Source organism: Nicotiana tomentosiformis, chromosome 2 (genome assembly GCF_000390325.3).
Source record: "Nicotiana tomentosiformis chromosome 2, ASM39032v3, whole genome shotgun sequence".
Taxonomy (NCBI): Eukaryota; Viridiplantae; Streptophyta; class Magnoliopsida; order Solanales; family Solanaceae; genus Nicotiana; species Nicotiana tomentosiformis.
Window position 1 is genome coordinate 20,150,010 of NC_090813.1, and position 72,089 is coordinate 20,222,098.

General features: G+C 40.4%; 3 protein-coding genes and 1 long non-coding RNA gene across 4 annotated transcripts in view; 2 read left to right on the top strand and 2 right to left on the bottom strand.

The window, feature by feature from the left end:
• The window catches only part of LOC104099167 (uncharacterized), a 2,326-nt gene extending 673 nt beyond the window's left edge, over positions 1-1,653 (bottom strand). The window contains exons 1-2 of the long non-coding RNA XR_686950.3: positions 543-1,653; positions 165-241 (exon numbers count right to left, since the gene is read on the bottom strand). This is a non-coding gene — a long non-coding RNA (uncharacterized lncRNA). The remainder of the gene's footprint in view (positions 1-164; positions 242-542) is intronic.
• A 19,049-nt stretch (positions 1,654-20,702) lies between these two features.
• On the top strand, positions 20,703-28,447 carry LOC138904444 (uncharacterized). Its single transcript, XM_070192943.1, has 3 exons — positions 20,703-20,792; positions 21,518-21,569; positions 27,921-28,447. The coding sequence occupies exons 1-3, from the start codon at positions 20,703-20,705 to the stop codon at positions 28,445-28,447; spliced, it is 669 nt and encodes a 222-aa protein (XP_070049044.1).
• A 748-nt stretch (positions 28,448-29,195) lies between these two features.
• On the top strand, positions 29,196-31,769 carry LOC138904445 (uncharacterized). Its single transcript, XM_070192945.1, has 4 exons — positions 29,196-29,247; positions 29,329-29,634; positions 29,797-30,188; positions 31,023-31,769. The coding sequence occupies exons 1-4, from the start codon at positions 29,196-29,198 to the stop codon at positions 31,767-31,769; spliced, it is 1,497 nt and encodes a 498-aa protein (XP_070049046.1).
• A 29,157-nt stretch (positions 31,770-60,926) lies between these two features.
• On the bottom strand, positions 60,927-61,454 carry LOC138904446 (uncharacterized). The gene has a single exon (XM_070192946.1). It carries the CDS (start codon positions 61,452-61,454, stop codon positions 60,927-60,929), a length of 528 nt encoding a protein of 175 aa, XP_070049047.1.
• Between the last annotated feature and the right edge of the window lie 10,635 nt (positions 61,455-72,089).

The window sequence follows — 72,089 nt, forward strand, 5'->3', positions numbered from 1 at the left end:
TTTTCCAACAGAATCGTCAAGAATCACATAACATTTTAATGGAAATGTGGCCATAAACATTTCTAGACAAACATATAGTAGTTATTTTAAGCGAATAGTATCAAAAGAATCTCTTATACTCACGTCAAAGCCCAAATAATTGCTAAAACAGAATAACTGCGTACCTTCATGCTTTACATATCTCTCTAATGTTGACTTAAGTCAATTTGATATTCATGATCTTGCTTAAGTACTTGACAACCTGCAACAAAAGGCACAATATCACGAAAGACATGAAACAATGAAAACTAATGCACTTGATCTAAGAAGCCACTCATATAATAAAAGGAGAGTTTTATGCCTGTAAAATGTACTAGTATTTATATAATCAGATCATTTAAAAAGTTATTAAAAGTAAATATGTTTTATAAATATTACTAATTGATAACATGATAAAAATAGTAATTAGCACGTTGTCACATGTTAAATTACAATGATAGCGGAAATAATCTCACTGCCAGTGTATATAATTATCAAATCTTGAAAAAATAAAAAATAATTACCATGATCCGAATTGGAGAAGCAATCTGTAGACGCTTATTCATGAGCGCTAGATTATACTTTTTTTGAGCCGAGAGTCTACCAGAAATAACTTTACGTCTACGTATACACTATCCTTTCCAGATCCCTTGTGGAATTTCACTAGATTTATTGTTGTTGTTGTAATCAGTGGACGCTTAGTCGTTTATTGCTAATGCAGCATCATCAAGATTCACATATGATTTTAATGACAAATATATGTAAATCTTGAAGGTGTTGCATTTGCAAACAACGACTGTGTATATCAGGAGATGAATGAACAAAAGCTCATGATGCCGAGATCGGAATATCATTCTGACCGGAGACCAAAAAATCACGATTTAAATATCGTACTTGTTGTGTACCAAAGATTCCGCCAAGTTTAATTTTTCAACGAAAAGATTTAAGTAAATGAAGATTCGCAGGAAAAACTAGGAAACCCTAAAAATGAATTGGTAAAAAGAACAATCAAGTAAAGAAAGCAAAAAAGAAGGCAGATCTTGAGGAGGAGCTATATATGAAGATAGGTTAAGGGCTATATATCTTTGTACTGTTCTTCACAGTTATATGCTAAGATTGCAGATTAATAAAAGGGTATTTGACACAATTAACAAGATCACGAAAGTTAAAGCATTGACATGGACATATCTACCATATACGTTAGAGGCTTGGAAGAACTTAGTAATTTTGGCTCAAACTCTATATTTGTGTTAAGAAATTTACTTAAATAATCTATTCCTAACCCAATAATCGTAAAAAGTTATGAGTTTAAAGACTATAAACTTGAAATTCTGGATCCACGTATGTGTATAGATCAAATGAAAGGCACTGCACACTGTTGGACTCGTGAAATGAAGGAAAATATCCGTACAAATTAAGAAATGATAATTGAAAGGTATCAAAAAATAAAAAAGGAAAGAAAAAGAAAAGATACTCCTAATAATTAATAGAGCCATGGCTGATGAATAGAGGAAGAACTTTGGACTGGCATGGGATACTGTTAGAGATCTAACTTTCCTCATTACTGAGATTGCTGTATGCTTCTACGAGAGAGAGAGAGAGAGAATTTGACTGTGCTATGGATGTAGGGTTTGGGGTTGGGGTTTCATCCAATTAATTATTAGGATGCTGTAGATTTGTGCTTTTAATTTGTGATCTATGTTATATGATAACATAAAAATTATTATTCTACTCGGTCCACATTAATTAATTTTTTTATAACATAAATCACAAATTTGTTGTACACATTTATTAAATGTATCTTTTATGTTACCAAATCAAATTTGGTGTATACATTTAGTTATAAGTTAATTTGATCCGATAATATAAAAAAGCTATACGCTATCAAAAATTCAGAAGTCACACTCAACTAATAAATAATTAGATTAAGGTTAATAATTTTACTATAAACTATATAGTGATTGAAGAAAAAGAAACATTATTACAAGTCAAGTCGTATCCGCGTATGGTGGTACCGACTTTGTACCATTTTGCTAAGATTCTTTGCTAGTTGCTACGCACAAAATACAAATGTAAGTGGAAACTAATTTTCTTTTTTTAAATATTGGAGTAGTATATGCTTTCAATCTTCATATTCAAAATTTAACTCTTGTACGTACAGAGAATGAAAGCTTCTTCTTAATATCAATATTTTGATCGTAAGAAGGAAATGTGCCAAAAAGACTTGATGCACTGTTATTTACCATTGAGAATGAAAAAGGAAAAAAAGAAAATCTCTTACAAGTTACAACCGAAAAGGAAAAAATTTGAAGGACATTTGGTAGTATTTTTTGAGAAATTAGCAATGATGTATATAATTCCTTATCGTACGTTCCCAAAAATAGAATATAAATAATTTAACAAACCATTTGTCCTTCGCCTTTTCAGATGTCTTAACATGATCAAACCTCCAAGCACATGGTTCCTCGTACTACTACTTCTGTGGTATCATAACTTAGATTCCCTTTTCCTGCTTTCTGAATTAAAAATTGAAGACAATTACTAAACACGATATATAAATACTGGTAGTACTGATTTCACGTTCTGAACCTGCATATAATGAAGGGATACCAGAAAATTTTAAATATTAAATATCTTGATGTTAAAAAAATAAGGGACTAACAACCAGGTTGGTGGAATCGTACACGTAATTTACTGGTAGAATTCGTGGTACATATTGACATAAGAAATACCACATTAGCACCACTACGAGGTAGATTGATCAATATACATTGTTTAGCTTATCAAGAAATCTATATCTATATACGTCACCATCCGAAATTTCTCAATGACGGAACCGTGATGGCGCCTAACATTTTATTTGTTAGGCAAGCCAACGTTAGAAAATCATTAAATCAATTCCTTATTCCCATTCAATAATTAACAATAATTAGCTAAGATGAAATATAATAAGTGCAGAATATCATAAAACTGTATTAATTACTACCACCCGAATCTGAAGTCACAATTCAAGAGCATTCTAGAATTACTACAAGTAATAGTCTAAAAGAAATACAACTGTCTGAATGAAAGAAACAGTAGAACAAAAAAGATAGACGGGGACTTCAAGGTCTGTGAACGCCGACAGATCTACCTTGAGTCTCCGGACAACGGACAAATAGCAAAATCTCGACCAACCCGAGCCGGTATCAAAATCTGCATAGAAAGTGCATAGTGCAGTATCAATACAACCGACCCCATGTACTGGTAAGTGTCGAGCCTAACCTCGACGAAGTAGTGACGAGGCTAAGGTAAGGCACCTACAAATCAACCTGCATAATTTAACAGTGTATATACAAATAACATAAATGAAGAACTAAACAGGAAATGTCGAGAGGGAAACATACTGAGGGGAATACAAGATAAAGAACTACAACAGAATGATCACTGGAGCAGTCAATATAACATGAATCAACAGGAATAGTGAATACAGTAAAGAAAAAATGCACGGCATCACCCTTCTTGCTTTTACTCTCAATCTCACCATAAAATTAATAGAAGCGGCACGGCATCACCCATCGTGCATTAACTCTCATATCATGGTACGGCCTCACCCTTCGTGCTTTTACACTCACAATATGACACGACATCACCCTTCGTGCAATAACACTCACAATATGGCACGACATCACCCTTAGTGCATTAACACTCACAATATGGCACGACATCACCCTTCGTGCATTAACACTCACAATATGGCACGACATCACCCTTCGTGCATTAACACTCTCCCTTACCATAATGCAATGCATAAATAACAACAGGGAGATAGAATAACAAGTACAACCCTTACTTCAACATTTGGTTCCACAATATAAATCTCAACTTTTAAATGATTACTCTATTACCAACAGAAAATCCGTAACCATGATAATGACGATCGATTTAACAATACTAGTATAAACATGTAGTAATTAGGCATAGAAAAGAGACAATATAAGAAAACAGAAGAAACATGGAATACAGTTAAATTGGCGGCGCATAAGTACTCGTCATCTCACATATACGTCGCTCACATGAATTTCACTTAGCAAAAAATCTAAGGTTCCTAATTCCCTCAAGTCAGGGTTAGACACAACACTTACCTCGCTCCGAAGGCCACTTAATTCTCAATCACAGCTTTTTCTTTGGAATTCACCTCCAAATCACTCGTATCTATTCAAAAATGACTCAATAATATTAAATATTGCTAAAGAAATCAATTATATTGCATAAATTAAATTTTTCAAATTTTCCTCCAAAAGTCAAAAAATCGACCCCGGGCCCGTTTGGTCAAAATCCGAGGTTCGGACCAAAATCCATTTACCCATTCACCCCCGAGCCCGAATATGTAATTAGGTTTGGAATCCGACCTAAAATTGAGGTCTAAATTCCTAAATTTTCGAAATCCCTAGTTTTTTACTCTAACCGCTAATTCTACCATGAAAACTCTAGATTTTAGGTTGATAATTCAAGAAATGTAATGGGTAATTGAAAGAAAATGGTTTAGAATCACTTACCAACACTTTGGGGAAGAAATGGCTCTTGAAAAATTGCCTCACACCGTTTGATTTTTTGAGAAAAATAAATTTTTGGCTAAATCCCGTGTTTGGATTCTGGTAAGTGATGGGCGATAGTGTTCATCGCGTTCGCGAGAGCACTGTCGCGTTCGTGAAGAGTATAGACTGCCAAGCCTTCGCATTCGCAAGACCATGTTCGCGTTCGCGTAGGCTACCCCCTGGCCTTCGCATTCGCGAGACATTGCTCGCGTTCGCGATAAAGGAACGATCAGCTGCCCAGTTTACTCTTCGCGTTCGCGAAAGTACATCCGCGAACGCGAAGAAGGACCTGCCAGAACACCTGCTGCAGCAAAATACTAGATTTTTAAAGTTCAAAACATCTTGTGGCCTACCCGAAACTCACCCGAGCCCTCGGGGCTCCAAACCAAACATGCACACAAGTCTAAAAACATTATACGAACTTGTTCGCGCGATCAAATCGCCAAAATAACACCTAGAACTACGAATTTAGCACTAAATTAAATGAAATTTTCAAGAACACTTTAAAATTCCTATCTTCTCAACTGGACGCCCGAATCACATCACATCAACTCCATTTCTCACCAAATTTCACAAACAAGTCTTAAATATCATAATGAACTTGTACCGGGCTCCGGAACCAAAATACGGACTCGGTACTAACAATGCCAAACACCAATCAATTCTTTAAAATAAATAATTTCGAAACTTTTAATTTTTATCAAAAATTCATAACTCAAGCTAGGGACTTTCGAATTCGATTCCGGACATACGCCCAGGTCCCATAATTCGATACGGACCCACCGGGACTGTCAAAATACGGATCCGAGCCCGTTTACCAAAAATATTGACTGAAGTCAAATAAAATCAACGTTTTAAGGCATAAATTCTTATTTTCATCAATTTTCAACATAAAAGCTTTCCGGAAACCTGCCTGGACTGTGCACGTAAATCGAGGAGGGTAAAATGAGATTTTAAAGGCATAAGAGCGCAGATTCGAGTTCTAAAACATAAGATGACCTTTTGGGTCATCACAATATATATATTAAAGGAATAATATTATCGTATATAATTGATATTATGGCTAAGCCAAGTGGCAAGCTAATAAATGTCAATAGTATATGGTAATTTTATTCTATATTTGACTATGTTAGTCAAATACAAATATTATGTATGTATGTATGTATGTATGTATGTGTGTGTGTATATATATATATATATATATAAAATATAAACTGAATTTGAATTAAAAGATATTTTTGAATTTATAGATATAGTTTTAAAATTCGAATATATATATATATATATATATATATATATATATATATATATATATATATATATATATATATATATATATATATTAAAGAAATAAAGTTACCATATATAATTGGCATTATGGTTAAGCCAAGTGGCAAGCTCATAAATGTCAATAGTTGTCACGACCCGGAATCCCCACCATCGGGACCGTGATGGCGCCTAACATTACACTTGCTAGGCAAGCCAACGTTAGAGATTTATTAGCCAATTCTTTTACATTTCAGTGATTAACAATAAGCAAGCTATAACAAGTCGAAATGAACGCGGAAATATATATAATAGCTTCAAATATATGCCACTACTACCCAGAATCCGGAGTCACAATTCACTAACATTCTAAGATTTTACTACAAGTATTTCTCCGAAAGAAATGCAACTGTTTGCGAAAATAAGGAAACAATGAAGTATGATGTATAGAAGGGGACGCCAGGGCCTCCGGACGCCAATAGGTCTACCTTGGGTCTCCTAGCAAGTGAAATCCTACAGCCAACCTCTCGATCAGCTCGGACCAGCTCCAAAATCTGCACAAAAAGTGCAGAGTGCAGTATCAGTACAACCGATGCCACGTACTGGTAAGTGCCGAGCCTAACCTCGACGAAGGAGTGACGAGGCTACGGCGGGGCACTCAAAATATAGCATGCGTACAGTATAAACAATAAAAACAGAAAGAGGAAGATAGGATAGAGTAAAGCACTAACTATAAGAAATAACTACAATTCTCGAAGTAATTCAACAGCGCTCAGATACTACCAATCCTTAAGTGTAAACAAGAATACCGTACAACTAACACAGTGGGGAAAAAAACATAAACACATAAGTTGTTTCTACGCCCAACACGATCCCACCGTACATATCACATTCCTCCCTTGTTTCCTCATAATAGCATAAACAGCATAATATAAATAAAAGTGTTGCAGCGTGCAACCCGATCTCACCATATCATAATAATCACAATCACAGTTCACCCTTATTTTACCAAACATTCCACCCTTATTACACCTGTTGCAGCGTGCAACCTGATCCCATCGTACAATATCAATTCACCCTTATTCCTCCTCAATATATCACCCTTATTCTAGCTGTTACGGCGCGCAACCCGATCCCACCATATCAATATCAATTACTCAGTAAGTACAAAAATTTCACAATTCAAATCACATAACCCTTCACAAAGCTTAACTTCAAACCGAAACAATTAGGAAGCTTGTACACTACGAAAATTCACACAAGTAATATTACTCAGTGAGACCAAATCCAGAATATACCATAAAAGTACCGATAAACCAGCTTAAGCAAATAATAGGAGATAACAAATCTATGGAACAACTACGACTATTAACAGAGGGAAACGATGTCTAACAAGTAGCAATTAGGCATGAAAATACAAGTAAAGCATGTAACCGTTATGCTTGTAATGAGACCATATGAGAGGAACGGGAAAGAAACAGGCAAAACAGATAAATTGGCGGCGCATAAGTACTCGTCACCTCATATATACGCCTCTCACATGAATTTCATATATCAAATAAGTCAAGGGTTCCTAATCCCTCAAGTCAAGGTTAGACACAACACTTACCTCGCTCCACAGGCTACTCAATGCTCAATTACAACTTTTTCTCTAGAATCCACCTTCAAACCACTCGTATCTAGCCATAATTAACTCAATAACATCAAATATTGCTAAAGGAATCAATTACAATACATAAATTTTGATTTTCCAAACTTTCCCCCAAAAAGTCAAAAAATCGACCCCGGGCCTGCTTGGTCAAAACTCGAGGTTCGGACCAAAACTCATTCACCCAATCACCCCTGATCCCCATTATGAAATTAGTTTTGAAATTCGACCTCAATTTGAGGTCTAAATCCCAATTTTCCAAAAATACTTAATTCTACCCAAACCCTCAATTTCCACCATGAAAATCCTAGATTATAGGTTGAAAATTTATGAAATGTGATGGGTAATTGAAAGAAAGTGGGTTAGGATCACTTATCAATGTTTTGGGGAAGAAATGGTCTTGGAAAAATCGCCTCTAAGGTTTTAGGTTTTAAAATTTTAGAAAATGAACCAAAATCCCGTCCAAAAATCATTTTGATCAGTTGCACGTGTCACATTTGCGACCTGGGGTTCGCAAATGCGAGCCCCACAAATGCGAGCCCCGCAAATGCAAAAAACATATTGCAAATGCGAAGGTCTCCCTATTCCTGCTATCTTCGCAAATGCGAAGAAAACCTCACAAATGCGAGCCTCACCCATTCGCAAATGCGACCAGGTGATCGCAAATGCGACCAGGTGATCGCAAATGTGATCATTGCCTCCCTCCTTCCCAGTTCGCAAATGCGAAAAATATAAGGCCAGCTATTCTTCGCAAATGCGAGAAGTAGCTCGCAAATGCGGAACCTGTAGGGGTCGCAATTGCGATGCCTGATCTCGCAAATGCGAGATTAGAGGCCTGCACCAGATATTGCAACACCAGCTATATTCTAAGTCCAATTTTCACTTCGTACCCTATCTGAAACTCACCCGAGCCCTCGGGGCTCCAAACCAAATACACACACAAGTCTAAAAATATCATATGAACTTGCTCGCATGATCAAATCGCCAAAATAACACCTAGAACTACGAATTGAACACCCAATCGAATGAAATTTTCAAGAAAATTTTGAAATTCTTATTTTCACAATCGGACGTCCGAATCACGTCAAATCAACTCCGTTTTCATCAAATTTCACAGACAAGTCATAAATGGTATTGGACCTATACCGGGTTTCGGAACCAAAATATGAACCTGTTATCCAAATAGTCAAACTTTGGTCAAACACTTCAATTTCATTAAGTTTTCAACTTTCAAATTTTGACATAGTCCGATATCTCGGGCAAGGGACTTCCGAGTTTGATTCCGGGCATACGCCCAAGTCCTAAATCACGATAGGGATCTACCGAGACTGTCAGAGTACGAATCCGGGTACGTTTACTAAAAATGTTGACCGAAGTCAACTCAAATGAGGTTTTTAGGCAAACTTTCTTATTTTTATTAGTTTTTAGCATAAAAGTTTTTTGGAAAAACGCCCGGACTGCGCACGCAAATTGAGGAAGGTTAAAATATAAATTTTAAAGTTTTCGAATCACCAAATTAGGTTTAAATCATAAGATGACCTATCAGGTCATCACATTTTCCACCTCTTAAACAATCGTTCGTCCTCGAACGGACATAGAAAGTACCTGGACTGGTGAATAGGGGGTATATCTACTCCGCATGTCCGACTCGGACTCCCAAGTAGCTGCCTCAACGGGCTGACCTCTCCGCTACACTCGAACTGAAGGATAACTCTTGAATCTCATCTGGCGAACTTGCCTGGCTAAAATAGCCACCGGCTCCTCCTCGTAAGTCAAATCCTTGTCCAACTGGAGAGAGCTGAAGTCTAACACATGGGACGGATCACCGTGATACTTCCAGAGCATGGACACATGGAACACTGGATGATTTGGTGATAACCCTGGTGGCAATGCAAACCTGTAAGCCACATCTCCCTCTCTCTCTAGAATCTCAAAGGGTCTGATATACCTAGGGCTCAACTTGCCCTTCTTTTCGAACCTCATTACACCCTTCATGGGTGATACCCGAAGCAACACTCTCTCCCCGACATGAATGCAACATCACGAACTCTGCGGTCGGCATAACTCTTCTGCCTGGACTGGGCTATGTGAAGTCGATCCTGAATAATCTTGACCTTATCCAAGACATCCTATACTAGATCTGTACCCAACAACCGAGCCTCCCCCGGCTTAAACCACCCAACTGGCGACTGGCACCGCCTACCGTATAATGCCTCATGTGGGGCTATCTGAATGCTCGACTGGTAGCTGTTGTTGTAGGCGAACTCTGCAAGGGGCAAGAACTAATCCCACGATCCTCCGAAGTCTATGACACATGCGCGGAGCATATCCTTCAATATTTGGATAGTGCGCTCGGACTATCCGTCCGTCTGGGGATAAAACGATGTGCTCAACTCAACTCACGTGCCTAATTCACATTGTACTACCCTCCAAAAGTGTGAGGTAAACTGCGTACCTCGATCATAAATGATAGATACGGGCATACCGTGAAGACGAACGATCTCACGGATATAAATCGTTGCCATCCGCTCCGTAGAATAGGTAACTGCCACAAGAATGAAATACGCTAACTTAGTCACCCTGTCCACAATGACCCAAACAGAATCGAACTTCCTCTGAGTCCTTGGGAGTCCAACAATGAAATCCATAGTGATACGCTCCCACTTCCACTCGGGAATCTCTATCTTCTGAAGCAAACCACCAGGTCTCTGATGCTCGTACTTTACTTGCTGACAATTTAGACACCGAGCTACATATGCAACTATATCCTTCTTTATCCTACTCCACCAATAATGCTGTCGCAAGTCCTGATACATCTTGGCGGCGCCCGGATGAATAAAATACCGAAAACTGTGGGCCTCCTATAGAATCAACTCACGAAGTCCATCCACATTAGGTATACAAACACGACCTTGCATCCTCAAAACTCCATCATCTCCAACCGTAACCTGCTTGGCATCACCATGTCGCACCGTGTCCCTAAGGACAAGCAAATGAGGGTCATCACACTGCCGCTCCCTGATGCATTCAAACAACGAAGACCAAGCGACTGTACAAGCTAGAACACGGTTGAGCTCTGAAATATTCAACCTCACAAACTGGTTGGCCAAAGCCTAAACATCTAATGCAAGTGGTCTCTCACTGACTGGAATATAAGCAAGGCTTCCCATACTCACTGACTTCCTACTTAAGGCATCGGCCACCACGCTGGCCTTCCCGGGATGATACAAGATGGTGATATCATAATCTTTCAATAGTTCTAACCACCTTCTCTGCCTCAAATTGAGCTCCTTATGTTTGAACAAGTACTGCAATCTCCGATGATCCGTGAAAACCTCACACGACACGCCGTAAAGATAGTGCCTCCAAATCTTCAGCGCATGAACAATGGCTGCCAACTCTAAGTCATGGACAGGATAATTCTTCTCGTGAACCTTCAACTGCCATGACGCATATGCAATCACCCTACCCCCTGCATCAATACTGCACCGAGCTCAACACGGGATCCATCGTAATATACCGTATAAGCTCCTGAACCCATGGGCAACACCAACACCGACGTTGTAGTCAAATCAGTCTTTAGCTTCTGAAAGCTCGCCTCATACTCGTCTGACCATATGAACGGGACACCCTTCTAGGTCAACATGGACAACGGGGCTGCTATAGATGAAAATCCCTCCACAAATCGATGGTAATGGCCCGCCAAACCCAAGAAACTCCTGATCTTCGTAGTTGAAGTGTGTCTAAGCTAGTTCTGAACTACCTCTATCTTCTTAGGATCCACCTGAATGCCTTTTGTCGATACAACGTGCCCCAAAAAAGCGACTGAGCTCAACCAAAACTCGCATTTCGAAAACTTAGCATATAACCGGCTGTCTCTCAGAGTCTGAAGTATAATCCTGAGATGCTGCTCATGCTCCTATCGACTACGGGAGTAGATCAAGATATCATCAATAAACATAATCATAAAAGAGTCCAAATAAGGCTTGAACACTCGGTTCATCAAATCCATGAATGTTGTTAGGGAATTTATCAACCCAAAGGACATCACTAGAAACTCATAATGCCCGTACTGAGTCCGAAAAGTTGTCTTAGGGACATCAGATGCCCTAATCCTCAACTAATGGTAGCCAGATATCAAATCAATCTTCGAAAATACCTTGGCACCCTGAAGTTGATCAAATAAGTCATCAATCCCCGGCAATGGATACTTGTTCTTGATGGTGACTTTGTTCAACTGTCGGTAATGTATACACATCCTCATCGACCCATCATTCTTCTTCACAATCAACACAGGTGTACCCAGGGTGAGACACTAGGTCTAATGAAGCCCTTATCATGCAAATCCTGCAACTGTTCCTTCAATTATTTCAACTCTGGCGGGGCCATGCGGTATGGCCGAATAGAAATGGGTTGAGTGCCCGGAGCCCAATCAAGGCAGAAGTCAATATCCCTGTCGGGTGGCATCCCCGGAAGGTCTGCATGAAACACCTCTGGAAACTCACGAACAACTGGCATTGAATCCATGGAAGGAACCTCCGCACTAGAATCGCGGACACAAGCCAAATAAGCTGACACCCCTTCTCGACCATATGCCGAGCCTCCACATAAGAGATAACCCTGCTAGAAGAATAGTTAGAAGTCTCTCTCCACTCTAATCGAGGCAACCCCGAAAAGGCTAAGGTCACCGTCTTGGCGTGACAATATAATATAGCATGATAAGGTGACAACCAATCCATACCCAAAATAACATCAAAATCGACCATATCGAGAAGTAGAAGATCTACACGAGTCTCAAGACTCCCAATAGTGACCACACACGAATGATAAATACGATCTACAATAATAGCATCTCCCATAGGTGTGGAAACATAAACAGGAGGACTCAAAGAATCACGAGGCACAACCAAATTTGAAGCAAAATAGGATGACACATAAGAGTAAGTAGTTCCCGGATCAAATAGAACTGAAGCATCTCTACTGCAAACTAAAACAGTACCTGTAATAACAGCATCAGATGACTCAGCCTCAGGCATGGCTGGAAAAGCATAACACTGGGTCGGGCCCCACCACCCTGAACTACGTCCCTGGGACGACCTCTAGCTGGCTGGCCTCCACCTCTAATGGCCTGACCTCCACCTCTAACAGTTTGACCCCTGCCTCTGGCTGGCTGAGCAGGTGGTGCAGCAACTGGTGCCGGAACCATGGCACGAGAACCCTGATGCTGTGGCGGGACGCCCAATAATCTCAGACAGGTCCTCCTGATATGCCCATAACCACCACACTCTAAACACCCATCCTGATACTGTGGTGGTGGAAACTGAGACTGACCCGGATGGGCCAGATGACCACGGTAGTAACTCTAAATAGGAGGTGTACTGATAGGAGCTGAGGGTGCACTATGGGCTAGCTGTCCATAATAAGGCACATAAGGACCACGACTCCCTGAAGCATTGTGGGATGCCTAAAGCACTGAATGAAACGGCTTCGGAGAATGACCCCTACCAAAAGTACCCCTGTCTCTATATGAGGCACCGCTAAACTCACCAGAATTACGAGGCCTCTTGTCGAACCCCTGACCTCCTTATGCAAGAACCATCTCGACTTGCCTGGCGACATTGGCAGCCGCTTGAAAAGAAATCTGACTCCCAGTCTCCTTAGCCATCTGCAATCTGATAGGCTGAGCAAGTCCGTCAATAAACCACTTCAGCCTCTCTCTCTCTCTCGGTGGGAAGCAGTAGAAGAGCATGACGGGCAAAATCCACAAAACGGGTCTCATACTGAGTAACAATCATACTGCCCTGCTGGAGACGCTCAAACTGACGGCGATGCTCCTCTCTCATTGTGATATGTAGAAACTTCTCTAGAAAGAGCTGAGAGAACAGGTCCCAAGTAAGAGCAGGCGACCCAGCTGGTCGGGTCAACAAATAATCTCTCCACCATTTCTTGGCGGAACCAGTCATCTGAAATGCAGCAAAGTCGACCCCATTGGTATCCAATATAGCCATGTTCCGTAGTACCTCATGACAGCTGTCGAGATACTCCTGGGGATCCTCTGAAGTAGCACCACTAAAGTGAACTAGGAAGAGCTTGGTAAACCTATCCAATCTCCACAAAGCCTCGACAGACATAGCTGACCCATCACCGATCTGTACCGCAACAATCGGCTAAACTACTCCGACTGGATGAGCTGCTGGAGTCTGGTACTGGGGAGCCATCTGCTCCGGAGTGTGAGTAGCAGGAGTCTGGGATACTCATCCAGCTTGAGAGATGGCTGGTTCCATGGGGAATGCCCCAGTCTGGGCCACTCTCCAAAAGGCCCACTAAACGGACCAAAGCATCCTGAAGTATTGGGGTGGCAATGAACCCCTCCGGAACCTGAGCTGGATGATAAGTAGGGATTTTGACATATTATTTGCTCTCTTTTACTTGTGTTTAGGGCCAAAAATACGTGAAGGTATTCCTGGAAACTAATGTAATATGCTTGCTTGCAGGGATTGTTCAAAATGAGCCAAAGGAGTCATAATCAACTCATAAAGGACTCAAAACTTGAACAAAAACCAAGACTGGGCCAAAAGATGTGAAATGCGGACCGCACAAATATTGTGCGGTCGCGAGCACTATTTTGAGGTCCGCGAAAGGAAGATTCAGAGAGATGGATTTTTGGGCTAAAACATGAACGTGGACCGCGTCAGAAAGATGCGGCCGCGAAAGTACCTGCGCGGCCGCGATTGGAATTACACGGACCGCGGTTGCTGAGGTTCAGAGAGCTTACATTTTAAGCAAAAACAAGAAGTGCGGTCCCCGACAAGATTATGCGGCCGCGATGGAAATTATGCGGTCCGCGAAACCATGCTCAACCCAGATCCAGAAGTCAAGAAAGTGGACCGCGATCAGAATTACGTGGCCGCTAAAGAAAGAGTGCGGCCGAGGTCAGAATTATGTGGCCGCGTAACCTCCGTAAGGGTATTTTTGTTCAGAAATTTCAGCTTAGTATAAATAGAACTTTTTGTAATTTTTAGAGGAGTTGTGTATTTGCTGAGCACGTGAGACTGCTGAAACTTCCCTTTTGGGGAATTTTGTATTTGATTCACCTTATAACAATTGATTTTCATCTTTTAATCTAGTATTATGAATTTTATCTTCTTTTCATCTTTGATTTCTGCTATTTCTATGAGTAGCTTGACCCATAGCTAGGGTTGTGACCCAACCCTAGTGTGGGTATTTAATGGGTACTGAATTTTAGAGCTTGAATGTTTATGGGTTAGTGATATTTAGCATAGTTCTTGCTAGAATTGTAGAATTAGTAGTTACAAACACTGATACATGCCTTTATGACTTAGTCTCTTTTTGAGAAAGAGGGACTAAGTCTAGAAAAACTAGGCTAACAAGGAATTGTGGTGAACTCAAGAAATTGATAGCCCCAATTAAAGGGTTAAACCTAGAGATAGTAATATTTCACTTGAGCTAATATCACGTGACTTGCATGAATACCCATTTGGACTTGAGAAAGCCAAATTGGGTAAAATCACTCAAACTATCGAGATATATAGAGTGAGTACTTGGGTGTGATAGCTATGTTACGATCCCAAATTAATCAAGCTTGCCCTAGATTCTTTCTACCCGTTAGATATTGAACTCAAGAAATTGAATACCCATTTGGACTTGAGAAAGCCAAATTGGGCAAAATCGCTCTAACTATCGAGAGGTATAGAGTGAGTACTTGGGTGTGATAACTATATTACGATCCCAAATTAATCAAGCTTGCCCTAGATTCTTGCTACCCGTTATATATCCACCAAATACATTAACTCCCGACCTTGTTGGGTAAAACTGCATCGACCATCCTCGCTACTCAATAGTAGTGCAGGCTTGGACCCAATCAATTTTTGGCGTCGTCGCTACGGAGTTAGACGGTCTTAGCAATATATCTAACTATTTGTGTATTTTGTTCTTCTTTCCTTCTGTTTTTCTAATTTTTGTGTGTCAGTTGCTTTTAGGTACCAAATGGCTCTTAACGAGGCCCTCGAACATATTCCTCAGGGGGAGGAGGTAGATGAAAATGAAGTGGATGAGGTTCATCTTGAACCTCAACTACAAAGAAGAGGCCGCCCTCCTCATGACAATGTTCCAAACCCTCCCCCACCTCCTCCAAGGGCAGCACACCGGGTGTTGCCCAATGAAGTGTGAGCACCTAATTTTTTACCATGCTTGATTTTTTTCCAACTCCCTCACGTCACTTAACACACACCTTACCACCAACACAATTATTCCCTCACAACTCACACTCCCACTCTTCCTCTTTAACAACTCACACTCCATTCTTCCTCTTTAACAATTCACACAAGCACTTCCCCCACATGATCCCTCCACAAACACACATGGCACTCACAAAAGAAATGAGTTTCATCTCCAACCTAAAGACCAACAAAACCCTCTATATAATTGCTGCAAAAATCAGCAATGAAGGGAGGAGAAATCAGCAAAAAAACGAGCTGCAAATCCAGCCCCAAAACTCCCTCAAAACAGCTCAAAAATGAGCTAAAAACAACCCAAAAACGAGCTGAAAACCAGTCCACCCACAGCTGCCGATAACACCCCAAAATAGTCACTTTTCTCCAGTTCAACACCCCCAAAAACGAGCTGGAAATCCACCCCCAAACCCACATGAAAACAGCCTTGAAACAGTCATGAAAATCAACTGAAACTTCACTCGAACCCATACTTGAAACCAACAGAAAATCACCTCAAAACAGCCTCCAAACTCCACCATAAAACAGCCCATTTTGACATCCAAAACCGTCGTCCAAGCTCAGTCGAGTTGAATCCGTTCGAGGTCAGTGTCGAGGCTCTCTGGTTGGTGTGTCATGGTCATTCCAATTGCCAAATCAAAAGCTCAGATTCATGTAAAGGTTCATTTTTTGCCTCACCTTTGATTAATATAATAACTTTTTAAGTTTTATAATGCATGTTTGAACGAAATAGTGCTGTTAATGAGCATCTGTATATATATGTGTGACAAACTTGAGTTAATCTGATTTCTCGCGTTAGTACTTCTTATATGGAGGAGTACCTACAGAAGATCCATTCTTTTCCTCTTTACAAAGTTAGTTGTGCAATTTGAAATGAGTTTCCTGATTGGTTCTTATTTGACATGCTTTATTTATTGATTGTATTTGTATGCCTTGAGATGATTTGTCACTTCACTTCTAGTTGATGTGGGTCTTTATTCCACTATTCTCATGAATGTGGAGTTACTGTTTAATGCTAAAAGTATGGGGTCATATGAATTTTTCCAATGAATTAGTGGCGTTGGGATTTAATAATCGAATTAGGATGTTTTGGTTTAGGAATGGGAAGAAAAGAAGCCATCAGTTGGGTCTGAATTTTAAAGTTTAGTTCTTTCACATACCTAGAGCTTAGCGTGGTCTTAGCATAATTTTGGCACGGCAAAAAAAAAACGAAATACAAAGGTGGCTTACTTTAGTTGTTAAATAATTGCCAATCATCTCCATTTCTTGGCTGATTAGCTCAATGATTAAGTTAGATCATTTCTTCGCAATAAATTCATAATTCACGACCTTACAATAATCTCAAAATTTCAAGAAGAATAATGAACACCGTTAGAGTATTTTAGGCGCGCTTTTAATTAGTTTATCGTGATTATGTATACGTTCGCATGGAATAATTATGATTTCCAAAATTAAAACCGAAGTATGTGTTCGCGCAACTTTGGCCAAAATAATCTTAATATAATAAAATGCTATTAATTGTGTACACGTATGCATGACATGATTTCGACACAATAAACAAAACGGATTCACACGTGATTCGTTTCAAATATAATTTCATATTTTAATAATTAAAAGAGAATAGATAAAACATGGTAACCAATAAATCACAGTTTATCCAAAATTTATTCAAGCCAAATTCTAGTCAATAAAGCGACCGTGCTAGAACCACGGGACTCGGGGAATGCCTTACAACTTCTCCTCGGTCAACAGAATTCCTTACCCGGACTTTGTTTTCGCAGACCAATAATAAAAGAGTCAAACCTTCCTTTGACTAGGGATTCAAATAAAAGGTGACTTGGAACACCGACAAAAAATCAATTCCAAGTGGCGACTCTGTAAATAAAATAATCCCTACTCAATTTTGTCACTTCAAATGGAAAAACTCTTTTAACCTACAACAATCGAACACCCATATCTTTTTGGGGGTTAGAAAAGGGGTGTGACAGTTCTGGCGACTCTACTGGGGAACTTCAAAAATTCGAGTTTGTACATTGATTTTATTTGGATTTATTAATTTTTGTATATATTGTGATTTATTTGGGCATAATGTGTTACTTTTCCAGTTTTTACCGTTTTGATATTGTTAAGCTGTACATATAAATTGTATCCTCTCTCGCATCCCTCTGAGTCTTCTGATAATTAGTTATATTGTGTTTGCATACCAACATCACAAAATTTCTGTCTTGAGATAAAGCCAGTTAGCCTATCAGCTTCTGGTGAAGGATATAGTCACACATGTTTAGGCGGGAGAGCCGTTAGCTAGCCAGTGCTGTTATACTACTGGTGACGCTTGACACTCCTCGGTTCGGGTTGTCCGCCCGGGTAAGCCAAGTCTAGATACCATCTCCTTTAGGATTTACAAACTTAGAAGAACAAGCCACAAGCAATGAATATCCCTTGTAGGCTACGCTTTATTTGCATAATGTGTATTTGACTTAGCAACGCTCGACACAGGGGCCGAGTTCTATTTTAGGACAGGCCTTGTTGAGACCATTAAGTCATGTTATGTGCTACTTGTTGCATTATTTGGGAGGCTTGCATTTCGACCGACTTTAGCATAAATCAGTTGAACGAAGAGAGAAAAAAATGATGTGGTCTAGTGCATATGGTTTTTAAAGATTAATTTTCATAAAAAAGAAGAAGAACATAGTCGATTTTGACCGAACTACGCAGGTCTGATTCTCACCGGATGTGAGATACGTAGGCAAACCTCATCGGTTCCGGCCCCCAATTTTCAAAAAATCCAAAAAAAAAAAATTATTTAATTCCTTCTTTAGAAGTCTTTCTTTGAGACGTCAAATCCAAAATTCCAAAAATATTTTTTCCTTTTTTTTTTTTTAAAAAAAGGTCTTTCTCCCAAAATTCAAAAAAAAAAAATCAAAATCCAAAAAAAAAATTTCTGTCTTTTTAAATTTACAAAAAAAAAAAATCAAAATATTTTCTTTCTTTTTTTAAAAAGTATTTCTTTCGAAGATTCCAAAAAAAAAAGCAAAATAAAAAAAATCTGTGATTATTTATATATGAGTAAAAAAAAGAGTTAGTTTATTTTACTTTATTCCTGATTTTTTCTGAACTACGTAATGATCTGATTCATGCGGTGTCATGATACGTAAATTGAGTGAAAAAATAAATCGAAAAAAAAGAACAAAAAAAAATGAGTGAAAAAGAAAAGGGTGACAAAAAATAATAGAAAAAAACAAAGAGCGAAAAACAACAAAAAGAGAAAGAAAAAAAATCAAAAAACAAATTCAAAAAAAAAAGAAAAGAAAAAAGAAAAGAAAAAAAGAGAGCCCCCCGAGATAGAATCAGTTCTCCCCTGTTGGTGAATCATACTCAAGCTTGTTCTAAAGCTAGTCAGGCTAGGTCTACTGCAGCCAATAGCCCTGAACCGGCCAAACTCTGAGTCCCCCTCGCACCGGCTAATGCTAGATGTGAATATCACTCTCGAGTAGTGGGACATGATACGAAAGACTGTTGGACTCTTAAGAGAGCAGTGGAAGACCTCATCGAGGTCAAGGCAATAATGCTTAGGGATGAAGAAACCCCTAATATGATGAACAATCCTCTGCCTACTCACACCAATGGACCAGTAGTCGGAATGATTTGTGAAGATGATGAATTTGATCCGACACTGAAGGCCATTGCAACCATTGCCGAGATAGAAGAAAAGCCAAAAAAACGATCGCCAAGCCTGAAAGTCCCCCATCAGATGGGAGTCTAGGTAACCAGTCTTGCTATCCTTTCTGTGTTCGGATTTATCTCAGGGTGTGATCCAGATATTTTACTTTATTGTCTTACTTTCTGATGTAAACTCTTCTATCTTTAATTTTTTTTTTATAAAAAAAATCAAATCAAATGAAATTAATATTTCGTTGAATGTTTCTTTTCTTAATCTTGTCACCTTTCTTATTCTCTTTTCAGTTCTGTCAATGCAGATTTTAATGGCATGACATGCTTGCAGACTTCATGCTTAGATCCTAAAATGCTGTCGGACCTCGAAATAATGAATCAAGAAGCAGAATGTGTTGAACATAAGGCTTGTGAGAAAATAAACAAAGAATTTGAATAGTAGGCCTAGGCCAAGTCCGAATAAAATCAGAATAAGTTGAAATTCCCTCTCTTCGGATCATTGTTGAAGCCGAGATTGAGGATAAAGATTGGGTCAAGAATCGATTGGAATAATTGACACTGATTGATGAAAAGCGATTGGCCGCAGTTTGTCATGGGCAGTTGTACCAACAAAGAATGGCTAGTGCCTACAACAAGAAAATGCAGCCCAGGAAATTTGAAGTGCGGCAACTCGTTCTGAGATGTATCCTCCCGCATCATGAAGAAGCTAAAGGAAATTGATGCAGTCAAAAAGGTACTATGTTTGACCCTTCACGCACCTTTAATGCTCTTTGATTGGGATGACGAATGCTTTCATTCTCGCTACCCAAACACCATTAACCCTTTTTGCCAACCCATTGAGCCGGTTACCTTTCTTTGATTACCCTCTTTGGAACCTGAAGGAGTTATTGAAAAGAAAAAAAAATAGTTCATGTTACCTTGAACTACATTCGACTTGATTTCGAAAGGATACGTAGGCAGCCTCTCTCTAGTGTTCAGTCACACCAAAATACAAATCCACATTCCTCAAAAGAAAAAAAGAAAAAAAAAAGGAAAAAATTGAAAATGGGGCAGATGTTACAATGGTTTAGCAGTGGTTTCGCCTGAAAGGTTCCAAAGTTGTAATTCAATCCAAATCCTTTTTACCCAAATCCTTTTCAAGTCCTTTCGATCAATCAATGAGAATGTTAAAGAATTGGAGAATACAGTCATTTGGATCTGATGCAACCAAAATGAGAGAAATAAAATAAGAGTCTTATTGGTGAAAACTCTCACGGGCACCATAGGGTGATGACGAGCAGAGAAAATGAAAATGAGAGTCTTGTAGTGAAAACTCGCAAAGTGCACTACAAGGCGATGCTGAGAAGTGAAATGAGAGAGGTGAGCTGGTGAAAACCCACAAAGGGCACTACTAATCGAAAAGAGGATCCTCCCAGTCACTAGCATCGACACAATCCCAAAGAAGGTTTCTCGGTTTTGAAGCAAAAGTTGTGATGAATATTTAAGGGTCAGACGGTTTACAAGGATCAAGCGTCCAGTCCAAGGCATGTCATGTTCATTGAAGTCTGCATGTACTCCAGATAAGTCCTTATTTCCTTTCCCCGAGAGGGATACCTCTTGTCTAAATTCATTGTCCATTCCATTGTTTGTTATTCTTTGAATCCCTTTCGGTCTAACTTTGTTCCAAAAACTAAGGCAAATAAGGGATGGCAAGACTGATTTACAAGGCTCCCGTTTGATACAAGCTAATATGCAAAAAAGACACCCAGCCTCGGCAGGGGTATCAAGTCGACCTAGACTGGCCAAGGCGGCCAATGCTTCAAAATCAAAAACTCTTGTAAGGAGGAAATCAAATTAAAAGTGCCTATAAGGCCAAAATGAAGTTGAAAAGGTTAAGTCTCAAGTGGCTAACCGTTTTGACAAAGATTGAAAAGCCAAACACTCTCCATAGCCAGAAATGCAAGTGGTATTCAAGAAACATCTAGTGGCAGGTTGAAATCATCATCAAAAGAAGATGGGCACAAAGCCAAGCTGCCAAAGACATCAAGGCCGCACACAGACCACCATTGTTTTTTTAAAAACTCACAATTTTTCTTTGTTTGCAGCAGGAACAAAGCAGTGCAGAATGGTTATTTATAAAGGACGATGTCACCAAAGGTGAGTTTCCTTAAAATCTCCAATTTTCCTTTATTTTTAGCATGCATCACTACTGTTCATACCTCTCATATTTAGTAGCTTAACCCAGGTAGAACCTTTTTGCCAGGGGGATCTAGCTCACAGTTCTGGGTAGAAGTACTCTTCGCCCAGGTTATTTTTCGTAGCTTAACCCAAGTAGAACTTTTTCGCCTAGGGGGATCCAACTCATAGTTCCGGGTAGAGGTACTCTTCACCCAGGCTTGTTTTTCGTATCTTAACCCAGGTAGAACCTTTTCGCCTAGGGGGATCCAGCTCATAGTTCCGGGTAGAAGTACTCTTCACCCAGGCTTGTTTTTCGTAGCTTAACCCAGGTAGAACCTTTTCGCCTAGGGGGATCCAGCTCATAGTTCCGGGTAGAAGTACTCTTTGCCCAGGATTGTTTTTCATAGCTTAACCCAGGTAGAACCTTTTTCGCCTAGGGGGATCCAGCTCATAGTTCCGGGTAGAAGTACTCTTCGCTCAGGATGTTTTACGTAGCTTAACCCAGGTAGAACCTTTTCTCCTAGGTGGATCTAGCTCATAGTTCCGGGTAGAAGTACTCTTCGCCCAGGTTGTTTTTCGTAGCTTAACCCAGGTAGAACCTTTTCGCCTAGGGGGATCCAGCTCATAGTTCTGGGTAGAAGTACTCTTCGCTCACGATGTTTTACGTAGCTTAACCTAGGTAGAACATTTTCACCTAGGGGGATCCAACTCATATTTCCGGGTAGAAGTACTCTTCGCCCAAGTTTGCTTTTTGTAGCTTAATCCGGGTAGAAGTACTTTTTGTCCAGGTTTGCCTTTCTTAGTTTGACTCAGGTAGAACCTTTTCGCCTAGGGGGATCCAGCTCACAGTTCCGGGTAGAAGTACTCTTTGCTCAGGATATTTTTCGTAGCTTAACCCAGGTAGAACCTTTTCGCCTAGGGAGATCTAGCTCATAGTTCCGGGTAGAAGTACTCTTCGCCCAAGTTGTTTTTCGTAGCTTAACTCAGGTAAAACCTTTTCGCCTAGGGGGATCTAGCTCATAGTTTTTGGGTAGAAGTACTCTTCGCTCAGGATGTTTTACGTAGCTTAACCCAGGTATAACCTTTTCTCCTAGGGGGATTCAGTTCATAGTTCCGGCTAGAAGTACTTTTCGCCCAGATTGTTTTACGTAACTTAACCCAGGTAGAACCTTTTCGCCTAGGGGGATCCAGCTCATAGTTCCGAGTAGAAGTACTCTTCACTCAGGATGTTTTACGTAGCTTAACCCAGGTAGAACCTTTTCGCCTAGGGGGATCCAGCTCATAGTTCCGGGTGGATGTACTCTTCGCCTAGGCTATTTTTCGTAGCCTAACCCAGGTAGAACCTTTTTGCCTAGGGGGATCCAGCTCATAGTTCCGAGTAGAAGTACTCTTCGCTCAGGTTGTTTTATGTATCTTAACCCAAGTAGAACCTTTTTCTCCTAGGGAGGTCTTGCTCATATTTTTGGGTAGAAGTACTCTTCACCTAAGCTTTTGTTTTTTCGTAGCTTAACACGGGTAGAACCTTTTCGCCTAGTGGGATCCAACTCATATTTCCGAGTAGAAGTACTCTTCGCCCATGCTTGTTTTTTGTAGCTTAACCCAGGTAGAACCTTTTCGCCTAGGGGGATCCAGCCCATAGTTCCGGGTAGAAGTACTCTTCGCCCAGGCTGTTTTACGTAGTTTAACCCGGGTAGAACCTTTTCGCCTAGGGGGATCCAGCTCATATTTTGAGGTAGAAGTACACCATTCCCTAGTTGATTTGATCTTAAATGTAGGGTACACCACTCTCTGATATCATTGCCAATATAGGGTATACCATTCCATGGCCACATTTTCTCAACATGATCTTTTTGGGGTACACCATTCCCGATATTTTATTGCTTTCAATAAAGAAGTAGTTTAGAATTTTGTTACAATAACTCACGAAATGTTTCTAGTGAAAACTGGGGCAGAAAATTTCGTTCGTTTGTTTGTTTTAGTGTTTGAGCAGGTTTTACCTCAAGGCACCGGGTTCGAGATGACCAAAAGAAGAAGTCTCAATCCAGAATAAAGGAAAAAAAAGAATCAAAAATGAAGAAGTGATAGAAAAGATATGGAATGCTCAAGACATGACTGAAGTCACGAGTATTGCACTTCTCGCTTTGATTGGAAGAAGCCGTAAAAGAATGAACTAGCACCTGCAGCTAAATAGCATCAAGGTTCAGATCAGAGTCTACGTGAAGAACCAGTCAAGACTCAAGATCAAGTGTTAAAGACTTATACATAGAAATCTTGTAACTGATAGTTAATAAGCTTGTTTAGTTTCTTTTGATTTTGATGTAATAACAGGACTACAGACCGGAGCCTCGAAGGAACCTCACTCGACTTTCCAACTCAGCATTCCATCCTTTTCCTTGAACTACACGCGACCTGATTCCCTTATAACTCGGGATATATAGGTTGTCCAAAACCAGGACTCGGTTGTACTCTCTTCTCTTACCTCTTCCCTCATGAATAATGGTATGGCCAAATATTAGTCATATCACTCATCTTTTCTTTGCCTGAAAACTTTTCATGTTTCCAAGCAAAGAGAGGCATGCTGTGAGCACCTAATTTTTTACCATGCTTGAATTTTTCCCAACTCCCTCACGTCACTTAACACACACCTTACCACCAACACAATTATTCCCTCACAACTCACACTCCCACTCTTCCTCTTTAACAACTCACACTCCAATCTTCCTCTTTAACAACTCACACAAGCACTTTCCCCACATGATCCCTCCACAAACACACATGGAACTCACAAAAGAAATGAGCTTTATCTCCACCCTAAAGACCAACAAAACCCTCTATATAATTGCTGCAAAAATCAGCAATGAAGGGAGGAGAAACCAGCAAAAAAATGAGCTGCAAATCCAGCCCCAAAACTCCCTAAAAACAACTCAAAAACGAGCTGAAAACCAGTCCACCCACAGCTGCCGATAACACCCCAAAATAGTCACTTTTCTCCAGTTCAACACCTCCCAAAACGAGCTGGAAATCCACCCCCAAACCCAATAGAAAAACAGCCTTGAAACAGTCATGAAAACTAACTGAAACTTCACTCGAACCCACACTTGAAACCAGCAGAAAATCACCTCAAAACAGCCTCCACACTTGAAACCAGCAGAAAATCACCTCAAAACAGCCTCCAAACTCCACCATAAAATAGCCCATTTTGACATCCAAAACCGTCGTCCAAGCTCAGTCGAGTTGAATCCGTTCGAGGTCAGTGTCGAGGATCTCTGGTTGGTGTGTCATGGTCGTTCCAATTGCCAAATCAAAAGCCCAGATTCATGTAAAGGTTCATTTTTACCTCACCTTTGATTAATATAATAACTTTTGAAGTTTTATAATGCATGTTTGAACGAAATAGTGCTGTTAATGAGCATCTGTATATATGTGTGTGACAAACTTGAGTTGATCTGATTTCTCGCGTTAGTACTTCTTATATGGAGGAGTACCTACAGAAGATCCATTCTTTTCCTCTTTACAAAGTTAGTTGTGCAATTTGAAATGAGTTTCCTGGTTGGTTCTTATTTGACATGCTTTATTTATTGATTGTATTTGTATGCCTTGAGATGATATGCCACTTCACTTCTAGTTGATGTGGGTCTTCATTCCACTATTCTCATGAATGTGGAGTTACTGTTTAATGCTAAAAGTATGGGGTTATATGAATTTTTCCAATGAATTAGTGGCGTTGGGATTTAATAATCGAATTGGGACGTTTTGGTTTAGGAATGTGAAGAAAAGAAGCCACCAGTTGGGTCTGGCGTGGTCTTAGCATAATTTTGGCACGGCAAAAAAAAATAAAATACAAAGTTGGCTTACTTCAGTTGTTAAATAATTTCCAATCATCTCCATTTCTTGGCTGATTAGTTCAATGATTAAGTTAGATCATTTCTTCACAATAAATTCATAATTCACGACTTTACAATAATCTCAAAGTTTCAAGAAGAATAATGAACACCGTTAGAGTGTTTTAGGCGCGCTTTTAATTAGTTTATTGCGATTATGTATACGTTCGCATGTCATAATTATGATTTCCAAAATTAAAACCGAAGTATGTGTTCGCGCAATTTTGGCCAAAATAATCTTAATATAATAAAATATAATTAATTGTGTACACGTATGCATGACATGATTTTGACACAATAAACAAAATGGATTCACACGTGATTTGTTTAAAATATAATTTCATATTTTAATAATTAAAAGAGAATAGATAAAACATGGTAACCAATAAATCACAGTTTATCCAAAATTTATTCAAGCCAAATTCTAGTCAATAAAGCGACCGTGCTAGAACCACGAGATTCGGGGAATGCCTTACACCTTCTCCCCGGTCAATAGAATTCCTTACCCGGACTTTGTTTTCGCAGACCAATAATAAAAGAGTCAAACCTTCCTTTGACTAGGGATTCAAATAAAAGTTGACTTGGAACACCGGCAAAAAATCAATTCCAAGTGGAGACTCTGTAAATAAAATAATCCCTACTCAATTTTGTCACTTCAAATGGAAAAACTCTTTTAACCTACAACAATCCAACACCCATATCTTTTTGGGGGTTAGAAAAGGGGTGTGACAGTACCAAATGGCTCTTAACGAGGCCCTCAGACATATTCCTCAGGGGGAGGAGGTAGATGAAAATGAAGTGGATGAGGTTCATCTTGAACCTCAAGTACAAAGAAGAGGCCGCCCGTCTCATGACAACGTTCCAAACCCTCCCCCACCTCCTCCAAGGGCATCACACCGGGTGTTGCCCAATGAAGGCTACACAAGTGCAATTGTCCCGCCCCGGATTCGGGCGGGCAATTTTCAAATAACCAATGCCATGCTTACTCTATTGGAACAAAGGGGTTTCTTTACCGAAGCTCCATATCATAACTCATATAAGCATCTCAAAGGTTTTGTAGACACATGCTGGGGGAGCAAAAAGACGAATGTATCTTAGGACGCTTTGAGGTTAAGGCTTTTCCCTTTCTCACTTAGAGGGAAGGCTTTGGATTGGCTTGAGAGGCTACCCAACCATTCCATCACCACTTGGGATGAGTTGGCCGAGAAGTTCATAACAAAGTTCTTTTCTCCGGGATATATGGCAACATTGAAAGATAAAATCCTTGCTTTTAAACAAGAGCCAAATGAACCGTTACATGAGATTTGGGAACGGTACCGAACAATGGTCAAAGAATGCCCCAACAATAATATGATTGAAGCAATGATCCAGCAAATCTTTTATAAGGGTATCAATACAACTAACTAGTGTGTGGTGAATCAGCTCGCAGGGGGTAACTTCATGAACACGCAATATTCAGAAGCATGTGAAATATTAGATGAGATGGCGGACACCTCTTCAGCTTGGCAAAGTCGAGCCAGCGTTCCTCAGGGTGACCCTAATGTTATCCACCTTCACAAGGAACTTCATGATCACGGACAATCCATAGAAGAGTTGACAACTACCATGAATTAGTTAGCCAAGGCACAACTTCAACAGGTTCAGGGGCCAAAGCAAGTAAATTCCATGGAAGGAGTGAATGTAATGGTTAACAAGAGGAGACAAAGAGGTCAACAACTTCAACACAATCAGTATCAATTTGAGCAGGTGATAGTGGGTACAACCAAGATGACTCTTATGGCGATCAAAGTGAAGAGGTTCAATATGTGAACAATTACCAAGGTCAACAAAGCAATGCTCCAAATCAACAACAGTGGAGATCACAGGGAAACAATCAAAACTGGGGCAACCAAGGCTAAGGGAATTGGAATAGTGGCAACAGCAATAATCCAAATAATTGGGGGAATAACAGTCAAAATTGGGGAAATCAAGGAAATAACTAAGGCAATTAGGGTGGCAACAATAATAGTAATTTGGGAGGTAATGAAAACCAAGGGGGTTGGAATAACAATAATCAATGGAACCGGGGGTCGGGCTTTCAAAGGCCCCCGATGTATCAACAACCCAACGACCTGCTTCCATATCCATCACAAGGGCAAAGTTCTTCCAATAATGAGATGGGACGGATAGAAGGTATATCAAGAAAATGATGGAAAGAAACGCCGAGTCCAATGCCCAAATAGCCTCCCACAACACTTCTATCCACAACTTGGAAATCCAAATGGGTCAGATTTCTCAAGCCTTGAATACTAGCCCTAAGGGGGCATTACCAAGTGATATGGAAGTAAGCCCGAAGGGTGGAAACAATACGGGCCAGGCTATGGCGGTGACTACAAGAAGTGGTAGAGGTGGAGTTCTAGTACCTCCAATCCAAGAAATATCGTGAATGATGATGTGGTTGTGCAAGAAGAGGATGAGCCAAGAAATGATGATAATGTGAATGATGAAGTGAGGATAGGCATTGATGAAAACGTGGAGGAGACACAAGATGATGTGAACCCGTCTAGGGAACACGTGATAGAAATACCGGATCCGGTAATGCCCAAAGCCAAGGCTCCTTTGCCAAGGCCTCCTCCACCATATCCTCAAAGGATCGCAAATAAAAACAACGAGAACCAATTCAAGAAATTCATTGATATGATGAAAAATTTGTCTATAAATGTGCCTTTGGTTGAAGCTCTAAAACAAATGCCGGGATATGTCAAGTTCATGAAGGACTTGGTAACAAAGAAGAGGTCAATGAACTGTGATACGATCAAAATGACACATCAAATGAGTGTCATTGTGCATTCCATGGTTCCAAAGCTAGAAGATCCCGGTGCCTTTACAATTCCATGCACTATTGGTAGTGCTGATTTTGCCAAAGCCTTGTGTGATTTGGGAGCGAGCATTAATTTGATGCCATATTCTGTGTTCAAGACATTGGGGATTGGGTAACCAAGACCTACTTCCATGAGGTTGAAAATAGCGTACCGAACAATGAAGAGGCCATTGGGGATAATTGATGATGTGCTAGTTCGGGTCGACAAGTTCATACTTCCCGCAGATTTTGTGATACTCAACTGTGAGGTTGACTATGAGGTGCCAATAATATTGGGGAGACCTTTCCTATCTATAGGGAAGGCCTTAGTTGATGTGGAAGCTGGGGAGCTCACCTTCCGGGTGGGTGATAAAAAAGTTGTGTTCCACGTGTGCAAGTCAATAAGGCATCCTAATATCAATGAAGTATGTTCGTTTGTGGATCTTGTGACTGAGGTGATTATTGATGACGCAAGTGCTATGATTAATGTGGAAGACCCTTTGGAAGTTGTGTTGTTGAATCATGATGAGGATGAGAAGGAAGGCTTGGTAGAATGTGCAAATGCTTTGCAAGGAATGAGATCCTACACATATGGACCCTAAAAACTTTCCTTGGACCTTGAAAACCGGAAGAATCCACCAACAAAGCCCTCAATCGAGGAGCCACCCATATTGGAGTTGAAGCCCTTGCCTTCACACCTCAGGTATGAGTTCTTAGGCCCTTTTTCCACATTACCTGTTATTCTCTCTTCGTGCTTAACTAACGTGTAGGTAGATTCCACCCTTGCGGTGCTTCAAATAATGAAGAAGGCAATAGGTTGGACATTGGCGGATATTCGGGGTATAAACCCCGCCTTTTGCATGCACAAAATCATATTGGAGTAAGATGGCAACCTTCCGTGGAACATCAAAGGAGGTTGAACGAGGCCATGCAAGAGGTAGTCAAGAAAGAGAGCATCAAGTAGCTAGATGCAGGGGTTGTGTACCCCATTTCTGATAGTTCATGGATTCATCGATAGAATGTGTCCCAAAGAAGGGGGGCATGACTGTGATCACAAATGATAGAAATGAATTTATCCCTACAAGAACTGTCACCGGTTCGAGGGTATGCATGGATTATAGGAAGGTGAAGAAAGTGACCCGGAAAGATCATTTTCCATTGCCATTTCTTGACCAAATGTTGGATAGAGTTGCCGTACGTGATTATTATTGCTTTTTGGATGGGTATTCTCGATATAACCAGATTCTCATTGCACTCGAAGATCAAGAGAAAACCACCTTCACTTGTCCGTATGGCACATTTGTGTTCTCAAGGATGTCGTTTGGTTTGTGTAATGCACCGGCTACTTTTCAGCGGTGTATGATGGCAATATTTACGGATATGGTGGAGGACTTCCTCGAGGTGTTCATGGAAGATTTCAGTGTTGTGGGGGATTCCTTTGAAGAATGCTTGGATAATCTTGATAAAGTGTTGGCCCGATATGAAGAGACCAACTTAGTGCTTAATTGGGAGAAGTGCCATTTTATGGTCGAGGAGGGCATTGTCCTCGGACATAAAATCTCCAAGAATGGTATTGAAGTGGACAAAGCAAAAATTGAAGTGATATCAAAACTCCCTCCTCCGACTTCCGTCAAGGGAGTGAGGAGCTTTCTTGGTCACACAGGGTTTTACCGTAGGTTCATCAAGGATTTCTCAAAAGTGGTGAAACCCTTGTGCAAGTTGTTGGAAAAAGATGCCAAGTTTGTGTTCAATGATGATTGCATGAAAGATTTTGAGCTACTCAAGTATAGGTTGATTACCACTCCTATCATTACCACACCCAATTGGAGCTTACCATTTGAGCTCATGTGCGATGCTAGCGACATTGCGGTAGGAGAGGTATTGGGGCAAAGAATCAAAAAAATATTTCATCCGGTCTATTATGCAAGCAAAACAATGAACGACGCCCAAGTCAACTATACGGTGACCGAGAAAGAGCTATTAGCCATTGTCTTCGCCATGGAAAAGTTCTACCCGTACCTCATGGGTACCAAAGTAATTGTGCACACCGATCACGCAACACTTCATTATTTAATGAGTAAAAAGGACTCTAAGGCTAGGTTGATGAGTTGGGTTCTTCTTCTACAAGAGTTTGACCTTAAAATTATAGATCGAAAAGGGAGTGAGAATCAAGTGGCGGATCATTCGTTTCCGGATGAACAACTCCTCTCCGTGTTTTTGACTGGGATACCTTGGTTCACTAATGTGGCTAACTTTCTTGTGACCGACATTATCCCGAATGAGCTCTCTTCTAACCAAAGGAAGAAGCTCAAATGGGACTGCTTGGATTATTATTGGGACGAGCCATATGTTTTCAAAATTTGCAATGATGGTGTTATCCGGAGATGTGTTCCGGAAGAAGAGCAATTGAGTATTCTTGAAGCTTGCCATTCCTCGCCCTATGGTGGTCACCATGGTGGGGCAAGAACTGCTACAAAGGTCCTAAGCTATGGATTCTATTGGCCTACCTTGTACAAAGACGCTAGCGAGTGAATTAAGCATTGTGATGAATGCCAAAGAGCCGGTGGAATTTCCAAGAAGAATGAAATTCTTCTCACCACCATCCTTGAGTTTGATATTTTCGAAGTGTGGGGCATCGACTTTATGGGACCATTTGTGAGTTCATGTGGGAACACTTATATTCTTGTTGCTATGGATTATGTTTCCAAATAGATTGAAGTTGTGGCTTTGCCCAACAATAAGGCACGGAGTATGGTGTCTTTCTTAAAGAAAAATATCTTCACAAGGTTTGGCACCCCAAGGGTTATCATTAGTGATGGGGGTTCTCATTTTTGCAACAAAGCCTTTGACACTTTACTTTCCAAGTACGGTGTCAATCATAAGGTGTCAACCCCCTATCATCACCAGGAAAGTGGACAGGTTGAAGTCTCCAATAGGGAGATCAAGAGCATTCTATCCAAGACTGTCAATGCAAACCAGACTGATTGGTCAAGGAAACTTGACGATGCTTTATGGGCCTATAGAATAACTTACAAGACTCCAATTGGTATGTCTTTGTACTGGTTGGTATTTAATAAAGCATGTCATCTTTCGGTTGAATTAGAGCACAAGGCCATGTGGGCGCTGAAGAAGTTGAACCTTGAATGGGATGTAGCTGCCAATCTCTGGGTAGAGAAACTAAATGAACTTGACGAGTTCCGCTTCCATGCTTATTCTAGCTCGTCCTTGTATAAGGACAAAATAAAGTACTTACATGATAAGTATATCCGGAACAAAGAATTCAAGGAAAGTGACTTGGTTCTTCTATTCAACTCTCGGTTACAGATGTTTTCGGGAAAGCTCAGGTCAAAGTGGATTAGTCCTTTAGAAGTGATACATGTGACTCCTTTCGGTGCTTTAGATGTGAAAAACAAGAATGGTGAGATATTTAGAGTCAATGGGCACCGAGTGAAGCACTAACTTGGCAAGATTGATGATAGCCATGGTGTGGCATTGATCCATTTCAGATTATGATGGTAACATGTGTCGTGCCGCGACGTTAAATCATGCGCTTCTTGGGAGGCAACCCATGTATTTTTTTTTCTTTTGATTTTCTTTGTAGATTAGGCATTGTTTTGGACTAACTGGTTGTGAAGTGTAGGTAGGAATTGGTTGTGTAGTGCAAGAAATTGACAAGGAAAATTTTTTGGCTAAGTGGTGAACTTTCACAGACCGCGCTCAAAAGTTCGCGGACCGCATGAGCACTTCGCGGCCGCACAATGCTGCGCGCAGTCGCGTAGCTGAAATGGGTAAAATGCCAACTCTCTAAAGTTGGCCTGTCAAAATTCCTTCAGAGTTCGCGGCTGCGTTCAAGTTTTCGCGGTCCGCACAAATTGTGCCACCGCGGCCAGTTTTTTGCGGACCGTTCCCGTTCATCTGAGGCAAATCTACAGTAAGGTAAAGAGTGCAGACCGCAACAAAATTTTGCGGCCGCACTCAGGTAAAGCGGTGGGTTCACTGGGTTCTGAGTATAAATAGGAGTTCTTGAAACTTTTCACACTTTACGAATCCTAACCTCTCAAACTCACCTAAAGCATTGTGCATCCTTACTTGGTTTCAAACTCATCCTTTTCTCATCAATTGTCGATTTCCTACCACATTTTACAACTGGTATGTTCGTTTCAATAATTTGATTTTGTATTTTTTCTTTTATTTTCTCTTTGTTTTAATTTTTCTTTTTAGATAGGATTAGAATCATGCCAAAATGTCAAATTAATGCTTAATGTTTTATTAACAACATATGGGTAGTGTTTGTATGCATAATAGGGGTTGGGGTTAGTAAATTTGCGTATTTAATTGCTACAATTATTGGGTAATTAGTGAAAACTTTAGTTTTAAGTATTCATCAGTGTCAATTTATTTTGAATTTCGCGGCCGCGGTCATTATTACGCGGTCCGCGATACCCTATCTTCAAGGCACTGATGGTTGTTTAGAATTCGCGGCTGCAGTCACTTTTGTGCGGTCCGCGATTGGTCTTTCGCGGCCGCACACAATTTTTTGCGGTCTGCGCGTTTGAATTTCAGAGACTCTATCATTTGCCTTCACGACCGCGTTCATTTTTATGCGGTCCGCGATTAGTCTTTCGCGTCCGCACTTATTTTTGTGCGGTCCGCGATTGATCAAGTTCAGTGAGCCAGTAGTTTGAGCCAGGCCTCTTCACGGCCGTGTTCACTTTTACGCGATCCGCAATGGGCAGTTCGCGGCCGCACTCATTTTTGTGCGGTCCGTGATGCCCTGTTCTGAGAAGTATTGTTTTTTCATTTCATCTGTACTACTTTAACTCATGATTGAACCCCAATTCTAACTGTCTTTCACTACTTGTGTGTTGCAGAAAATGGTATGTTCTCATGGGAGAGGAGATACTTCAAAGGGGAGGGCGGAATCCTCCCGAGGCCGGGGTAAAGGAAAGCAAACCTTACCCTTAGCAGCCTAAAGGGTAGTAGGCAAAAAGGCTACCCTCGTTAGACCTCCTGCCGACTCCTCGGACACAATTGAATTCCTCCCATCCCGAGACACTTCCGAGGGGGAATCTGCAAAACAACAACCAGAGGCTCAATCAAAACCATTCCAATTGGTCAATGAACCTACCTCCTCTTCTGGGTCGTCTGATGGCTCAGAGGGAGGTAGTAAGGCATCAGAGCCATCTTCCCCACATGATACAACACCTGCCTCAACAGCTGCCCCAATAAATATTGTTGATGATGACGAGGTCTCGGATGACGGGAGCGGGGGTGATACTAATGTGGGAGGTTTGTCCAGGTCAAGGAAGTCCAAGGTGTGGACGGATCGATTCATGAGTGAGAAGGTCTATACAAAATACCGGGAATGGTGGCCCCAAAGGTCGCTTACACTTGAGTGACAGTTCAAAATGAGAGACATTCTTCCCCACAATTCAAATGTCCTAAAACAATTTGAGGAGAGAAAAGGGTAGAAGTACTTCACCGGCAAAGTGGTGGATGCAAATGAGTACCTTGTCAAGAAGTTCTACGCGAATGTTGCCCACATCAAAAAGGGTACCACTGTGTCAAAGGCCCGAAACTTGAAGGTCTAGTTTGATGGCCACACTCTAAACTCATATGCCGAATTTGAGGATGTGTAGACAGTGCTATACTTGGAGAAGCTGGCCTTGGATGAAGCATCTCGTCCATGGCTAGCGGAGCTATTAGCTATTCCAGGGACAACACCGACATGGCTCACAGCTGGAGTCCCAATAGTCAGAAACACCCTTAGCTTTGAAGCCAAAGGGTGGTCCACATTTGTGTGCAGCCGACTTGACCCTTGCCAGCATGATAATGTCCTCCAACTCACCCGGGCAATCTTGATAGCTTCCATTATGGTGGGGTATCCAATTAATGTGGGGAACCTGATGTCCTACCATATCTCCAAGGAGGTTGGCAAAGAAGAAAGATCCTATCCCTACCCCAACTTCATCACTGAGTATCTCGAAGGCCAAGGGGTAGAAAATAGGCATTTTGATACGAAGATGAGGCCTAAAAAGCCTTTCTCCTGGTATAGCATCCAAGGAGCGGACAACCCTAAGCCAAGGGTAAAGCCACTACCTCCACTGGCCAGTCTGAAGAGCCAAGGGTAGTGGCCACCGTGTCAGAGCTTTCCATAGCAGAAGGTTCTTCAGCTGCCATGCCTCCTCCTTCCTCCGGGCCATCCATCACAGTGCCATTATCTGTGCCTTCATCTTCGCCTACCATCAGACTGCACTGCCGGTTTCACAGACACTATCCAGCCTCAACAACTGGATGCAGGCAGCTACCACAAAGCTGATTGTCCTATCCAGTGCAGTAGCAATACAGTCAGCCCTAACACAGCTTCAGGTACCTCCATAAGTGGAGGATTCATTGAAGGAGCTTTTGGGAAACCAGAAGAATCTCCTTGACAACCAGAAGAAAATCCTGGAGACTTTGGATGCACATGGTAAGGTTATCAAGGATCTGGGCAAGCAGGTGAAGAAGATGAGGAAGACTCAGGCCTCAAAGGAGTCAGTGGAGATGCTGAAAAAGGAGGTATAGAAGATTGCCTCTGCTGGAGATATCCTACTGGACCTACTCATGGAGGAGACAGCCCTAGCAGCACAGGCAGCAGAGCATGAGGCATCAGATGCAGCAACTGGCCAGTCTGAAAAACTGGCTGCCACTACACATATTGTTGAGGAGATGATCCAGATGCTCAACAACCCCGTGGTCTCCCAGTTAGAGGATGTGGAGATCCAGTTAGAGGACACGGAGAGAGTTGATGATCCTATGTAGTCTGAGGACCCCACTCATGTTCCTGACCCGATGCAGACAGAAACCACATAGGGAGTTCTCTTTACTCTTTAACCTTTCCCTGATCTTATTTTGATATTAGCATTGAGGACAATGCTATTTTTTATTTGGGGAGGGGGGGTCCATTTTGATTTGATTTGTGATGACATTTGGTATGTAATAACTATGATACTATTTTTCTTTATCTTTATTTACCGTTATTTTCACTTTTGGTATGCATATAATTTTACCATTCGATGTATATATTCATTTCCATTATGTATATATTCGTTTACTCCATTTTGTACATATTCAGTTTACTTTCCGTAGTTTACTTCATAACTTCTTTCGTTATTTTTCCTTAATAGCTTAGCTTCTTATTTCCTCTAGTAGCTTCTTTTTTTTAAGTTTTTAGCTTCTTTTTATATTTTGTGTGAACAATAAACCTTTGGTTTTCTTAATGGCACGGTTCTTTCCAAAGGTGGATGTTATGTGAACCGGGTGGCTCTTCCCAACGATGTTTTGGTGTCTATACTAGTAGTAATGAATAAAAGTATCTCAAGCAGGCTTCACTTAGTACTAACATATTTACCTTTGACCTCATGGTTAGAGACAAGTTGATTGGCAAAGATTAGCTCTAGTTGTGACCTTTAGACTCTTGAGTTGACTAAAACAATCATCGTGTATTGAATTGAGCCATTTGTGATTTTCAATCTTAGCTAGGGTTATTGTGGGCCCTCGACTCTGTTCTCTTTAACAATCCAGTAACTTGAGAGATGAGGTATTGAATTGCAAGTCCAAGTCTCGTGCCAATAAGACTAGAACTTGCCCTGAATGTTTGTCTAGGCGAAATTCTAAGTGTAGCTCGACTTGAGAAATGATTGTAGGATCACCTTAGTCAAATTTGAACTTTGAAAGCTTCTGTAGCCTACCAATATGATATCCCTAGTCAACCACTTTGAGCCTAAGTCTTTTTCATTCAATAGCCACATTACAAACCTTTATCCGTTCTATAATGACCCTCTCTTGGCACCCAATCTTTCCTTAGCATTCATGATGAACAACTGGCAAAAGCATAAGTTTGGGGGAGAGACGAAGAATTTGAAAGTGTTAAAAGTTTCAAAGAAGAAAAAGAATTGATGAAAAGGAAAGGCAAAGAAAAGGAAGAAAAGCCAAAAAGAAATACGTCAAAAAGAAAGTGAAGGTTGAAGGGATTCAAAGAACGCAATGATGAAAGGCATGGAATGATGAGAAAAGGAGAAAAATGATTGTCATGAGTAAGAAAGAGTGACGGTGTGTCTCTCTAGTTCCCCTAAGGAAGAAGAAAATGACTCAAAGAGTCAAGCAAGTATGAGCCGAAATGAGAAAATTGGGTGCTTAAGGAAATATGAAACCATCATAGTTCGATAAGTTCTACCTTGATCCAAACGCCTTCATTACATCCTATTAAAGCACTATATGATTTCAAAGGCCGATTCGCGAGGAAAAGGCATAGCAGAATAAAGAATTTTACGGTTTGAGGTAAGTAACAGTTCTAAATTTGGTCCTGAGGGTATGAAACCCCGGATTCTATGATATGTGATTGGTTTTGAGGTGACGCACATGCTAGATGACGGGCGTGTGGGCGTGCATCGTAGGAATTGTGACTTGATAAATTCCATGGAACTGTGTGGTTGAATAATCTTTTGATATCCATACATTTTTCACGTATTAGAGAAATCAAACTATAAATCATGTTTAAAACATGTGTTGACACTGTAAGGACCCACATGGGTCGTATACATATTGAATTATATGCTAAATTATTGTTTTGTACTCAGGCACAATTTTACTTGCACATTACATCTCAGTCTCTATTGTTCATTATTGATGCATCATATCATTGCTGTTTGGGCTGCTTATCATGAGCCCGAGAGACTGGAGAGGTTGATGACTAAGTGAGGCCGAGGGCCTGATTGTGAGGATATTTATGGGATCGGGCTGTACGCCGCAACATGTTTCATTGATTTATGCCATGATTGGCTTGTTATAGCGCTTGGGCTGAAGGATCCCCTCCGGAGTCTGTACACACCCCCAGTGAGCGCAGGTACCTACTGAATGCGAGTGTTGAGTGCCGAGTGCAGAGTGATTGATGTTGATACCCGATTTTTTCCTCATATTCTCCATATATATATATATATATATATATATATATATATATATATATATATATATATATATATATATATATATATATATATACCTTTAAAATAGCGCATATGCATCATCATTTGATTTACAAGCATACGCAAGTATTTTCTCATAATTTTCCATAATTCTTAAAGACTTTAAATCAATTTATTTATGTATTTTATTATATAAATATCCAATAATTATCCTACAAATTATTTTTATGATGATTTAATCATCAAAACTTATCATTTATATCAATATAAGATTTTAAATATTTTCAAGGCATTTATTATAATTATATTTGCATTTTTAGGGCCAAATTGCATATTTTGCAATAATAGCCAATATGTATGTATAATTACATTATTTATGCTTAAAAAAACTTTTTATATTTTTATAATGTTAAATAATTATTTTTAATCATTTTCATACATACATGATATTTTTGATATTTATTAATTACTTTTAAAATTATTTATTGATAAAAATACTGGGTATTTAAATAATAGCCTAATTTTAACCTATTTTCGGACCTAAAACTACCCAATCCCAACCCAATAACCTTTGAGACCAAACCAAATAACCCCTTGACCCGACCAATTAACCAACCCGACCCAGAACCCCGACTAATCATGGCCGTTGATCTCCGAGATCAACGGCCCATATTACCCCGTCCCTTTTTAATTAACCTAACACCCCTAACCCTAAATCACTCCTCACCGCCCGCCGCCCTTGAATCCTCTCATCTCTCAAACCCTAGCCATCTTCCCCCCCAAATTTCCCTCCTAATCCCACCGGACATGGGATTATACGATCACTTCTTGCCATATTTGACTCCCCCTTGGTACTGGAACCTTCTATATACTGCTTGCCTAAGCATGGCAAGCGTATCTCATTAACTTCGAACCAAAGCTGGTTCAGTTCCTTGATCTATTTCCGTCTATGTTTATTCTTGTTCTTTTATGGTATGAATCTCTATGTATTTCTGTGATTCCTACTCACCCTAAAATTAGGGTTTCAGATTCTTTTAAATCGAACCAAATCGGGTCCGATTCTTTATTTTTAAAAGGTATTTCCGTATATGTTCATCTTATTCTATGCAACATGTGATTTTTACTTCTTATTTATTTTAGATTTCTGCCGATTTTACACTTTCCCTAAAATTAGGGTTTGAGATTTTTCTCTTTTCCTTACTGATTTGATTGCATGTGATGATTATTTCCTTTCTCGTTCTTGATTGATGATTTTTCTTATTTAGATGTTAATTTCTACTACTATATAAACCCCTCCCCATTTCCCTTTGGGGGGACGACGGGAATCGTTAATGTTTTACTAAAAAATTGAAGTTATCACTCTTTGTTCTCTAAATACTCTTGTTCTATATTCTGGTTCCTGGCCGGCTGAAATCCAAGGCCAGAAATTTTGGGTTCTTGCTACTGTGAACTTTGTTCTTTGTTGTTTTTTCGCTTAACTGCTCTCTAAATTGTTGAACAACCTCCTCCGGTGCAAGCACTGCTCCGAGCCCATTCTCGAGGCTTTTGGGAACTCTGAAGCATCAGATATTTTGGGTTTTTTCTATTAAACTCTGCACTCTTTTAATCTACTACTGGTTAGTGTTTAAACCTTCATAATGTTTAGTTTCTTTCCTTCTTTTTGTACATATATCTAAACTTTGGTCCAGTTATGATGGTGTTCATCTTTGATATCATTCTGTGTTAATTGATGCCTGAGAATAGTCTATTGTTCATGTCATGCTTCACCATAATCTGCACCCTGTGATCTCTTATCTCCTAGGATTAGTTCTATACCCATGTAGCATCTTAATATGTTAATTTGGACTTCAGTATTGCGGTTGTATGTTGTTTTGCATGTTATGCTTAGATAATACCCTAGCTCTATGAGAACCCCTTTACTTGAATAAACTTTCAATGAATCCTGTGTATATTGGAGTATTTTAAGACCTGTTCAAACTCGTTTCATGCTGTCATGGATTTTCAACTCTATTTTCTAAAACTCTTGTGATAACATGTTTCCTAGTATGTCTTGGTCTATCTACTGTTCTCTTCTTTCTGTGGTTGTCAACATGTGTATCCCTCTATTGTGTTCAAGTGTTGATTAATGTGGCATTAGGTTAGACTAAGTTTAATTTAGACCCTTAGATGTCCACCAGTGCAACCTATGTATGCTTGCAAGCTTGTCTCTTCTCCTAATTCCTATGATGTTTGCTTATGTGATACTTTGCTATGTGCACCTTGCTAAACCTACTGGCTTGCTTGACTATTTGTGCTGTATGGTCAGTTCAGTGATTTCTATCTACCCTCCTTACTTGTTACTTTGACATTCAAATTCCTATTCCTAGCCGGCTGAAAGCCAAGGCTATCTAGGCTCTGTTGTTGGCCTCCCTAGTATGAGAACTGCTCGGGGTCCAATTGAGGCCCTTGTGAACTCTGACACACTAGGGTTAGGCTCTAGTCATTCTTCAACTTCTAAAAACAAAACTGTCCCTAATACCCTACCTCCCTATCATGTATTGTGTTGATTCCAAGTGATGCAATAGTTGGTGCTATGGCTCACTAAAGGGGTCTGAAGTCCCCTATGGACCTGTGATCGTGTGGTATGCTAGGCCGGAAATGTTGAAGGCCCAGCAAGGCTGGGTATTTAGTTGTTTATTTGGGCCTGCTATAGGCCTGTCTATTGACATGTAATATTACTATTTTACTTGTTAATCTAGGCCTGTAATAATACTTTGTATAAACAATCGGGGTGTTAGTGAAAAGGGAATGGGTAGAATTCTATATCTATATGCCATGGGTAGATAACATGCCTATAGGACTTGACAATGTGTTTGCTACATGTATTGTTCAATTACATGAGCCCTATAGAAATTATGATATTAGGAGAAGCACACACACACCCTACTTATTTACTATTCAGATGCTATGTCTACTGTTGCGTGGTTATAGACAACATATCCATATGAAGTGAGCACTTTGCATGACTACTCAGTTATTCACTAGAAAGCATGCCTATAGGAGTTAAATATGTATAAAATCAGCTCAAACTATCAACCTTTAGAAAGCATGCCTATAGGAGCTAAATATATGAGAATCAGTCCCAATCACCAGTCTCTAGAAATCATGCCTATATGACCTCACTACTCGCTCTTCAAACGTTGTCATCCACGTGATTATTAGGAGGCATAAGTAATTTTGAGCATTTCCAATAGGTTTATTGTCCCTACTGTGTAAATCACCTAGAGATCATGTCTATAGGTTTATTAACTTATAACATCAGCGTGTAATACCGAATACTCCTAAACTGTATAGTCTCTTAGAAATTATGTCTATAGGTTTCACGAAACCCCCCCCATAATCTGCAAATCAGTTAACTTATGATAGCAGCACCACATATACGATATTGAATTCAGTATCACCTAGAATCCATGCATATAGGACTCTAAGTCTCAAATTCTGAAACTATGTATTGCTTAAATTGCCCGCGTGCATTTGTTTGTTTGTGTGTGGAGGCTAACTTAATCCCTTAATTTCCTTTACATGAAGCCCAACTTGTTTTTGTATGTCGCCTAGTTTTACCCTTTTTGAGCAGCCTAAGTAAAGTCTAGAACTACCCAAATAGAGGTCCAAAGCCTCCTGGACCGTAGGTATGGGACGGGTAGTGCACGCATAGGGTACGACTTAGAATTGACTAGTACGCTTTAGGTAAACAACTTAAAGATAGTAATCGGGTAGAAGGAGATGATAATGTGTGCCCGCTGAATAATATGAGTAACACCTCATTTTGAGGGAGTTACGAAGTATTATTTATGTTGCACGGGGTGATCCTTTAAGCTAAAACACTTAGGACCCCCCACCTTTGTTTAAAGTCAATCATTTTATTTGTCTGAATTGGTTCCCTTCTCTTAGACTAATTCATATAATTCGAGTTCGGCCGGGACCCACCGTTGTGGACCTCGAGGAGTGCCTAACACCTTCTCCTCAAGATAATTTGATCCCTTACCCGATCTTTGGTGACGCAACTGTTAATCCAGAGTTATTTGCAAAATAGATGCCCTAACGCACCTTAATCCGTTAGGTGGCGACTCTCTCTTTTAACACCCTTCCTTTTAAGAGGAGTTGTCACGACGTCAAAGCTCGACTTTTGCGAGAAAATGGGGCGCGACAACATGGTGACTCTGCTGGAGAAATATTTAGGCTCTTACCATTGCGAACTTGGTCTATATGAATTAGTCTCTCTCGATAAGCGTGTCTATTATTTTGCTGATACTTGAACATCTCGCTCCCATTCTCCCTTTTATTGCTACATGCACACCCCTTTCCCTATTTCCCCTTTTATATGAACTTACATGAAACTCTTCGCTTAATCTGGTTACAATATGCATTCCACTGGCTTCAACTTTTAAAATTTTGTTATATCATGACTTTCCCAATCTTTACCCTTTTATTGCTTTATTATAATTTTTTATATACGAACTAACTTCTTCCCTGTTTTGCTTTCTTTTCTGTCTTTACATTTATTAAATACTGCATTTATCGCTTTTATCATGCAAAATACTTGACCAAATGTTATTTTATCTTTGCATAAAGCATGCTCTGCATCATATTCCACTCGTGCACAATTATACCATAGTGGCAAATGATGAGTGTCCGCGCTCTTCCTATATTACCCTTTTTAAATTTGGAAAGGCTTATTTGCGGTAAAACTTGTCGATCAGCGGTGCAATAGATGGCTCTGTGCCTTTCCCTCTCAAGTTGTCCACTTGAGGGTACCGGTCTAGACTCTCGTAGAAACTCCACTCTAATATTAACTGTGCATGCATCATGTCTAAATCTAGTATGGGTTAGAATGCTGTCCGCGTAATAACTCTCTAAGGCAAGCCTTATCCAAAGCCCGCCGGGATTTCCTTAAATTCCAATGGGTACCATCATGATATGTGCATTATTGGAAGAAAACATGCCGATATGCTAATCATTAATGTGTAAATAGTCGAATCTGGAGGGGGAAAGGGCTAACTTTATTTGTTTTGAAGGAATGAGGCACGAAGTCCCCAGGTTCGGCATGGTTCGAAGTATCCCACCTTTGTTACTAGATTGGTGGGAAAATCTCTCGCCAAGCGACAAAAACCATGTGAAAAGAGTTCTTGGAAATTTACCTTCTTTGTTGGACATTCAGCAAAACAATGTACTGATCGAGGCCGCTACCATGTTCTGGGATGAGAAGAGGACCGTCTTCTATTTTGGTGATATAGAAATGACTCCCCTTATAGAGGAAATAGGAGGCTTTGCTGGGCTTCCCTAGGATAGCCCTAGTCTGTTGGTACCCGAAAATCGCACTTCTCGAGGTTTTCTGAAAATGATGGGTTTGAGGAAAAATGATGAGTTAGTTTGTCTGAAGAAATCCTACATACCTTTTGACTTCTTTTACGAGTGTTATGGGCACAGCAAGTCCTACCATCTTTATCATGATGAATTTGCTATCACCTCTCTGGGTTGGACTCATCGCCGGGTTTTGTGTTCATTGTCTGTTTTTTGGGGATGTTGGTATTCCCAATACAAGGAGAACAGATTCACACTCGCTTAGCTATGGTTACTAAGACCCTAATGGAAGGAATCGAGGGACAGACTTACACTATTGTCCCAATGATCGTAGCAGAGATATACCGAGCCTTGGACCGTTGCAAGAAAGGATATAGGCATTTTGAGGGTTGCAATCTGTTACTGCAAATATGGCTGTTGGAACATCTTCAAAGGGGACAATACCGTCAAGAATTTCTGCGGCGACAATGGAATGACCACATAGCTTTTCACCATCCGAAAAGAATGACTTTTATCCCGGATAGGTTTGCACAACCAGGAAACACTGTGGGCTGGGTACACTTCTTTAGAAATTTGACTGATGACAAGGTCCATTGGATGTTTGAATGGTTCCCCACTAGCGAATTCATCATCAGGTCAAGAGATGTTCCTCATCTAGTGCTAATCGGATTAAGGGGTATCTATCCTTATGCTCCTATCAGGGTCATGAGGCAAGCTGGGAGAAAACAGGTCATACCATGAGTCTCCAAGATGGTTCATTACAAAACATATTTCCAAGGGAATGTCATTCCATTCAAGTTCGAGGCACAACACATGTGGCATCAAAAGATTATTGTGGAGCAAGATACCATCGAGCCAGACATGTATCATGCTGGCCATGTGTACTTCTACCCATCATGGTTGGTCGATGACATAGCAGGAGAGGTCAAGCCAAGGGTTGATTTGAGGAATAGGGTCATAGAGGATACTGCTGAAGCACAAGTCAAATACATGAGGTTGCGCAAAAGGGTCTTTGAATCTGAGTCCAGGCATTTGGAACAACATAAAATGGACATGGAAGCAATCAATGAATGGAGGGGAATCACTACTAAATCAACATAAAGGTTGGAGTATTTGGAGCAGGGTTTGATGGAACTTGAGGGAAAGATGAGGAAAAGGGTCTCGGATTGTCAGAACGCAGAGGGCAATGAAGGAGGACATCTAGCAAGGGCGTATATGCTATTAGACATACGCGGCCTGGGGAATCTGATTGACGGGGCTAAGAAGGCCAAGCTTGGGAAAAGTCCCTCTGGGACCAAGTAGATTAGGGGTGATGTTTTCTATATTCATTTTAGAATTTGATTGTAATAAGGCAAATGCCAGTAGTGACTCTTTATAATTATTATCGTTTTAGTAGAGATTTGGTCTATTTATCATATTAATGAAATGATGCAATTATCGGCATTGAGTTTTCTCCAAATCTATATGTCGCTAGGCCTACCTTTGGCACGCTGAGGTCCCCAAATTAGGACGCGAATTATTGCATGACTTTGTGAAATATGTTTTAATATCGCAAACACTCTTTTAATATTTCTTACTAACTTAGTTACCTTTAGCTTTTTCTTTCTTTTGATTATTCCCATCCCCTAAGGTTGGATTGTGCATACTGGCATCATCGGCATATCATTCCAGATCTAGAGGTCCCCCACCACCTCCTCCTCCAAGTGATCCTAAGAACAAAGGAAAGGTTAAGATGGATGATCTAAGTGGTATCAGGAAAGACAGCGCTACATATGCAGAGAATGTTGAGACTTCGGATGGTCGGAGTACTCCGGCACAGAACGACTTGGTTTTACAATTAGAGCAAAAGATACTGGAGTTACAAGGGAAACTTGAACAGGTCCGTAACTTGGCAAACCTTTCCCTTACCCAGAATGTTCTCGACATCAACCAACAAAACGCCCAAAACTCAACACCTCCTCACAACACACAAAACCAGCACCCGTAAAATCCTCCCGCACCTCATGAATACATCACGCCTCCCCAAAATCCTAATCCTCCACTAGCACCAACTCTTTCACAACATCATCATTATCATCCGACCCAGTACCCAAAAATACCACATACCATACTCCTCAGAATGCACCACAGCCTACTCCTGACCCACAAAACTCAACTAATGACCACCATTACGCCCAAATTCCCAGAGTCCACCAAAGCAATCCCATATATGTGGGAACCTTCCCCCACACCCCACAACAGACCCTAAACATACCCAAATCCGCCGAGAAGGACCTACTCATCAAGAACATGGCAGAGGAACTCAAGAAACTTATCTGTAGGGTTCAAAATATCGAAGGGGGCAAAGGCGTTGAGGGTTTGAATTATGAAGATTTGTGTATTTAGCCGGACGTAGAACTGCCATAGGGTTATAAACCTCCAAGTTCGAAATGTTCGACGGAACAGGTGATCCGAAGGTACACTTGAGAACATATTGTGACAAGCTTGTAAGAGTGGGCAGGGATGAAAGAATCCGCATGAAGCTGTTCATGAGAAGCCTCACTGGAGATGCCCTGTCTTGGTACATCAGTCAGAACCCAAAGAAATGGGTTAATTGGGTAAGCATGGCATCAGATTTCATGGATCGGTTCAGGTTTAACATAGAAAATGCACCAGACGTTTTCTACATACAAAATCTCAAGAAGAAGCCAACGAAAATTTTCTGCGAGTATGCTACTCCGTGGAGGTCTGAAGCTGCAAAAGTAAGGCCAGCGCTGGAAGAAGAACAAATGAATAAGTTCTTCGTCTGAGCTCAGGATCCGCAATACTACGAAAGATTGATGGTTATTGAGAACCATAAATTTTCTAATATCATCAAGTTGGGAGAGAGAATAGAAGAAGGGATCAAAAGCGGAATGATGATAAATTTTGAAGCACTCCAAGCCACAAATAAGGCCCTGCAGTCAGGAGGTATCTCCAAGAAGAAAGAAGTAGGTGCAGTAATGGTAGCCCAAGGTTCGAAGTCTCATCTCACATACCAAACACCTCCACCCACATATCAGCCTTCACCTCCCAGATACTGACAACCTGCCACCACTTACCATACCTATAACACCTAACCCGCATACTACCACTCACCACCAGCCCGCCAAAACTACCAAAAACCTAGACCAAATTTCGACCGCAAACCACCCAGACAATACACCCCAATTGCTGAACCTATAGACCAACTGTACGAAAGACTGAAGGTTGCCGGTTATATCACTCATATTCCCGCTGTCGCCATGGAAAATTCCTCTCAATGGGTCAATCCAAATAATACATGTGCCTATCACTCAGGCATAAAAGGTCGTACCATTGATGAGTGTCATACTTTGAAGGATAAGATTCAGACATTAATTGACACCAAAGTCATACAGGCAAAGGAGGCTGCACCCAATGTCCGTAGAAATCCTCTCCCGGATCACAGGGGTGGAGGGGTAAACATGATAGAGACCGATAAAGAATGGGACTCAGAGGGGTCAATTGGACTCATTCGTGAAGGGGATAATCCTGAAACATCTCCAGTCACTCTCACACCTATCATGGTTCAAACTCAAGCACCAATTAAAGTTGAGGTAGCTGCACCAACTCCGTTTGAGGTTGAAGTAACAACACCCTTCACCGTGATGGTAGCACCTATACCGTCTTATAAGTCTAATGCTTTACCATGGGATTATGTCGTAGAAGCAAGAAGGAAAGGAAATGGGGAAATGGAAGAAACTGGTGCAGCGTAAGGTATGACCAGAACTGGTAGGGTTTACACGCCCGATCATTTGGGGGGAACAAGTAAAGAAGCCGCTTCCAGGCAGCCCATCATTGAAACCGTCCCGAATGATCTTTGGAGAAAGGTGCAAGCAAGGGAGTATTCTGTGGTTGATCATTTGAACAAAACCCTTGCTCAGATATCCATTCTATCACTACTGCAGAATTTCGAGGCACACATGAACGCATTGATGAAAGTGTTGAATGAGGCTTATGTACCCAACAACATTACCAGTGGAGAAATGGCCAATATGATAGGACAAGTGTTGGAAAGCCACAAGATCACTTTTAATGAAGATGAGCTACCACTAGAAGGACTAGGCATTGCATATCACAGTGCAGTTTGAGGATAAGTTCATTGCCAGAATCCTGATTGATGGGGGTTCGAGTCTTAACATATGTCCACTAACTACTCTGAAAAGATTGGGCAAAGGCCTGCACGAGATATGAGCAAGAAGTATGAATGTGAAAGCATTTGATGGGTCTCAAAGGGCCACAATTGGGGAAACCAACCTCAACCTATAGATGGGCCCAACCTGGTTTGATGTTGAGTTTCAAGTGTTGGACATATCTGCTACCTACAACCTATTGTTGGGACGACCTTGGATACATGCCGTTGGGGCTGTAGCTTCTACTCTACATCATGTCATGAAGTTTGAGTGGAACCATCAGGAAGTGATCATCCATGGGGACGGAAGTAATCCCATTTATACTAGTCAAACTGTTCCGGTCATCGAGAATAGAAGGAAGTTGGGTGGAGAAACATACCATCGCATCGAGCGCGTCAACGCAATTGAAAAGGAAAAATGGTGGAGTGGTAAGTTAGAAGTAATATTGGCATGGACAGGGTATGAGCCTGGCAAAGGTCTCGGTAAGGATCTCTAGGGGATCACCAAACCAATACAGCTAAAGCGTCACGGCATTACTTTTGGGCTTGGATATGAATACACCTGGCATGAGTATCAGAATTGGTCGCCACTATGGCGTGGTCCTTATTACCCGCTAGAGCAACCAGTACCACATTTGAGCCAGTCATTTCACCAAGCTGACATGATGTGGGAGTCCAAAGAAGATGAAGTTCTAGCCGGTATAAGGAATCTGTTTCTGGATGATGAAGACACGGATTGCAGTGCGATAGTTGAGGAGGAGGAGGAGGAGGAGGAAGGCCTCATTATTCAGACCGTGGAGAAGGGAGTTGTTCTAAAGAACTGGATTGCTGCACCATCAAGGGCCCGTCGAGTTCCTGGCATTATTATTACCTATCCCGGTGAACTTACGATTGTGACATGTCATGAGACAACGCAACATAAGGATAATGATTCAGAGGATCTGGAAGAAGATATAATACCCAAGGAAATTGTCAGAGAAGTGGAAAGCTTTGAAAACAAGACTAAGTCCAATTTGGATTATACTGAAACAGTTAATCTAGGAGACTCTGAAACAGACAAGGAAATATGTGTAAGCATTCACCTGTCACCATCAGAGAAAGAAGAATGCACTCATTTCCTGAAGGAATATGAGGATATCTTTGCATGGTCCTATGATGATATGACCGGTTTGAGCACGTCCATAGTGGCTCATAAACTACCTACCAACCCAATGTGTCCGCTAGTAAAGCAGAAGCTCAGAAAGTTCAAGCCAGATATGAGTTTGAAAATCAAATAAGAAGTCACCAAGCAGATCAAAGCTAAGGTTCTTAGAATGGTTGAATATCCAACTTGGTTGGCTAACATCGTGCTAGTTCCGTATAAGGATGGGAAAGCCAGAGTATACATCGATTATCGGGACCTAAACAAAGCAAGTCCCAAAGATGATTTCCCGTTAACCAACATACACATACTGATCGACAACTGCGCCAAGCATGAATTCCAATCCTTTGTGGATTGCTTCGCGGGATATCATCAGATCTGGATGGATGAAAGGGATGCCGAAAAGATAATTTTTATCACACCATGGGGTGTGTACTGCTATAAAATGATGCCGTTTGGTTTGAAGAATGCTAGGGCCACTTATATGAGGGCCATGACAACTATTTTCCACGACATGATACACAAGGAGATAGAGGTATATGTGGATGACGTCATCATCAAACCCAAGAAAAGTACAAATCACATAGCAGACTTGAGGAAATTCTTTGATCGGCTTCAGAGGTATAATTTGAAATTGAATCCCGCAAAATGTGCCTTCGGGGTCCCCGCAGGAAAATTATTAAGATTCATTGTCAGCCGCCGAGGAATTGAGCTACACCCATCAAAGGTCAATGCTATTCAAGATTTGCCACCTCCAAGGAGCAAGAAATATGTGATGAGCTTCTTGGGATGTCTTAATTACATCAGCCGCTTCATAGCACAATCAACCGTGATCTGTGAGCCGATTTTCAAAATGCTACAGAAGGATGCCGCAACCAATTGGACTAAAGACTGTCAGAACGCTTTTGACAGAATCAAAGAATATTTGTCCACACCGCCAGTCCTGGTCCTGCCAGAACCTGGTAGACCACTGCTACTCTATCTCTCCGTATTAGATGGGGCTCTCAGTTGTGTTTTGGGACAACACGATGAGATGGGAAGGAAAGAACGGGCAATATACTATCTGAGTAAGAAGTTCACACCCTACGGAGCACGGTATTTTTTGCTGGAATGCACCTGCTGTGCTTTGACCTGGATAGCCCAAAAATTAAGGCATTACTTCTGCGCCTATACAACATATCTCATATCAAGGATGGATCCTCTGAAGTACATCTTCCAGAAACCCATGCCTACAGGAAAGCTGGCAAAATGGCAGATATTGTTGAGTGAATTCGACATCGTCTATGTGGCTCAGAAGGCGGTTAAGGGAAAAACATTAGCGGATCATCTTGCGGAAAATCCTGTAGGAGGAGAATACGAACCAATAAAAATGTATTTTCCTGATGAAGAAGTATCATTCATAGGAGAAGATATCGCCGAAGCCTACGACGGGTGGAGAATGTTTTTTGATGGAGTCGCAAACTTCAAAGGAGTGGGTATTGGAGCCGTTTTGGTGTCAGAAATAGGTCAACATTATCCGGTATCCGCAAAACTCAGATTTCTATGCACCAATAATATGCCAAAATATGAGGCTTGCATATTGGGGCTCAATTTGGCCGTTGACATGAATATCCAGGAATTACTAGTAATTAGTGATTCAGATCTTCTGGTACATCAGGTGCGGGGAGAATGGGCTACAAAGAATACCAAGATATTACCATATCTATATCATGTGCAAGAGATGATTATAAGGTTCACGAAGATAGAGTTTAGACATGTCCTGAGAATCCAAAATGAGTTCGCAGACGCATTGGCCACTTTGTCCTCCATGATACAGCATCCGGACAAGAATTTCATCGACCCCATTCCGGTAAGGATTCATAATCCGCCAGCTTACTACACTCATGTTGAAGAAGAAGTAGACGGGAACCCATGGTTCCATGATATCAAGGAGTACTTGGAAAAAGGAGAGTACCCGGAGCATGCAAATCATACTAAAAAACGTACGCTACGAAGATTGTCCAACTATTTCTTCCAAAGTGGAGGAATTATGTACAGAAGGACTCCAGACTTAGGATTATTACGGTGTGTTGACGCTAATGAAGCTTCCAAACTGCTAGAAGAGATACACTCTGGAACTTGCGGACCACACATGAATGGTTTCGTTTTAGCCAAGAAGATACTGAGGGCAGGTTATTTTTGGATGACTATGGAAACACACTGCATCAGGTATGTCCAGAAATGTCATCAGTGCCAAATACACGCATATATAATACGGGTGCCGCTAAACGAACTCAATGCAACGAGTGTACCTTGGATTTTTGTCGCTTGGGGAATGTACGTCATTGGACCAATCGAGCCCGTCGCTTCAAACGGGCACAAATTCATTTTAGTGGCCATAGACTACTTCACAAAATGGGTCGAAGCTACATCCTACAAAGCTGTAACCAAGAAAGTCATCGCAAATTTTGTCAGAGATCGTATTGTTTGCCGATTCGGGGTTCCAGAGTCCATCATAACCGACAACGCCGCGAATCTCAACAGTGACCTAATGAAAGCTATGTGCGAGACCTTCAAAATCAAGCACAAGAATTCCACTGCATACATGCCTCAAATGAATAGAGCCGTGGAGGCCGCAAACTAGAATATCAAGAAAATACTGAGAAAGATGGTAGACAACCACAAGCAATGAAGCGAGAGGTTACCATTTTCCTTATTGGGATACCGGACCATAGTCCGCACGTTGAGCAGGGCAACTCCTTACCTATTGGTCTACGGTACTGAAGTCGTCATTCCTGCCGAGGTAGAAATTCCCTTCCTGAGAATTATACAGGAAGATGAACTCAGTGATGTATAGTGGGTAAGAAGTCGCTATGAACAATTTGCTCTCATTGACGGGAAAATAATGAATCAGTGTGTCATGGTCAACTTTATCAGAATAGAATGTCCAGAGCTTTTAACAAAAAGGTCAAACCTAGACAATTCGCACCAGGGCAACTGGTGCTGAAACGAATCTTTCCACATCAGGATGAAGCCAAAGGAAAATTCTCACCTAACTAGCAAGGACCCTATATGGTTCACAGAGTACTAACAGGAGGAGCACTCATACTCGCAGAAATGGATGGAGAGATTTGGCCAAAGCCTATCAACTCAGATGCAGTCAAAAGATACTATGTTTAAAGCTGTTTACATTTATGCAATTGATGTAACTGAACTACGCTTGGCCTGATTCCCATTTAAGAGGGGATACGTTGGCAGCCCTGTGGGTTCGGTCACAATTCAATAAAATTCTCATTTTTCCTACAATTAGAAACTGGGGCAGAATTTTGAAGAGGACCCTCAAAATTCCGGGGCAAGCTCAGCCAACGGCACCATGTGTGGAATATCCAAAAACATTTCTGAATAACTGGGGCAGATTTTTGAGGAGGATCCTCAAAATTCTACGGCAAGAAGGTCGCAATGTCTCTGATAATTTCACAGTTATTGGTTCATCTAATTTATCTGATATTGCATACAAATGTATTTTAAATAACTATATTTATCATATGCACGCACATTTTCGGAAACTTTACTTTTATGAAACAGTCAGATGCTACCCGTGGTAACTCAAGCAGGACTTCGATACAGAGCAAAGCAAAGTAGGCAGGTGGAGGCACGAACCCCCGTAAAACTCACGATTGTCCTTTGGATGCAGGAAAAAGAAATATTCTCAAATTCGGACACACCTCGGAATCACTATATTCATAACGACAAAGCTGCCAAACGCAAACATATCTCCAGCTAAAAAATACTCTGCTATCACTAATTTCCTTTTCCTGCTTAAGGCTAAGCATTGTCTTTCCTTGCATAAGGCTAAGCTCTGCCTTTCCTATTACACGATACTAAGCATTGTCTCCATCTTGCATGAGGCTAAGCCCGGCCTCCTTAATCGCATGAGACTAAGCATTGTCTTCTATTTTGTATGAGGCTAAGCCCTGCCTCCTCAACTGCATGAGACTAAGCACTGTCTCCTATTGCATGAGACTAAGCATTGTCTCCCATCTTGCATGAGGCAAATCCCTACCTCCTCAATTGCACAAGGCCAAGCTCTGCCTTTCCTATTACACGAGACTAAGCATTGTCTCCATCTTGCATGAGGCTAAGCCATGCCTCCTTAATCGCATGAGACTAAGCATTGTCTCCTATTTTGTATGAGTCTAAGCCCTGCCTCCTCAACTGCATGAGAGTAAGCACTGTCTCCTATTACATGAGACTAAGCATTGTCTCCCATCTTGCATGAGGCTAAGCCCTGCCTCCTCAATTGCACAAGGCCAAGATCTGTCTTTCCTATTGCACGATACTAAGCATTGTCTCCATCTTGCATGAGGCTAAGCCCTGCCTCCTTAATCGCATGAGACTAAGCATTGTCTCCTATTTTGCATGAGGCTAAGCCCTGCCTCCTCAACTTCATGAGACTAAGCACTGTCTCTTATTGCAAGAGACTAAGCATTGTCTCCCATCTTGCATGAGGCTAAGCCCTGCCTCCTCAATTGCACAAGGTCAAGCTTTGCCTTTCCTATTGCATGAGACTAAGCATTGTCTCCATTTTGCATGAGGCTAAGCTCTGCCACCTTAATTGCACAAGGCCAAGCTCTGCCTTTCCTACTGCATGAGACTAAGCATTGTCTCCATTTTGCATGAGGCTAAGATCTGCCTCCTTAATTGAACAAGGCTAAGCTTTGCCTTTACAATTGCATGAGACTAAGCACTGTCTCCATCTTTGCAAGAGGCTAAGCGCTGCCTCCTTAATTGCATAAGGCTGAGCGTTGCCTTCCCCTACACGAGACTAGGCATTGTCTCCATTCTTGCACGGGACTAAGCATTGTCTCTCCTTGCCTAACTACAAATGCTAGGCTATTTGAAACCTTGCACTATTCTCTACCTCGGGGATAAGCTCTACCCCCGATCCTACACGAGACTAAGCTCTGTCTTGTTTCATGTCAAGCATCATGTCTTTGCATCTCATGGGCTGAAGTATAGCCAAATTTTCCGAAGGCGTCATAGTCCGAAGGCATCATCCTCATAACCGGAAGACACCATGCCATGGCCTGAGGATCTCTCAATATTGCACATCATTATTCAAAGGCATCATAGTTAGGAGGCACCATCTTCATAGCCCGAGAACATCATTTCATGGCCTACGAATCCCTTATCACGCAATTCATAGCCAGGACATCATGGTCTAAGGGCACCATCCCCATCGTCCAAAGATAGTTTTCATAGTCCAAAGGAAATTTGCATCATATTTAATTTCTCTCAATAATCCATATATACTTGCATGCATTGTGTTTTAAGTTTTGTAGGTAATCCAGGAAGTAACCGTTCTCCTAACGGGAGCAATCTTCGCTCCGGTTTTCGTTCAACGTTCACATCTTGCAATTATTTCAAACGTAACCAACCACCGTATGTTACCCATTTCCATCTGATAACCGTTCAAATACCCATAACCACTCCCGAATATATTGTCCGTTCTTACAATAACTCTATCGGCTTATTCCACCGTTGGATCCAGAACAACACATTGCCTGATTCCTGTAAAATCAGGGATATGTAGGCAGCTCAGAAATCAGGGTCCGACCTATTTTTTTCAAAATCACCCCGTTCGGTCAAAATCGATCATCATTTCTTTACCCAACAACTCTTTCATCCTTCCCAGGTAAAGAGGGGCAGCTGTTGATACCCGATTCTTCCCTCATATTTTTCAAATATATATATATATATATATATATATATATATATATATATATATATATATATACCTTCAAAATAGTGCATATACATCATCATTTGATTTACAAGCATACGCAAGTATTTTCTCATAATTTTCCATAATTTTTAAAGACTTTAAATTAATTTATTTTTGCATTTTATTATATAAATATCCAATAATTACCCTACAAATTATTTTTATGATAATTTAATCATCTAAACTTATCATTTATACCAATATGAGGTTTTAAATATTTTCAGGGCATTTGTTATAATTATATTTGTATTTTTAGGGTCAAATTGCACATTTTGCAATAATAGCCCATATGAATGTATAATTACATTATTTATACATAAAATAACTTTTTATATTTTTATAATATTAAATAATTGTTTTTAATAATTTTCATACACAAATGATATTTTTGATATTTATTAATTACTTTTATAAATTATTTATTTATACAAATACTGGGTATTTAAATAATAGCGTAATTTTAACCTATTTTCGGACCTAAAACTATCCAATTCCAGCCCAATAACCTTTGAGCCCAAACCAAATAACCCCCCAACCTGACTAATTAACCAGCCCGACCCAGAACCCCGACTAATCGTGGTCATTGATCTCCGAGATCAACGGCCCATATTACCCCGTCTCTTTTTAATTAACCTAACACCCCCTAACCCTAAATCACTCCTCAAAGCCCGCCGCCCTTGAATCCTCTCATCTCTCATCTCTCAAACCCTAGCCATCTTCCCTCCCAAATTTCCCTCCTAATCCCACCAGACATGGGATTATACGATCACTTCTTGCCATATTTGACTCCCCCTTGGTACTGGAACCTTCTATATACCGCTTGCCCAAGCATGGCAAGCGTATTTCATCAACTTCGAACCAAAGTTGGTTCAGTTCCTTGACCTATTTTCGTCTATGTTCATTCTTATTCTTTTATGGTATGAATCTCTGTGTATTTATGTGATTCCTACTCACCCTAAAATTAGGATTTCAGATTCTTTTGAATCAAACCAAATAAGGTATGATTCTTTGCCTTTAAAAGGTATTTCCGTCTATGTTCATCTTATTCTATGCAGTATGTTATTTTTACTTCTTATTTATTTTAGATTTCTGCCGATTTTACACTTTCCCTAAAATTAGGGTTTGAGATTTTTCTCTTTTCCTTACTGATTTGATTGCATGTGATGATTCTTTCCTTTCTCGTGCTTGATTGATGATTTTTCTTGTTTAGATGTTAATTTCTACTACTATATAAAACCCTCCCCATTCCCCTTTGGGGGGACGACGGGAATCGTTAATATTTTACTAAAACATTGAAGTTATCGCTCTTTGTTCTCTAAATACTATTTATCTATATTCTGGTTCCTGGCCGGCTAAAAGCCAAGGCCAGAAATTCTGGGTTCTTGCTACTGTGAACTTTGTTCTTTATTGTTTTTTCGCTTACTTGCTCTCTAAATTGTTGAACAACCTCCTCCGGTGCAAGCACTGCTCGGAGCCCATTCTCGAGGCTTTTGTGAACTCTGAAGCATCAGAGATTTTGGGTTTTTCTACTACACTCGGCACTCTTTTAATCTAGTACTGGTTAGTGTTTAAACCTTCATAATGTTTAGTTTCTTTACTTCTTTCTGTACATGTATCTGAACTTTGGTCCAATTATGATAGTGTTCATCTTTGATATCATTCTGTGTTAATTGATGCCTGAGAATAGTCTATTGTTCATGTCATGCTTCACCATAATCTGCACCCTGTGATCTCTTATCTCCTAGGATTAGTTTTATACCCATGTAACATCTTAATATGTTAGGACTTCAGTATTGCGGTTGTATGTTGTTTTGCATGTTATGCTTAGATAATGCCCTAGCTCTATGAGAACCCCTTTACTTGAATAAACTTTCAATGAATCCTATGTATATTGGAGTGTTTTAAGACCTGTTCAAACTCGTTTCATACTGTCATGGGTTTCCAACTCTATTTTCTAAAACTCTTGTGATAACATGTTTCCTAGTATGTCTTGGTCTATCTACTGTTCTTTCCTTTCTGTGGTTATCAACATGTGTATCCCTCTGTTGTGTTCAAGTGTTGATTAATGTGGCATTAGGTTAGACTAAGTTTAATTTAGACCCTTAGATGTCCACCAGTGCAACCTATGTATGCTTGCAAGCTTGTCTCTTCTCCTAATTCCTATGATGTTTGCTTATGTGATACTTTGCTATGTGCACCTTGCTAAACCTACTGGCTTGCTTGACTATTTGTGCTGTATGGTCAGTTCAGTGATTTCTATGTACCCTCCTTACTTGTTACTTTGACATTCAAATTCCTATTCCTAGCCGGCTGAAAGCCAAGGCTATCTAGGCTCTGTTGTTGGCCTCCCTAGTGTGAGAACTGCTCGGGGTCCAATTGAGGCCCTTGTGAACTCTGACACACTAGGGTTAGGCTCTAGTCATTCTTCAACTTCTAAAAAAAAAAACTGTCCCTAATACCCTACCTCCCTATCATGTATTGTGTTGATTCCAAGTGATGCAATAGTTGGTGCTATGGCTCACTAAAGGGGTCTGAAGTCCCCTATGGACCTGTGATCGTGTGGTATGCTAGGCCGGAAATGTTGAAGGCCCAGCAAGGCTGGGTATTTAGTTGTTTATTTGGGCCTGCTATAGGCATGTCTATTGACATGTAATATTACTATTTTACTTGTTAATCTAGGCCTGTAATAATACTTTGTATAAACAATCGGGGTGTTAGTGAAAAGGGAATGGGTAGAATTCTATATCTATATGCCATGGGTAGATAACATGCCTATAGGACTTGACAATGTGTTTGCTACATGTATTGTTCAATTACATGAGCCCTATAGAAATTATGATATTAGGAGAAGCACACACACACCCTACTTATTTACTATTCAGATGCTATGTCTACTATTGCGTGGTTATAGACAGCATATCCATATGAAGTGAGCACTTTGCATGACTACTCAGTTATTCATTAGAAAGCATGCCTATAGGAGTTAAATATGTATAAAATCAGCTCAAACTATCAACCTTTAGAAATCATTCCTATAGGAGCTAAATATATGAGAATCAGTCCCAATCACCAGTCTCTAGAAATAATGCCTATATGACCTCACTACTCGCTCTTTAAACGCTGTCATCCACGTGATTATTAGGAGGCATACGTAATTTTGAGCATTTCCAATAGGTTTATTGTCCCTACTACGTAAATCACCTAGAGATCATGCCTATAGATTTATTAACTTATAACATCAACGTGTAATACCAAATACTCCTAAACTGTATAGTCTCTTAGAAATCATGTCTATAGGTTTCACGACCCCTCGAAACCCCCCCCATAATCTGCAAATCAGTTAACTTATGATAGCAGCACCATATATATGATATTGAATTCAGTATCACCTAGAATCTATGCATATAGGACTCTAAGTCTCAAATTCTGAAACTATGTATTGCTTAAACTGCCCGCATGCATTTGTTTGTTTGTGTGTGGAGGCTAACTTGAGCCCTTAATTGCCTTTACATGAAGTCCAACTTGTTTTTGTATGTCGCCTAATTTTATCATTTTTGAGCAGCCTAAGTAAAGTCTAGAACTACCCAAATAGAGGTCCAAAGCCTCCTGGACCGTAGGCATGGGACGGGTAGTGCACGCATAGGGTACGACTTAGAATTGACTAGTACGCTTTAGGTAAACAACTTAAAGATAGTAATCGGGTAGCAGGAGTTGATAGTCTGTGCCCGTTGAATAATATGAGTAATACCCCATCTTAAGGGAGTTACGAAGTATTATTTATGTTGCACGGGGTGATCCTTTAGGCTAAAAAACTTAGGACCCCCTACCTTTGTTTAAAGTCAATCATTTTATTTGTCCGAATTGCTTCCCTTCTCTTAGACTAATTCATATAATTCGAGTTCGGCCGGGACCCACCATTGTTGACCTAGAGGAGTGTCTAACACCTTCTATTCAAGCTAATTTGAGCCTTTACTCGATCTTTGATGACGCAACTGGTTAATCCAGAGTTATTTGCAAAATAGGTGCCCTAACGCACCTTAATTCGTTAGGTGGCGATTCTCCCTTTTAACACCCTTCCTTTTAAGAGGATTTGTCACGACGTCGAAGCCCTACTTTCGCGAGAAAATGGGACGCGACAATTGTGAGGAAAAAGTGATTGTGAGGTTGAAATGAATGTGAGGACTGAGTAACTGTTTCTCAGAGAGGAAGCATTGATTTCATTATTTTTGCACTTCAGCTGTCATATATCACTGTTTTTGAAATTTCTGAGAGATATTATCTTCTTTTTCATTTGAACTTGATATGAAATTACTGTTTGGGTATTAAATGTTGAACTTGAAAGAATGCCTACCTTTGTATGTTGGAAATTACTGTAATTAGACTTAGCTGTGAAGCTCGTCACTACTTTCAGTTATTTATTTAGTATTGTTACTTACTGAGTTGGTTGTACTCATACTACACCCTACACTTTGTGTGCAGATTCAGGTATTCCCGGATACAGTGATTGTTAATTTCTTCGCGCGATTAATCTTTCGGAGATTCCAAGGTAGCTGTCGGTGTTTCGCAGACCTTGTCTCTCATACCCTATATTTTTGCTTATTGTATTTAGTCTCGGACTATTATAGGCCGTGTTTTCCAGACTTGTGATGTATAGATGCTCATGTACTCTGTGACACCCGATAGTTGGGAATTTTGCGTTGAGTTTTTGGTTTCTATCCCTGTTTATGAGAATTTTTGTTATTTAAAATGCTTTAATTCATTTTCTATTAAAAGTGTTGGGATTATTCCGTAATGTCGGCTTGCCTAATACCACGATAGGCACCATCACGACAGGTTAGGATTTTGGGTCGTGACACTATCCATCTATTATCTGAAGATGCCTCAAGGAATGTCTTTGGTTCTATTATTGCTGAAGATGCTTTTAAATAGTCCTAATAAGCTGGCTTTAGTTTTTCATAACGCAGGTACTTGCAGATGGAGTATGGCTTTGGAGACTTATCTAGAGCTACTGTAGTGACATAATTTGTCATCCATACTGGTGTCTTCTTGTCTCTGTTGGACTTCCTGATAACTTGATCAGCTTGTGTGATCTCCTTGATATCTGTAGCATGTTCCTACTCCAAGTTGACTGCACTTGTTTGCTCAGGTTCTATATCCAAGTGTCCTGCATCTGCTTCTTCCAAAGAATGCCAGTGGCCTGTATCTGCCTTATCCAAAGGAATTCCCTCTGAAGAGTCTCCTTCTTGTGCAACTATAGGATTGACTGTATTTGTATTTATGTCTACTGTTGGCTGCATCTCTATTGGTACTCCACTTGGCATGATCTGGTCTAAAACCTCCTCATTCAGAGACAAATGACTAATTTGCTGCTTCTTATGTCTGAAAGGGAAGATTGCTTCATTGAATGTGACATCCCTGTTAACAAAGAAGCACTGTTTGGTTAGATCATATAATATATAGCCTTTTGTGACCTTTAATGCTGTTGCAACTGCTCTGCTTCCAAACTTATCACTGGTGTGCATCTTCTTTGCATAGCACAAATATTCCATAGTTCTAATGTGCTCTATGCTGACTTTTCTACCATGAAAGACTTCAAATGGACTCTTCTATGTCAAGACTCTAGAGGGCAACCTGTTCATCACATATACTACAGCTAACAGACAATGCCCCCAGAACTTGAGTGGAATGCTCCCTTGGAACCTCATAGCCCTTGTAATTTCCAATATGTGTATGTGCTTCCTCTCAGCTATCCCATTCTGCTGAGAAGTGTAGACATATGTTCTTTGATAAAGAATTCCATAATCCTGAAACAATATACTACATTCTGCATTTACAAACTCTGTTCCATTGTCAGTTCTAATGATTTTTACATTTCTGTTAAATTGTGTTTGAATAAGTTTAAGGAAATTTCTCAGTACTATTATCACATCACTTTTAAGTTTCAATAGATATACCCAAGTCATCCTTGAATGATCATCTATAATTGTCAGAAACATTTTATTTCCATCTAAGGTTTGCATAGTATATGGTCCCCATACATCAATGTGTAACAACTGAAAAATCTCCTCGACTTTATTAGTACTATCATTGAAAGGCAATCTAGTGTGTTTTGCCAGTAGGAAGACATTATAATTTACTAACCTTCTTTTACACTCATCATATGCTAAAGTAAATGAATGTCTTATTTCTCCTATAGAAGCATGTCCTAATCTCCTATGCCACAACTCAATGTCCTGACTTTTATTCCTTCCAACTAGTCTTAACAATGCAATCCTCTTCCTTTTAGTAGAAGATTGAGGAAGCAAGTAGAGTCCTCCCCTTTCTCTACCAATCCCCTTCATTTTCCCACTGCAAAGGTCCCAGAAGTTGCAAAAAGCAGGGTATAACCCAACATAACAACTTAGAGCTCTGGTGATCTTAGATACTGATAAGATATTATATCTGAAATCATGGATGTATAGAACATTATCAATTCTTTCTGTGTTCATCATATTACAGGACCCTATGTGAGTTACATGTGAGACCCCTCCATTAGGTAGATGTACCCTTTTTGAGTCATTTTGACCAACTTCCATCCTATTCTTCAGTAGTTTTAGGTCTAAGATCATATGATTTGTTGCTCCAGTGTCTATGATCCATTCATCACTATATCCATATGCAAAGAAAGCTTTAATACTACCTACCATGTTTGCTGAGCTCTCAGGTAAGTTTTCTTTGTTGATGAGCTTCATTATCTGATTATATTGTTCTGCAGTAAAATGTGGAGTCTATGGACTGAATGTAGGTCCCTTAAATGCATCTGCTACTCTCAATCCATTTGAAGGTTGATTCCTTCCTCCCCGTGCATAAGGAGGTCTGGTGTCTCCCAAAACCACATTGTGTGCAGAATTGCCTCCAAACTTCTTTTTGAACTTGAAATCCTCTAGATAGCCAATCAACTTAAAGCAACCATCTCTAGTATGGCCCTTCATCTTGTAGTAGTCACATTGGATATTGTAATTTCTTTTAACTTTCTGAGCATAGGATCCCTTTGTGCTTAGCAGGGCTGTTATTTCAGCTTTGTCTCCACCAATTGTCATATTTGCTATGCTTCTCTGGCTCTCTCTTTCAACAAGCATAGAGTAAGCTTTGTTCACTGTTGGAAGTGGCTCCATCATCATGATCTATTCACGAGCCTGCTCATATGTCTTGTTTAGCCCCATGAGAAACTACAACAACTACTGCCTCTGCATGAAAGTTACATAATCTCTTGAGTTTGGCAATCACATCCAGGAACTGGTGCTAAACTGTTAAATTCATCCCAGAGTTCGCACAATTTGGAGTAGTAACTGGCAATAGAACTGGCTCCTTGATTCACTGTGGCTATTGCTTTATGCAGCTGAAATATTCTAGATCTATTCACTTTATCGAATCTCTTCTTTAAATCTCTCCAAATAGCACATGCATATGAAGAATATACAATTCCACTCAGTAAATCCTTCGAGACACAGTTCATTATCCACGATAGAACGATCGCATTGCATCTCTCCCACAGATCTATCAAATTTGGACGATAACTTTCCTTTTTACTGGTGCCTTCAATGAATCCCATCTTATTGCATCCTAGGATCGCAATACGCATTGCTCGGCTCCATATGGTATAGTTTTCAGATCTTGTCAGTTGTAGAGAGATCAGTATCGCTCCTGAATTATTTGTGGAATGCAAAAATAAAGGATGATTATGGCTCAAATTCTCAGTCAAAGTGTTATCTGTTGTTTCCGCCATTGTCAAACTTAGAAATCTTCAAGTTGTGCCCTAGAAATCGAAGAAGATTCAGAAGAAGCTGACTCCTAAATTGAACTGTAAACTGACGAATTTAGATAATTATGAACTTTTAATACCATAATAATGGCCTCATCGCTCTGATATCATGTTGAATTTAGGAGGTGACAACCATGGAAGCTTAGCTTCTTAGAGGAAGAAATGAAGGAGAGAAGAGAGAGGGAGTGCAGTAACCGACTTTACTGTTGTATTGAAAAGCTGTAAATGAAATCTGTACATAGCCCCTTATATGTAATATTCACTAACTATCCTAACTAATCATAGCTAATTACAGTTGTACTACTCACTTAACAACGCAAATAACTATAATTTGTTATCTCCTAACTAACTAACAGCCACATGTGCTCCTCACGTGCTAAGTTATTCCCTTCTCAACAAACTTACTGGCCCTCTCTTTATTTATTTTTTATTTTTAGCTTTTATCGTTCGCTTGTTCTTTTTACCCGAAACCATCTGATAATTAATTATATGGGGACGCACGAAGAGTTTAGGTGTGTAAGTGGCTTCTGAAGATTAAGTTTAAAGTGCAATATATATATTCTCAATTCTTTTTCTTCCTTGAAATGCTCAGGCAAGAAAGATACTGGAGGTTTAAGTAGCTAGACCTGAGAAGTTAACAAGGCAATAATTATATCATTATTTAAAATTTAAGAACTTATTATAGTGTAAATTTTCTCTATCAGATGATATCACATGATAGTATTCTATAGTTTAATTAGCAGTCAATTGAACGAATGAGTCAACTGAAAATCATAGCTTTCCAATATATCAAAATCATGCCCCATTTGCGCGGAGTGTGGAATAATGGATCCAATCAACCTAGTAAATTCAACAGATTTTACTTTGTCATTTTAAGCTATATTTCACACACTGAAAGTTATAAAAGGTACTTGGATTTCAATATCTCTTTTATGGACATTCCGAAACCAAAATAGGGTTCTCGCGAAAGACTTTCTATTTTGTCTATGAAAGTTTTGCATGTTATAAATATATTATGTTAATGGATGTTCTTTTAATGCTCCGTTGTAAATAACCTTTCTGAAGAAACTTATTTATATTGGACTCCGCCGTAAATATATTTATTTATTTAGTACTCTATTGGAAATAAACCTCCTGAAGAAGCTTATCATTTTGGTACGCCATTATGGATAAATATTACCCATATAGAAGATTATCTATAGCAGGTATAATAACAACTTACAAGAAGCTTACAAAGCAGCTTGCAGTAGCAACTTACGCAACAACTTCCACAACAGTTTCCTTTCTTCAATAAATAGAGGAGATTTCAGTTCATTATGTACATCAGTTTGAAATTGAATAATATATCAATCTCTCTCAATACTTGCCTTTGGTTTATTTACTTTACAATTTTTATTTTATAACACGTTATCAGCACAAGACTCGCCATCTCGAGCAAATACTTGGAAAGTATCAAAGAATATGGATAATCTTCAAATTATGTTTGGATCAAAGACCAATCATGAAAATATTTGTGTAATTGATAGTGGAACAACTTGCCATATTTAAAGATCAGAAATACTTTTCATAGTTGCAGAGGAAAAGGCTAATGTTCCTACAATTTATGGTAATATAATTTTGGTTGAAGGCCCAAGAAAAGCCACTATATTTCTGTCTAAGGGAACAAAACTTATTATAGACAATGCATTGTTCTCTTCCAAGTCCCAAAGAAACTTGTTGAGTTTTATTGATATCCGCCGGAATGGGTATCATGTTGAGATGATAGATGAAATGAATATGGAATATCTTTGTATTACAAAGAATGTTTCTGGCGAGAAGTGCATTGTAGAAAAGTTACCAACTTTATCTTTTGGCTCATACTATTCAAAGATTAGTACAGTTGAAGCACACTCTATCGTAAACAAGAAGTTTACTGATTCAAATACTTTTGTGCTTTGGCATGGCCTCTTGGGCCATCCTGGATCAATAATGATGAGATAAATTATTGAAAATTCGAGTGGGCATCCGTTAAAGAACCTGAAGATTCTTACAAATGATGAATTTTCTTGTGATGTGTGTTATCAAGGCAAAATAATCACTAGACTATCACCAATGAAGGTTGGCATTGAATCCCCTGCCTTTTTAGAGCGTATACATGAGGATATATGTGGACTTATTCACCCACCCAGTGGGTAGTTTAGATATTTTATGGTCCTAATATATGCACCTTCAAGGTGGTCTCATGTATGCCTACTATCATCTTGCAACCTCGCGTTTGCAAAGCTTTTAGCCCAAATAATTCGATTAAGGCAAAATTCCCAGATTATCCTATATGCTATTCGCCTTGATAATGCTGGAGAATTCTCATCTCAAGCTTTTGATTATTATTGTTTATCAGTTGGAATAAACGTTGAACATCCTATAACTCACGTTCATACTCAAAATGACCTTGCAGAGTTATTTATTAAACGCGTGCAATTGATAGTAAGACCACTACTTATAAAATAAAATTGCTCACAACTGTTCGGGTCCATTCTATTATCACGGCCCAAAATCCTAACATGTCGTGATGGCGCTTATCTCAATACTAGACAAGCTGACACCCTCAATAAACCACAACTTCTTTTAAGTTTGAAAACATAATATTTGAATCTCTATAGAAAATCTCACAAATATAGATATTAATACATTCCAAAAATCCGGTGTCACTGAGTACATGAGAATCTAAATGATAAAAAGTCTAACTGATAAAAATATTGTCTGAAAATATAGAACAGTACAATAACTGAAAGGAAGAGAGAGAGTGAAGGTCAGCGGATGCCAGGCAGCTACTTGATAGTCTCCAACTGATAACACTCTGAGATCTAATAGTCGCCGTATCCGGAAGCACCTAGATCTTCACACGAGGTGCAGAGTGTAGTATGAGTACAACCAACTCAATAAGTAACAAGACTAACCTTTGGTCTGAAAATAATGACGAGATCAGCAGGTACAGTCCAGTATAGAAATAGCAGTACGGAAATGTAAGCATACTTTCAAGTTCAACAGTTAAACTCAGTATTGTATATGGCCAATCCAGCCCAGGGAAGATCCAACCCATATATATATACATTAACTGCCCGTCAGTGACTCAGTACCGTATAAGGCCAATCCAGTCCAGGGGTAAATTTATCCCCAAATATAAATGACTCGGACAAGATCCATGTCCAGGGAAAATTCATCACAATTATAAATAAATAAGGCAAGTCCATGCCCTGGGAAGTCCATCCCTAACATATATAAATAAATAAGGCAAGTCCATACCCTGGGAAGTCCATCCCGAATATAAATCATCTACACTCATTGTGGGGGGTGCAGACTTCGGAGGGACTCCTTTAGCCTAAGCGTGATATAAAGCCGATATGGCCTGCTTCAGGCGGGCATCCCCGATCCATATAATAATAAAGCCTATAAGGCCTGCTGCATGCGGGCAGTCCCGATCAATATAATAATAATATATATAAAGCAAATATGGCATCCTGCGGCTTGTAGCTCGATCCCATAAATATCCTCACAATGGATGACCATGACTGAGTATGAAATGTATATTTTTAAACAATTAAATTCAATAGCAACACGACCCTATGGGTCTCAAAATATCGGCACGTAGCCTAAATATGATCTTTAATACGAGTCTCAACTCAATTTCTCTAACACGTGGAGAATATGCAGATAATAACATGATTCTTTAATTCTACAACTCCTTAGAATTTATTTAACTCACAATTTCTATGGTGCACGCCCACACGCTCGTCACCTAGCATGTGCATCACATCTAAACAATTTCTATAACACAAAATTCGAGGGTTCATACCCTCAGAACCAAGTTTAGAAATGTTACTTACCTCAAACCGTATAATTCTTTTACTCTGCTATGCTTTTGCCTCGCGAATTGGCCTCCGAACACCTCGAATGTAGTCACAATTAATTCGATTCAGTCAATACAAATTATAGGAATTAATTCCATATGAGAATAATAATTTTCCTACAAAATCCTAAATTGCACTCAAATATTTCCCGTGGGGCCCACGTCTCGGAACCCGACAAAATTTATAAAATATGAATGCCCATTCAACCACGAGTCCAACCATATCAAATTTACCAAATTCCGACATCAACTCGACCTTCAAATCTTAATTTCTTATTTTGAAATCTCTAGGCCCAAATCCTCTAATTTCACCTCAAAAACATGTAATCTAGTCGAAATACTCAATGATAATCCAATACTATTGACTAACAATGATCACAAGTGACTTACCTCAAGCTTTCCCGTGAATTCTCTCTGAAAAATCACCCAGAACTGTGTTAAAAATGTCCAAAATGACAAAAATGTCGGAACCCTCTGTTTTTGTATACTGTCCAGAGGTTCCGCTTATGCGGAACATTTAAGCGCCTCTACGGTTCCGCTTTTGCGGTGAAACAACTGCTTCTGCGACTGCCTTCGCTTTTGCGGACTCATTTTTGCAAAGAAGCGTCCGCTTCTGCGGTGCCAGGCTCGCTTCTGCGAGTCAATTTCCGTAGGTGCGATTGCATCAGTAGGCAGCAGCAAGTTTCAATTGTTCTAAGTCCAAATTTGATCCGTTAACCATCCGAAACTCACCCGAGGTCCCCGGGACCTCAACCAATTATACCAATAAGTCCTAAAATATCATACGAACTTAGTCGAGGCCTCAAATCATATCAAACAATACTAGAAATACGAATCATACCCCAATTCAAGCTTAATGAAACTAAGAAATTCCAACTTCTACATTCGATGCCGAAACCTATCAAATCAAGTCCGATTGACCTCAAATTTTGCACACAAGTCATAAATGACAAAATGGATCTATGAAAATTCTCAGAACTGGATTCCGACCCCGATATCAAAAGGTCAACTCCCCGGTCAAACTTCCAAACTTGAATTTCTATTTTAGTCATTTCAAGCCTACTTTAACTACAGACTTCCCTTTTCGGGCACGCTCCTAAGTCCAAAATCACCATACGGAGCTATTGGAATCATAAAAATTATATTTTGGGGTCTTTTACACATAAGTCAACATCCGGTGAACTATTTCAACTTAGGCTTTAAATCTTGGAACTAAGTGTTCCAAATCCATTCTAAAACCTCCCCGACAAGTCACATATTTATAATTGAACACATGATAAGCAGTAAATGGGGGAACAAGGCTGTAATACTCAAAACAACCGATCGGATCGTTACATTCTCCCCCTCTTAAACAAACATTCATCCTCGAACGAGTTTAGAATTATACATGGAGTCTCAAATAGGTGTGGATATTTGCTCCGCATCTCCCGCTCAGCCTCCCAAGTAGCTTCTCCGACTGGCTAGCCCATCCACTGCACTTTCACTGAAGCTATTTTCTTTGATCTCAACTTTCTAACCTGTCAGTCTAAAATGACCACCGGCAATACATCATAAGTCAAATTACCATCCAACTGCATTGTGCTGAAATCCAAAACATGGGACGAATCTCCGACATACTTACGGAGCATAGATACATGAAATACTGGATGAACATCCGATAGATTAGGCGACAAGGCAAGTTCATAAGCCACCTCTCCAATCTTCTTATGTATTTAAAAAGGTCCAATATACCTAGGACTCAACTTGCCCTTCTTCCCAAATCTCATAACACCCTTCATAGGAGAAACTCGGAGTAGTACCTTTTCTCCTACTATGTAAGCAACATCGCAAACCTTCCAGTCAGCATAACTCTTCTGTCTAGACTGCGCCGTGTGAAGTCGTTCCTGAATCAATTTAACCTTTACCAAAGTATCCTGAACTAAATCAGTACCCAATAGCCTAGCCTCACCCGGCTCAAACCAACCCACCGGAGACCGACACTGTCTCCCATATAAAGCCTCATACGGAGCCATCTGAATGCTCGATTGGTAGCTGTTATTTTAAGGAAACTCTGCCAGTGGCAGAAACGGATCCCAAGACCCCCCAAAATCTATAACACAAGCGCGTAGCATATCTTCCAATATCTGAATAGTGTGCTCGGACTGTCCGTCCGTCTGAGGGTGAAATATTCTACTCAACTGTACCTGTGTTCCTAACCCTCGCTGCACTTCTCTCCAAACCTGTGATGTAAACTGCATGCCTCGGTCTGAAATAATGGACACTAGCACACCGTGTAGGCGAACAATCTCGTGAAGGTAAATCTCGGCCAACCGATCCGAAGAATAAGTAGTACCGACTGGAATAAAATGCGCGGACTTGGTCAACCGATCCACAATCACCCAAACAATATCAAACTTCCTCAAAGTCCGCGGGAGTCCAACTACGAAGTCCATGGTAATACACTCCTATTTCCATTCCGGAATTTCAAGTTTCTGAAGCGATTCGCCCGGTCTCTGATGCTCGCAATTCATCTGCTAACAATTTAAACACCGAGCTACAAACCCCACTATAGCTTTCTTCATTCTTCTCCACCAATAGTGCTGCCTCAAATCCTGGTACATCTTAGCGGTACCCAGATGAATGGAATACCGCGAACTGTGGGCTTCTTCAAGAATCAACTCACGCAGCCCATCTACATTTGGCACACAAATCTGACCCTACATCCTCAAAACCCCATCATCTCTAATAGTAACATCTTTATCATTGCCGTGCTGAACTGTGTCCTTTAGGACAAGTAAATGGGGATCATCATTCGGGTGCTCTCTGATGCAGTCATATAAGGAAGACCGAGAAACCACACAAGCTAGAACCTGACTGGGCTCCGAAACATCTAATCTCAAGAACTGGTTAGCCAAGGCCTGAACATCAACTGCAAGAGTGCTTTCACCAACAGGAATGAATGCAAGGCTACCCATACTCAAGGCATCGGCCACCACATTGGCCTTTCTGGGATGATACAGAATAGTAATATCATAGTCCTTTAGTAGCTCCAACCATCTTCGTTGTCTCAAATTTAGATCTTTTTGTTTGAATAAATGCTGAAGACTCCGATGATCTGTAAATACCTCACAAGACACACCATAGACATAGTGCCTCTAAATCTTTAATGCATGAACAATGGCTGCCAATTTTAAATCATGAACAGGGTAGTTCTTTTCATGTGTCTTCAACTGGCCCGAAGCATAAGCAATCACTCTACCCTCCTATATTAAGACACACCCAATACCAATCCGAGAAGCATCACAATACACTGTATAATAGCCTGAAGCTGAAGGAAAAACTAGAACTGGAGTTGTGGTCAAGGCAGTCTTGAGCTTCTGAAAGCTCTCTTTACACTCATCTGACCACCTGAATGGAGCACCCTTCTCGGTCAATTTAGTCAAGGGCGATGCAATAGACGAAAAACCCTCCACAAAGCGATGATAATATCCGGCCAAGCCGAGATAACTCCGAATCTCAGTAGCTGAAGATGGCCTGTGCCAATTCTGAACTGCCTCTATTTTCTTTGGATCCACCTTAATTCCCTTACTGGATACTATGTCCCCCAAGAATGCCACCGAGCTAAGCCAAAACTCACACTTAGAGAATTTGGCATAAAGTTTCTCCTCTAACAGCCTCTGTAGTACAATACTCAAATGTTGTGCATGTTCCTTCTGGCTATGTGAATACACTAGGATATCATCAATAAATACTACGACAAAAGAATCAAGATATGGCTAGAATACACTATTCATCAAGTGAATAAATGCTGCTGGGCGTTGGTCAGCCTAAAAACATCACGAGAAATTCATAGTGACCATAACGGGTCCTGAATGCCATCTTTAGAATATGTGAATCCCGAATCTTCAGCTGATGATACCTAAACCTCAAATCAATTTTGGAGAATACCCTCTCTCTGAAATTGGTCGAATAAATCATCAATACGTGGCAAAGGATACTTGTTTTTGATTGTAATTTTGTTCAACTGCCTGTAGTCGATGCACATCTGCATAGTACCATCTTTCTTTTTCACAAATAGAATTGGTGCACCCCAAGGCGACACACTAGGCCTAATAAATCCTTTATCAAGAAGTTCCTGAAGTTGCTATTTCAATTCTTTCAATTCAGTTGGTGCCATATGATACGGAGGAATATAAATGGGTCGAGTACCCGACACCAAGCAAATACCGAAATCAATATCCATGTCGGGTGGCATACCTGGCATGTCTGCAGGAAATACATTTGGAAAGTCTTGCACTACCGGTACAGAACCAATAGTACGAGTGTCTGCTTCAACATCTCTCACAAAGGCCAAATATGACAAACACCGCTTCCCAACCAGACGTTGAGCCTTCAAGTAAGAAGTTACCTTGCTGGGAATATAATCTGGAGAACCTCTCCACTCGAACTTTGGCAATACCGGTATCGCCAACGTCACCGTTTTTGTGTGACGGTCTAGAATCGTATGACATGGAGATAACCAATCCATACCCAGGATTACATCGAAATCAACCATACTAAGCAATAAGAGATCAACTCTAGTCTCTCCAGTCCACCAATAGTTACCACACACGATCGATACATACGGTCCAAAATAATAGTATCGCCCACCGGCGTAGATACACGAACTGGTGAAACTAAGGACTCACAGGGCATATTCAGATAATAAGTAAAGTACGATGATACATACAAATACGTAAAAACAGGGTGAAATAATATAGAAGATTCCCTGTGGCACACTGATACAATACCTGTAATCACTACATCTGAAGCAACGATATCTGACCTAGAAGGAAAAGCATAAAATCGGGCATGATCACCCTCTCTTGGGTGACCCCTACCTGACTGAGCCTCACCCTGAGCTGGCTGGGCGGGTGGTGGAGCAATTGGTGCAGGAGTCGTAGCCTTTCTCCTCTGCTGAATTGGACCTCACGTAAGTCGAGGACAATTTTCCTCACATGACCCAGCTCTCTACACACATAGTAATCCCTCTAAAACCATGGCGGCGAGGTGTGAGGCGGACCTCGAGAACCAGAATAACTAACAGAAGAACCTGGTACAGATGAACCCTGAACTGATTGTGCACGAGATGAACTCTGAGCTGGAAGTCCACCAAGAGAAGACTGACTCTATCGAGCACTGTATAAACTATGGCTAGCTGATGCGCCACGATGGGCTGAGTGAGCCATCTGAGCGGGCCTATAAGGATGACCCCTGCTGTGAATTACCTGGACCTTGAGACCTCTTGGCCTCTCTCTCCTCATGCTCCTGAGTACGGACCATCTCTAGCCATCGAGCGCTGTCAACCACATCGTCGAATTTAGCACTTGCTACATTCCCTAGATTCATAATAAAACGGAACTGCTGGTTGAGGCCATTAATGAACCTTGTGATCTTCTCCCTCTCCATGGGAACCAGCCAAACTGCATGACGAACCAATTCTGAAAATCGCATCTCATACTGAGTCACAGACAAGTCATCCCGGCATAAATACTCGAACTGTCTACGCAGTTCCTCTCTGCGGGTCTATGGCACAAACTTTTCCAGGAATAATACGGAGAACTCATGCCATGATAGTGGTGCTGCACTCACTGGTCTGCTCCTCTCATAAGTCTCCCACCATCGGAAGGCTGCCCCAGAAAACTGAAAAGTAGTAAACGAGACCCCATTGGTCTCTAGAATACCCGTTGTCCGAAGCATCCGCTGGCACTTATCCAGGAAATCCTGAGCATCCTCTAACTCAGCACCGCTAAATGATGGAGGTCGAAACCTCCTAAATCTCTCAAGTCTCCTCTGCTCATCATCGGCCATAACGGGGATCACCTGAGCCTGAGCAACTGTCACGACCCAAATACCTAACCAGTCGTGATGGCGCCTATCGTGGTACTAGGCAAGCCGACATTCTCAATATTCTTTCAGTATATAACAGAAGTGAGCTAAAGCAATTAAACTAACTGAAGGTTTACATAATAACGGTGTAAAAACCCAAAACACAAGTGCAGAATGATAGCCCGACATCGGGGTGTCACTAAGTCATGACTTCTAACAACCAATCTTGAAATAGAGTCTACTACAGTCTGTACCAAATGCCAATATAAGATAGAAGAGATAATAAGAAAGGAGAAACAAGGACTGCAGACGACGACAGCTACCTCGTAAGTCTCCGATAATCAGCTCGCGCACAAACTCAGTGACATCCAGAACCATACACACCTGGATCTGCACATGAAGTGCAGGGTATAGCATGAGTACAACCAACTCAGCAAGTAATAGAAATAAATAAGGATCTAAGAAGCAGTGACGAGCTATAAAATTACAGATCATTTCAAAAGTTTTCAGTAAAGAGTGAACATGCTTTCAAATCCGGTGGTATAAGTCAAATCAGTTCGAGCTCAAGTAAAACAGATATGAAACTTCCAGAATATTCACAACAACAACAGATAACAACTAAGTGCAACAATAAATAAAAGCAAGTACAGCCTCTCAAGGCAGCAGTCACTCAACTCATCTCAACAGCTCATACTCTCGGTTCACAGCCCTCAATACACACTCTCAGTAGGTACCTGCACTCGCTGGGGGTGTACAAACTCTGTAGGGGCTCTTTCAGCCCAAGCGCTATATTGCTGCGGCGTGCAGCCCGATCCAATATTGTTGCGGCGTGCAACTTGATCCAATATTGTTGCGGCGTGCAACTC

Coding starts and splice junctions, on each gene's coding strand:
- LOC138904445 (XM_070192945.1), top strand. CDS start 29,196: ATGGCAACCTTCCGTGGAACATCAAAGGAGGTTGAACGAGGCCATGCA. Junction 29,635..29,796: donor GTTCTCAAGGATGTCGTTTG/GTTTGTGTAATG, acceptor CCCGATATGAAG/AGACCAACTTAGTGCTTAAT. Junction 30,189..31,022: donor GCGACATTGCGGTAGGAGAG/GTATTGGGGCAA, acceptor GTTTCCAAATAG/ATTGAAGTTGTGGCTTTGCC.
- LOC138904444 (XM_070192943.1), top strand. CDS start 20,703: ATGACGAGCAGAGAAAATGAAAATGAGAGTCTTGTAGTGAAAACTCGC. Junction 20,793..21,517: donor TGAGAAGTGAAATGAGAGAG/GTGAGCTGGTGA, acceptor CTTTGTTTGCAG/CAGGAACAAAGCAGTGCAGA. Junction 21,570..27,920: donor AAAGGACGATGTCACCAAAG/GTGAGTTTCCTT, acceptor TTGTGCAAGAAG/AGGATGAGCCAAGAAATGAT.
- LOC138904446 (XM_070192946.1), bottom strand. CDS start 61,454: ATGGCGGAAACAACAGATAACACTTTGACTGAGAATTTGAGCCATAAT.